This window comes from Ruditapes philippinarum, unplaced genomic scaffold (genome assembly GCF_026571515.1).
Source record: "Ruditapes philippinarum isolate M1 unplaced genomic scaffold, ASM2657151v2 ctg1614_1_1_1_1, whole genome shotgun sequence".
NCBI classification, from domain to species: Eukaryota; Metazoa; Mollusca; class Bivalvia; order Venerida; family Veneridae; genus Ruditapes; species Ruditapes philippinarum.
In genome coordinates, this window is record NW_026855418.1 from 55357 (window position 1) to 127445 (window position 72089).

The window sequence follows — 72089 nt, forward strand, 5'->3', positions numbered from 1 at the left end:
TGATCATTGTCCACATATGTTTCAAGACGAATGGTTTCTTCGAATATTTGTGACAATGTAGCGGATATCTTGACCATATAACTGTTTCTTTCTGCTCCCCAGAACATTGTCCAAATATCTGGCAACTGTTCTATATTAGTGAAATTGATAGATAGTACTAAATCCTTTTCTTCTTTTGATCTTTTTTCTTTTTCAGGGCTTAACACTGACAAAATATAAGAAATAAATAAACTTGATTAAATGAAAGGATAGAAATTAACACTTTGAAATTTCTTAACTATTTTTATAGTAAAATTTGGCCATTTAAAAGATATCAAAAATGACTGTTATTAGCAAGCTACACAGTAGGAACTTCAGAAGCGAAGGAAACAAACGGAGACTCATTAATTTCAGTTATAAATGTCTTACCAAGAAAAACAACTGTTCAATAAAATACTTCAATTGAAAATCCATACATTAAGGAAAATGTTTAAAAAGTAAAAGTCTCAAGTATAACAAACAACGCCTTTCCTCAAAAACACATATCGAGTAATATGTTTTTATAGTTTTTTGCTAATGCGTACGCAGTGTACGTAAAAATTTTGGTCATTGAAATAAAGAATACAAAAATACTTAGTTAACCTTTTCCCTCATATAGACGTGTTGACGGCTTTTTGTCCCCCCCCCATTTTTTGAGGCATCAAACAGTGACAAAAAGCCCTATTTAGGCCCCAAACACTATTTTTCGTTAAAGAAATGTTGTTAAAAATGTGATCACCTTTTCGGCGCGGCCTCCCATAAAAATGATACATCAGTGTGTTACCAGAAGGGGAATATGCCCCCTTTTGTTTTTGGGGTTTGAAGGGGGGCGGCAGTCCCCTTCACCGCCAAGAAAATTTTGGACATGTGACAGGTTAAAAAAGGCCTCAGGTGGATCCTAAGATAACGTATAACCAACGCTGAAAAGCCTTTTACTCTATCTCGATGCATTAAGAAGTTGCAGCACTTTGAAATCAGTTTTGATGAAAAAAAGCAAAATAGTGATTTTTCGTAAATTTGAGACGTCCCCCCGTTGCCATGGTAACAGGAAATTTATGATTGACCATTCTGTTACAGAGGTAATGCTTCAGTCAACATTTGTTTCATAGGTATTGAAGCATATTTTTATATTTTTATAGCAGTTTGAACGGGTCATAGGAGGCTTTTCAATAAAAAAACGGCCATTTTTCACAATATGCTCATGTGGCTCATGTGGTAAAAGGTTAATCAATATCACGTCAGAATGACATTTTTTTGGAAATATAAATTTTCTAATAGAAGTGAAAATGATAAAGCTAAAAAAGCTTAACAATTCAACCGGTAAATATTTTGAGTATTTTACTTTATTTTAATAACATTTATTTTTTTCCGTACGTTATATTTGTATGTGAATCATAAAGTAAAAGGCCAACATCTATATTTTATGATACATTTTTATCAGAAAAATAAACGGTTATATTGTGTTATTGATGGTTGGAGCTTAAAAAATAGTAACCGTAAAATTATTTTATTACCAACGCAGGAATATAAAACGCAAACAGAACAAAATGTTCCAAGTAAAATGCAACTATTGTATTACTTAATTGAGTTGTAACTGTTGAATGATTTTCAGCAGGGATAATTCACGTTTAACAAAATTTATTTTATGCTTTTGAGTGGAATACCCATTTATAAATAAAAATTATATTTGATAATTTCACAGTGAAAATTATCAAAATATAATTTCACACTTTCAATGTATGGACTACTTTATTTAAAAAATTCCCCATGTGGTGCCCCATTACTTCCCTTTATTATTTACAAGTTACTTCCCTTAGATTATTTACAAACAATCATTTTGACGTCTGCACATCTGTCAAACTACCTACAATGGAGGACTGTCAAATAGATCCGGAAATTTTAACAGCAATAACAGATAATTTCTTTGACACTGAACCATATGGAGACTTTCAAATTATAGAAAAAGGTGATAGATTGTTCAGAAAAGTAAACCCAGATGAATTTTTGATAGAAAATGAAAATGAAAATACAAGAAAGAAAACAGTTTCTGACATGAAACTTGTGAATGCTTTTTCAATTCAAAAAATGAGGCTAGACTACCTGAATTCATTCCACCAGACCAACTAAATGATTATTTATGTGACTTTATTCTTGCTGTAACAAAGAAAGACGGCTCTGAATATGAGCCTACAACATTAAGAGGGTTTATAGGGTCTGTTGACAGGCATTTAAAAGCAGCAGAAAGCACAGTAAGCATATTTAAAGATAAGGAATTTGCAAAAACAAGAGCAATTTTGAAAAGAAAGCAGCAACAACTGAAAAAGTTAGGGCTTGGAAATAAACCTCATGCAGCTCAGGCACTTGATGAGGAAATGATTGGAAAAATGTATGAATCTGGGACACTTGGTACAAAGACCCCAAAAACACTAATTCATTCTTTATGGCTCATCTGTACGTCTCACTTTGGAATGAGGACAGGGAAGGAGATTCACCAACTGTGTTGGGGAGATATCAATATTGGGCTGGATCAGGCAAGTGGCAGCGAATTCATTTCATTTACAACTGAACGCCAAACAAAGACTCGCTCTGGAGACAATCCAAGAGACACAAGGTACTCTATGTTTTTAAAGTAAAGAAACATTTTATGAACCTTTTAAGTTATTATTTGTTCATTTCTAACAAATTACAATAATATCAAATGTTATCAGGCCCAAGGAAAAGAATATGTATCTTAAATAAGAGCTGTCGGTAGAACAGCAACGCTCGACTTACTATTCTCAGCGCTTGATAATATAAGTGCCTTGATAATGTTAAATTTTCTAAGTTTACAAAAGGACAAAAAAGTTCTTTAAATCCATGTTACAGTTATAGGTCTTGGAGTGAGTCTTGAAAGAAGAGTATAAAATTTCAACTTGTTTCAAAGCCAGATGTCAATAGAATATAAAAATATCTGAGGTGGTAAGCAAACTTGAATGTAAATTCTATGTCTAAATAGGGGCATTATTCCGTCAAAATGTTTCATAGAGTTACCTCCTCCTGTCTACAGGCTAGGGTCATGTTGGTGAACAAGTGTGCAAAGTTTCAAAGCCATATGTCAATGGACTTTGAAAATATTCGAGTTATTACAAAAACTTTAACGTAAATTCTAAGTCAAAAAAGGGGCATAATTCTGTCAAAATGCCACTCGTGAGAATACTGTTTTTAAAGCCCACTCGATGAAATAAAATTTCATCTTACGCACAAACAAACAAATATCCTCTATATATTTGTGTAGATTCAATACTTAATTTATTGAACTCGTTAAATAAAACAAAGTTATACGCCAGAGGCTCGCATAATTAATATGATTTTATTCAACTTGTTCAATAAATATAGTATGTAACCTACACTCATTCAATACCCTCTATATAAACATGTATACAGTACAGTATATATAGAGACTTCTATTAATTCTGAATGTACATTTCCATTTAAACATGCATGTCTTGTAACAACATCTATGATTAATAATCATTTCATTTTCAGGACTATTAAACCAAGGGCATATGCCATTACCGAAGATCCAGAAAAAGACCCAGTCCACATTTACCGTACATATGAAAGTAAAAGGCCAATAGAAATGTGTAAGGATGACAGCCCATTCTTCCTGAGCCCAGGCAGCAAAACACACAAATGTTGGTTTAAAAAGTGCCCTATGGGAATGAATGCTATTTATGGCATAATGAACGAGATGAAAGCAGAAACTGGCATTGAAAACCCAAGAATAACACCATACAGGTTTATATTCTATTGAATTATTTAAATTATATGAATTTAACTCACCACAAAGTGACTATTAAGTCTATTTAATGTTGCTAATAAATGCTAAATAGAATTAATATCATATTTTTTATAATAATTCAGCTACCATTCAACTTCAATTTCAAGAGTGCGAAAGTTTGTAACATACCATAAAATTCCTATTTAACACCCATCTTCTTATAAAGGTTTGATTTTTTGATAAGGAGAAAATCTACTCACCAGTGCTAAACTCAGTAGTAAATCAAGGATTTTATTCAAATCCTTCAGAATCCATTTATTTTTCTAGTAAACCAAACAATATATCATATAAACTTATAAACTTTAACACTTCTTAACGTGATTAACACCAGACCATATTTATTTAAATGATAGGCCCCCATGGGAGTTTAATAGGAAATTTATGGTATTACAAAGAATCACATGTTTATAATATCCAATATTTTTTTTGCTTTACAAAAACCTTTAGGCAGAACTTTTTCTACGTAATAAAAAATTTCAAAACGTCTATATTGACATGAAAAAAAAGACTTATGATTTCATAAAATACTTCAGTTTAAAATATAACTGATACACTCTGACTCTGTTTATAAATTATGAAATAAAATAAAGATGTTTATGATTACAGTTCTTGCACACAAACATTAAACATGCTACTTGTATACCACAGTTTTTCAAACATTAATTTTCCTATTTAAACTGTAGTATAAAATATTTTATAAAAAAATTCCAAAATTTTCCAAACCCTTTTCAGCTCAAGAAAAAGGATGATACAGAAGTTAAGTGATGAAGGAGTTCCTGATAATCAGATTATGCAGATTTCTGGCCATAAAAACATCAACAGCATCAACAACTACAGTAAATTAAACCCAAACCAAAATCGTCAAATACCTGACATACTGTCAAATAAACCAAGCAGCACAGTTTCATCATACCAGTCAACCGTAGAACAAGCTGAAACAACTAGAAATCTTGAAAAACCATGGGCTTTTCAATCAAATGGTTTCCCGCAGGGCTTCTTCACTAACTCTAATATACATGGTAACGTAATTATTAATATGGGGAAAAGAACAGAAAGTCAGCAACTTTCTCAGACAAACAACCTACAAATATCCTGTGAGCAACCTAGTTCATCACATTTATATCAAGATTCCCCTCCATTGGCATTCCATAAGCAAAGGCTTTATAAACGCATCAGATGCATTTCAGACAGCGACAGTGACTAAATGATGTAAATTCAATGAACAATGCAACTTAAAAAGGTTACTTTTGAAATAAATGAACGTGTTAAATGTTCCAAAGTGTTTCCTGTTAACTTTTTCTGATTATTTAAAACATATATATTATACATGTAAATTGATGGACTCACCAACTCAGGGACTTAAGTGCAAAGCAGTACTTGACATTTTCTTACATTGTATATAATGTGGAAAAAATGTTACAATGTTACTTACTTACATTTACTATTGCAAAAAGTAAAAGATATTTGCTTAGTTCAATTTATAAAAGTTTATAAATGTATAACAAATTTGTTTTGTTATTAATTAAAATGTTGATAAAGAGTGATTAAAGGTTAGAAACTTATGAAACGACAACTTATTTTTTGGTAATTTTCCTTTCCATCATTAAAGAATCCCTCAGGTTTCATTTCAATTTAAACAAATACAGACACTTGTATATTTTTCATATTAAAATTAAACCTTCATGCTTTCTCCTATACTTTCTCAATTTATAAATAAGTTAGTTGACATAAAATCATTAATGTGATTAATATTACTTTTATAAATTTAATAATATGAAATGGTATTTTATCACTAAAACAATTTTTATTCATTTATAGCTTAGAAATGAATTTAATAAGAAAAATAATTATCATACTCAAGAAAAATGGTTTTCAGTATTTTGGTTTTCATTAGAATTTTACCTTCAAAAACTTAAAAGTTATGAATATTTACACAAATTTTAAGCTTTATATTCAATGAAAAATTTCATATTTAAATCTTTTTAAAACCTTCCTGACACTATTGAGTTGGTATATATGATAATGAGCGATGAATAACAGAAGATCCGGAAAAAGATCACTTAACTTAAATGTGCCATTTAGACACATGTTAGTTTTATAGTCTTGGATATAAATAAAAAATTATCAAAAATTCCGTAATATGGGGAAGTCAAATGCCAGGACCGGGCTTTGGCCTATAGTACATGTACATGTATAGACTAGATGTGTATATTTAAAAGAAAATCAAATAAAAAAAGATAAATAATCAGGGATTTTTTCCAGGATTTTGGGAACATGACCCATACCTATGGAATGGGGAAATTCAGCAGTGTTTAGTTAAAATTTGGAAAAAATGCATGACTGAATGAAATTTTGCAGTGATTAAATGAATGCGCAACCAATTACTGTCCATGATGGCATCTTCAAACATTTGAGCACTATTACAGTGAAGAAACCGTTATTTGCAAATATTTTAGAATTTTTCTTAAATATTTTTATTTTGTAATTTTCAATAATAATTAATTATTGTGAATTTTTTCCTGTGTATTGGGAAAATAATATACTATTTTTAATTTGGAAAATGACCCAACAACGGCTGTAAAATAACACAAAAAAATCCCTGCAATTAAAAAAACATATACAATGTATAATTCTATACCTAACAATGAAATTTTCAGTGTCCTGGGAGGTGCCATTTACTATATAAGTAAATTACAATAGGTGGTGGTATTCCGACAAAAGAACACTCAACTTTTCGGATTAATAATAATCTCCTCATGTTCCGGTGACCGGATACCGAATAACCCATTCAAAACAGAAAAATGAACGATTTTTTTTAACCAGCTTCCCGTTCATAGGCTTTGCCTAATTTCATATGATACTGAGGATATTAATTGTTTAGTTCATTGTAAGAACGGGATTATATTTCACCAAGAGGTATATTTCACAGGTGGCGCATCCATAAATGTAATATGAATTTTTGGTGTTCACAAGATGAAATATATTTCGATCATACACTAAATTAAAGTAACAAATTTTCTTTTTATCATATGCAAATAAATGTTTTTAAAAGACATTTTAAGCTAATACTTAATGGAAAACAAGCGGGTCCGAAAACAAGCCAAATAATAATAAAACTTGACCTCATTTACGACATCACATCATTTAGTTGGTTTCCAGTACTGTGTACACTAGGTATTTCATTAAAACAAGGTAACAGGCTTAAATTCAAAACAGTGAAAAATTTCAATTGATAATTTCACTGTTTCAGACAGTAATTTTTTTTTTTTATTTCACTGATGTTATGTTATTTTAACGACACAAAATAAAATACGCATTTACGACATTCATATAATTTTGAAAAGTGCCGTATGGCTAGACAATACAGCATATACAGTGTGTCTTTGCTAGCTTTACATGACTCACATACGGCTAGTATGTTTGGCTACAGTAGCCGTACGGGCCCGTACGGCTAGCCACTTCCATTCATAAACCACCGAAAACATGTATTAAAATTACTGTATACGGTACCTCATACATGTACGATAAATTAATCATTTTGATTCTTTGAATTTAATTCTGATGAAGAATCAGATATGTTCGAAACTGGTAGATCTTAATTAAAATATTGTCCATATTTATCCGGTATTGATGTGTGGTTTCTTTACATTCTTCCGTTTTAACCAATAATTTTAAGATAAAACTTCCCGGCACTTCCAGACACTTTATGAGTTTATCTCCTCCGGACAAAAATATTAACTAAAACACTATGAATATCATATGAACAGATAAATATGAGCCAATCTGACTCAAGCTTAACGTGTATAGAGTTGACTTAGGGCAGACTTATTTGAAATTCAATGGTTGGTCATGCCCTGATTCAATGCTGTTAATTATTACTTTAAGCCAAACTACTAGATCTTCAAGAATAATATCATGGCAGAATTTGAATATCTTAAAATAACACATGGTAATTAATTTATATTAATTCAAACAAACTTACCATGTTATGACTAGTCTAGAGTTGTATCCTTTTACGGTTTCACACACTTTAATATACAATCCCAGCTTGAATAACACTCCTTGCACAGAATTTGTTGAATTTAGGTATATTTATGTTCAACCAAACAAAAACTGTAATGGACAATTCATTCACAAAACAGTATATTGTTCGGCAAGTAAACAAATACCCCATCTTTTTATTCAGTGCAATATTTGATGACAATATTTTACATGTGTTAGTCAAAATGATCCAATATCCGAATTAATGCACAGTTTCACGGAAATAAAAATCAATCAAATTTCGGGAAATTGTTTGTCACTGCCAACCAATTCTTATAAAATCAATGTATCCGTATGCCGTAAAACAAATTAAATTCCATGATTAATAGAATAACACACTTAAATCCCACATTTGAATTATCCACGTTTCATCGATTCACATTTTCATTATGGCGGCTTTTATGAAAATATGAAAAGATCAATGGATTACCGAGTATTACTTCGCCGAATCTAAGTAAATAATACTTTTACAAAATGATGCAAAAATGATTTTTTCATCAAATTCATGCAGTCCATATTCGAATTCAAGAAGATGAGACCACATTAGTGGTGTATAAATTGAAAATTGGGCAATAAATATCCGAACACTTTTTTTTAACGTATTAGTAAATATTAACTCAGACGCGTACATATTGGGGCTCCAAACGGGAAAACATGAATCGCCAAAATGTTGAAAGTGTACTTAATTTATACATTCCCGAAAAAATAGCATAAAATAAAAAGAAAATGTGTTTGTTTTTAGTGTAAGATGACATTTTATTTATCTTGTGAGCTTTAAAAACAGTATTCTCAAAATTCTCAAAATATTGTAAAATTTCATCTTACACAAAAACAAACAAATATCCTCTATATAAACATTTTTGTTCATACAGGTACTTTGAGATACAAGTGTATATAGCTTTATAGACTAAAACAAACAAAGTCCCATTTTTTCTATAGAATACTTACAACTTGAGGAAAGAGCACTCCTTAGACTCATAGGTTCAACTTTCCATGACAATGAGCACGGGAATCTAAGTAATACACTGACGGTTGAAGAAATTTTTGATAAACATTGTTTGCTTTGACTGTCATCCATATATTTCAAAAGCGTGAGGATGCCTGTAACCGAGGAACAGGAAATTGGTAAAATGATACTCCCTATAAGAGGTTTGCCAACTCCGTCAGACAGGTCTTCTATATCACTGAACCATTCAATTAAATCATCTAGCAATTGTAGTGTAGGTTCTCCGTACCATTCAACCCTTTGTGTTATTATTCTTCTAATTTCATCGCTACGAATTGCAGTATCACTATATATTATCTCGACAAACTCAAACAGTAAGTCGTTGGCTTTCCTTTGCTTTTCTTCAGTATCACATTCGGCTTGTATGATTATTCTTAACTCTGAAGGTGATCATAAAATTTCCGAAATAGAAAAGAAATTACACACAGATCATTATAACATCATTATATCATTATTTATTTATTTAGAAGCATGCGTATCGTACTTTCAGTGTGTGGATTTAAGGAAATATTAAAGAAATGAGCATTTTACAGCCAATATGTTATTTTTCACATTAGGTATTTGAAATAAATATTAAAACATCAAAATGGTGGATTACCTCGTGAATATTTATATTTTGTTTTCCGCAAGTGTTTGTTTTGCAAGTCGGTTAATTTCCGAAGTATTATTTCCTGGTTTCCTGTCAAACACATTATTGTAATGTAGTGAAATCGTGAAAGTATATTAAATGGAATAAAAGGATATATCAATATTATACGAGGGGTATTCAAATATGAATGCAACTGAGTCAATTTGTAGAAGTGCTTAACAAACAGTGCCAAAATAAATCTCTAAATCCTTTAAAATATATACCACCATGTGAAATACAGAGTCCAATTTCTTAAATGCGTTTTCATAGTCTTTTCGGGGTATACTGTTTAGAAAATGGAAAAAAGCCGGACAGAGATTTTTTCGCATACGAGTTTTTCTTCAATTAAGGTGTTTTTGAGACTCGAAAATAGGAACAAATCACTAGGGACTAGATATGGCGAATAAGGAGGGTGAGGAAATCTACAACCGTTTCCCTGTTTCAGATATTCTCGTACAATGGCCGCTTTTTTTGACGAAACATTGCCATGCAACAACCTAACCAGTTACTTGTCGACCAGTTACCTGTCGATTTGCACTACCTGGATCCGAGGCTTGAATATTATTTAATGTGAAATATAATGAATTGGTACTATTTGATACTGTTCAAGTTATGACTACAGCTGAAATACTAAAATATTCTGAAAAATTTAATATATGGCGGCCATCTTTGATTTTGGCTGCCATATTGGATTCACACAATCCGGATCCCAGGCTTAAATCAAAAGTATTGTCTCAACCAACAACTGTGCCAAGTTTCATGCTTTTCACAAGAGGTCACAATTCCTTCTATTTTATGCATAGATTTCTTGGAGTATTTGGACTCCATATTATTTGAAACTTTTGTAGGAGGAAAGAGCATCTGAGAATTCCAATGTTATTCTACCAAATAAAATCGAATGTAGGTAATGTGACTTTGGGAATGTTTGAATTTTTACCCTTTGGCAACAATAATACACTGTTCTCAAACATGTTATAAATGTGATATAACACAAAATTCACAGACGTGGCTTATAATGTCAATGTAATCTGACATTGATCTACCATTATATGCTAAAATACTTATCAAATGCAATTATTCAGAGAATGTTGACATCCGATGTCTTGTTATCGAATTGTTATTAATCTTTCTTTGGTACAGAGACTATCGGAAAGATCAAAACAAATGTCAAGCATATATGTGGGAGAGTAACTCATCTAGAACGTTGCGTTAATGGCTGACCTTTATTTTCTTTAAATATGTGGCACTTTTTGACATTTTTTTTAATTAATGATTTTGATAAATTGAGTTAAAGTTTTTTTTAAACCACACTTTAGAATAAATTAAAAGAAACGCAAAGGTCAGACAAACAAAATTTAAAGTCGTTACCGGATCTGATGTAATATGTGATCCCGTTCTGGAGCTACTTTGATATCTATCAGTTTCAGTTTCAGAATACTTCTCTAAAGCCTACTATATTGACGAATAAACTGATTAAGCAACAACAACAGAAAACTGTGTGTACGTGCTTTATGACAAATATGTGATTGATACCAATAAGCTTTGTTGCACTTATTTATCTTAGCTGTTGAACATAAAATGCAATATTCCACAATTGTCATATTGTATCAGTCCCACAAGTTATTTAAATCTTTAACAATTTAAGTTCCCTAAAAACCTTTTCCATACGGAAACTATTAGATAAAAAGGTATGAGCATTACTAGGATAAATGTTTTGTATACACACCAAAATTCATAAATAGCAACAATTTTTCACAGCAATCCTGCAAGTTTTTGATTACTTGCTTATGCCCTGATTATTTAGTGATCCTGACTTTGTTTGAAATAAAAAAACAAAATGCAAATTTAGATATAAACTTTAAATTTGATTAAAAAAATGTCATCCTTGTCGTACTGACAGTAAAGTCAAGCTACTTCTATTTTTAAGTTTAGCAATATGCTTGCTGATTAATACTTATCGTACCTCTTTTCAAGAAATTGTTTGTTTGTTTGTTTCATTTTACACCTTTTCCCAACAGTATTTCAGTCATATAGGCGGGTAGTTTCCCAACCATCGTTCCTGGAGAGTTACAACAGTACTTGACTACCTTCCTCCGCGCTAAACTACCAAAGCATCTCCCGCCAGAGAGGTAACTGGATTAGAAGTCATCGACTCTAACCCCTCGACCTTCGAGACGGTTTTCAAGAAATGTATGCACAGTTACACACTACTTTGCAAGAATTGTACTATTAATATTTGTATTAAGAGTAGGGATGTCTTAAAATGAAGGTTTTAGCACTTTAAAAAATGAATTTATGTAAGATTATTTTAAGTTATCGAAATAGAGAAATTAAATATATATTCAAAATCTATAAAGGAAGACCACTTGCAAAAAGTATCAGGTGCATACATAATGAAACTAGATAGTCTAGTAGAGTTTCTTGTTGATATGCCAAATTATCGGTATAGTGAAATTTAGAAAAGGAAATTTCACAGGAACGAATTTAAATAAGGTTACCTAGTGAGGATACCAAGTTCTTTGTACCGATATGTTCATATGCCATGCTTGAAGCTTTTGGTACATGAAAAAAATTATTCTGATAAAGGTGTTTAATCAAATTTACCGTAATACAATAGATACACTTTTAACCCATTCTGACAATATAAGCAGTTAATTGCTATGAAATGGTATTTGTCTTTGTAAGCAAGTATGTAGAATGTATTAATTTGTATAGTTCAAAATAACAATTAGACCATTCTGGAGTCATAACAATGAAAATTACGTGCATTACCTTGAATAGAAGAGACTTTTTCATTGACGCAGTGTACCATGTCTTCCATAGCTGACAAGAAACTTGTCTTGAAGTCATAAATCTCTTTAATGAATGTAAAGATGAAATCTGAATCAATTCTGCCTGTTGCCGTTCTTTTGATAATATTTTCGATTTCAACTATCCCATTTATTCCTGATGCAATTTGTCGTAAAGCCTGCTCTAGTAGCTGTCGATTGCTAGAATAATCTGATGCATTCATAGACAATTGTGTCGGATGTCCTTGGAAAGCATTCCGATAGGTCTTCAAAGATTTCAGATAAGCACTTTCTGAAAGGGACAGACCTTTCCAAAAAAGTCGTTTAAGCACAACAAATATTAGAGTCATATCCCAAGTGTTAATATCTGCGTTTACTGTCGTAGGGGTAGGAAACAAACGATTTTGTTGTTCCTTTAAAACATCGTTAAACTGAGCTCGTCCATTATGCAGAAGAGTATCGAGTGTGCTACCGCTCTTTGTTGCTTCTCTAAATACAACACCTCGTAATACAAACAAACCTCCCTCGCCTAGCAGCCATAGGTATCTCAAATACCTCTCTTCATCTAACGATGCCATTCTACAAGTTAAATTTAAGATGCTACAGTATGACATTATGTGCTTTTTGTATTTATCAGATATTTGTGTACAACCGAGATTTTAAGAAACGGCTTTTTTCATTTTTGAAAACAACGCAATACAGAGTAATTCTTTGAAACTATTAGCAAAGTGTAAAACTGATATAGAAATAAATATTAACTGAAAAATGTACCTTTTAATACATTTTATTATTATTTTGATAACTATGCACACTCAAAACGACACAACACTTAATATTTGTTTCCATTTCCCGAAACAACGCATTTCTACTTTTCACCTCATAGATCGAGGAAATTATTATAGACTTATACACATTTTAATCTACTATCGATAAAAATATAAACATTCCCTACACACTTTGTAAAATCCATTAACTTCAGTAAAGTATTGAAGAGATCTTTTGCCAAATCCTTATGTTCTATAGAAGAACTGTATTAGGACGATGTCATTCCATTAGAATTGTAAAAAGCCTAAATAAAACTTTGTATCTTATATTTTAGACCGTTATCCTTATAACATGTTGAATAAAGTACTTATTAGGATTGTATTCATCCTAATTAAACTCTTATGTAGTAGTAACAAATTCTTAATAGGAAACAACGCCCTAATTAGGATTAAATTTTTCCTTATAAGGATTATTCATATTTATAAATTTTTAACAGGAGAATTATAGTTACTTCTTCTCATTAGGCTTTTGAAATGTTCGATTACGGGTTGATAAGATCTAATAACTTAAAGGCTTTTGCAATTTCTAATAATGAATTCATTTTATAAAACATTGAGATTTGGCACCAGGACGGTCCCGTAGTTAGCTATGTGATTATATATAAACAGACAAAATGTTTAGATATAAGCGCTTTGATTTTATTTATAAATGAAATCGTTGAATACCTTTACAAGAAGCACAGTCCTGCATATACGGTAAATGGCAAAATTATGTCAACGATAACAACTTCCTCTTCTTAAATGCATTACTGTTGTTAATACAATGTATATTATAATCCTCGTTTTTTGTAACTTCAATATTTTGTCTTGTATCTTACACTGTATCTCACAGCAGAAACGAGGTCATTAAAAGCGGAAAGTCTTAGCTAATATTATAATAATTGATACATTTGTACACAGCACAACATATACGATATCGCAAATGAATTTAACTCAAGACATTCAAATATCATTTTTTTGTTGTTGAAAGATTCGCGATACCATTTTGATGTTATAATAATTTTACTTTTATTTAAGAGTTGCAAACCCTAATAAAAATCTTAACGTAGAATCTTTTGGTTTGCTTGCGATTTTCCCCTGATAGCTCATTTCGAGTAAGCAACATACTCGATTAGGTTAAGAAAGTTTTTGGGTTCAGATTCTTGTCCAGACAACTCAAATTTTAAATGTCGCTTTAGTGATGTTAACATGTTATCTGAAGAACTTCCTATTCCTATCCGTTATCCATAAAAACGTATAAAGGTCAAGAATGTTGTGTACAAAGTAACGAAATATTTCATCTTTAAATAGAAAAATACAAGAATTGTGTTTGTATTTGCATTGTTCAAATATCAATTTCATACTAATTTCATTAACTTGCTAACTTACTTTATTCCATGTGCATATTATTTGCTTCGTAAATGAACATGTTAAACTTTGTTTGTCTTTATGTACTCGTCATATTTTGCAAATTATAGTAGTTGTTAGTAGTTGTCCTTTTGGTATCAGTATTATTTCATACCATGCATTTTGTTACTGATTTGGTATAAATGTTAGATAAAGCAGTTATATTTATCGGCAACAGAGGAAAATAAAATTTCATATAATGTTCAAGACACATTTTCATAGAAACCTTAATTATTAACGCTGCACCTACACTTTAATTATAGATATTATTGATTATTGGCTTGCAGCCACGGCTGCAAGCCATCTGTTTTGGAAAAGTTGTTCCGGTTAGGTGGTTTCCTGCTTACATTTGTTAGTGCATGATTGAACGGGAAACCAGCTACAATCGTACCAATCGCAACTTTTCGGCCCTTTCCGTCACTCTTCGGATTAATGATAACAGCCGATGTAGTTCCGATTGCAATCGTGACAATTCGGGCGATTCCGTCATACTGCGGAATCAGACGAAGTAATACTACGGAAATCTAAGCTATTTTAGTTACTTCGGTAATCCCAGTTTGTTTATATAAATAGAATTTCTATTTTTACTTGATTTATCGGTTTTAACCGTAATAAATTGTAAACGAAATTGTTCCGTTTCAATTCTTTTTCAAGACGCAAAAGTTAGTTTCTTTTATAATTGTTTTTTTTGTCTGTATTAGTTTTATACAACAGAGAACGGTTACTGTAGTAGTATTCCGTCTCCAAAGGGTGGTCCTGCTTACCAAATCACACAGAATATTAGTGCATGATCGAGTTATATTTAGATCTACTGAACGCAATTCAACGTCTTGGTGAGGTAATCTAAAAATAGCCCATGCATATCATTAACCTTACCACGTGCTGATCTACAGATAGCGCATCGTATCTGTGATCGTGTAACATAGTTGATACATGCTTATTAATTGGTACCACGTAACGAAGTATTTTAGTGCATTTACTTGTCTATAAAGCTGCTATATAAATGAAATTAGCAACGATTGATTATTTTCTTTATTAGTTTTATACAGTAGAGAAGAGATTTCAAATCGTTTTGACAAAAAATATTCGTTTTTACAAAAAACAAACAACTTAATAAACCCTTTATGATATATATACCGTAATTCAAAAAAATTGTGGTAAGAAGTTGAAAAAAAACAAACACAATTTTAAATGGTTGGGATGAAGGCACAACTGACTTTTAAAAGGAAACTTTATTTTTTTATTCATTTGTAATGTATAAGTTTCATTTTACTGTACCTGAGCAAGGTATTTTCGTGGGAGATGTGACACATAAAACATATATATCATCTGTTCTGTCTCTGATGCCTTACTTGAATGTTTTTATAGACCATCCTAAATAATCTCGTTTAAGCATGCGAATATGTCAGTATCACAGACAGAACCTGAAAGCATTGACAAATACACATTAAATATCATCACCCATTTTGTGTCTGTATTTATACTTACTTAATGGCTATCAGAGTATTATTTTGGAAGATATGCATCTAATCCTTGCACGTCTGCTGAAAGCAACTCTTTATTGACTCATCTTTTGTATCTTCTATCTCTGAACTTATGAATAATGGGCTAAATATTATGTGTTTAAATATTTAAAGACCTAGGCAAAGGCATGATATACTTGAACTCGAAACACTACCATATGATATCCTTATTTTTAAACCTGGTTGCGTCATAGAGCGCACGCATAGTTATGAACTTGATTTACCAAATTTTAAATGCCCGGTATGTTGCGCCAGTACAGACAGGCTCGGTGGTGGAGTAGCGATTTATGTCAGACAAGGCGTAAGATTTCATGCAAGATCTGATTCATATGAATATGGTATCGAATGTGTTATGTTGAATATTCGTAAACTTCTTCTACGTGGTATTTATAGTCCCCCAGACTCTTACAATCAGCATTGTCTCCGTCTTGAACAGTGTATAGATCAAGCATTATCTGAGAAACCTGACAATCCTCGTTGCCGGCGATTTTAACATAAACATATTAAATTTTAATTTCAAAGAAACTTTCTAATCTTATAACCTCTAAAAATGCAGAACAACTATTACTACACCAACCCACTGTACAGAAAGCTCTTGTTCACAACTCGATGTCATTTTCGTAAAGAACACAATTCACATCTGGAGACTCATTAATACTATAAGTTATTCGCTTTCACTGTCAAATTTTATTACTAATGAGTTTTTCGAAACCAAAGGGTACAACAAACAAACACAAAATGGCTTAACGATAGGGGTGATTACTCTGGCTACAGAAATATAATTAACTCAGCAAACTGGCAATCCATAACAAACACTGACAATAAAATACCAGGTAGATGAAATAGCTAACCGAATAACAAATATCATTTTTAATGCCGCAAACAAACGTATTCCTTACAAACTAGTAACAATAAGACCACATTCCATTGATGAAGAACAAAATTTATTAACTAGTAAGAAAACGCTAAAGGGAAAACTGATGAATACGCAGTGATCTTTGAAACGATTTAGAACAATCAGAAATTCGGCTACCACACAAATCCTTTTGCACATGATCAAATATTGACGTTCTTTACTCACAACTCCTAGATCTAAACTTGCGATCAAACTCCTCTCTTCCACAAATTTCAATAACAGCAGATATGATAATGTCAAAGTTGCTATATCGTTAATTGACCCATCGAAAGCCAGATCTTAGTGAAAGAATGATCGACTATTCTATCAAAACCACTGTATGACTTTTTCAACATGTTACGTTTACAATCTACCTCTCCTACTTATCGGCAAATGGCCAATTTCACTGCTTTATTTATAACGAATGATCCATCTAAGCCTTCGAACTATCGACTAATTTCTCTATAAAGCTGCATATGTAAACTAATGATTCTGTTACACAACATTTGGCAATTGGATACACCATAATTTATTTTTGAATAATACGACAACGACGGTAATATTTACAGAATACATATATAAGATAAGCGGTACATTTTTAGGTATCCAACAAGTTACTGAGTCAATCCTTTTTTTACGGAGAGAAAAGATTAGGGACAGTATAGAGGAAGTATTTGATCAAGCAAAATATATTAAATCCATATCCCAGAATGCGTTTTTGAATTATTTAAATACTGTAAAAGAAACAAAGCTTAAAGATTGTCAGTATAAGACAATAAATTGATGCTTATGAAAAATGCGTTTTTTAATATCGAATATATATTAAAAATAATGATTTATGCTGATATTGTAAAATTGATAGAGAAAGAATTGAACATTCATTCTATAAATGCCCGTACACCAATACTTTTCTTTTAGAATTGAAAGAGTAAGTATTTAGTCGAATTTGATATTTCAGACATGAAAGGCATACTGTTCTCCTATTATGGAAAAACATTCTACTTCGAATTATTAGCAATGTGGTATGTTTATATAAAAAAAATAGAGAAAATTGTCAAAATTTATAAATAATAATTATGTTTTTAATATTACACGCACGCCTTCTTCGTTTGGATTGTTGCTTCCTGAACTTTGATCTTCATAACAAGTGAATTATCTAGTCTGTTGTGAAATAGAGACAGTGCAACACTTTTTCTTTTACGCCTTAGATTTTACGATATTATAAGAAGCATGCATTTACGCCCCCTACCAGGTCCCCCTGACACTTTACAATCTCTTGTACAGGGATGACCGCATGAGCTTTAACCTGAACGAAAAATTCATTCCTAAAGTTCATCAGTTTAAACAAGCTCAAAAACGTTTTACCAACTAATAACCACTTTTTCTGTTATTTCCCTTAAATATTGTGTGCCAACTTATATTTTCTATTATTTATCTTAAGTCTTAACTTAATATAGGAATTTTTAATTTTTTGTCTTCTTTTTCTTCGAACATCTATAGATAGATGGATGGATGGACGGACGGACGGACGGACGGACGGACGGACGGACGGACAGACAGACAGACAGACAGACAGACAGACAGACAGATAGATCTCCATTTGAATAATTAAATTATTTAATCCTTGTTAAAACAATATTTTATTGTGCAATAGAAACTGTTTGGAGTAATCTCCTTATATTATAGATAATCGACAAAACTATTCTACTTCATTGAGCTCTAGGCAACAATGTTTCAACAAATTAATTTATTATAATTATTTATCTGATTTGCTTTTTACTGTATTATTCTAATCAAATATGGGCACAAGTACCTTAGGTATGGAAAGGAATTTACATAATTCATGCGTGATTTGTTTCCATACATTACAAATTATGCTTTTTTGAATTTATAATATTGATAAATCTTTCACATTTATGATATAAAGTTATAAAAAATTGATTTACTGGATCTTCAAACCAATCTCATGGTGTGTTTTTTTCCCTTTTTTATTTGTTATTTATAAAAGGAGCCTCACCGAGGTATAAAAACGGAACACATAAATGTTTAATTCCAACATACATCTAGTGAATAACTTGAATTGAAAGATCTGTGAAATATATTAAAGGAAGATATTCATAATCATATCAACTTCGATTTGTTTGAGTGATTCCTTCCCCGATATAAATGCAAAGCGTTTCTACGCCTTCCATTGGATGTCATTTTGCAATATAAAAATATTATTCTGGAAAGAAACAGAGCTAGGAAATGATATAAAAACTTGTACACAAGTTATAATGGTTCAGACTTACACAATCAACATAATTCTCTTAAAATAAGGACTATAAGAAACAAAGTAGAGTGGTCCCTTTAGGAAAATATATAATTTTACCATTTTTGCGAATATGAAAATAAATATATAATACAACTCACCAAACACTTCACATCACATCACAGATATTTTAATATTTCTTTTTCAGAATACCTGTTTTGTTTTTAAGATAATGTTTAGTTTTATGACCTAAATTTCTTATCTCATTTATTTGTATAAATCCCTGACTGAAGTGATCAGATTATTTATCTATTCAGTGTCATACCGTTTAACATATGATCGGATAAAACAGCTCGACGAAGGAATGTTTTCAAATACATGACATTTATGTTTTACATTTGCAAATCACTTAAAACCTACAAAACGTAAATACATTTCTCCCGGTTTTTAAAAATGACTTCAGCTTTCTAGTAGAATATAAACATGTATAAAGATAAAGTACGAAGATGAGCTTTAACATGAATGAAATTCTTTATGAACAAGAATTTGTAACAGAGTTACCAATGTCCCCCGCCTCGGGAAGTTTTATATGAAGCATAGAATTGTGCTATTTCAAAAGATTGAGGTATGGATCTCAGGACATTCAGTCCAAAATTATGATCAATGCTAGATCTGCAAATGCAACAAATTGTTAAAAAAGTGAAACACGGAATTTAAAAATATATCATGTTTAGCTTTAACCTCTAAGTGTGACCTTGACCTTGGAGGTAGGGGAGCAGGTGTTGTGCATGACATAACGTCTTATTATTGAGACTATTTGTGCCAAGTATGTCCAAAATCTCTTGAACTATGAAGAAGTTATAGATTGGACACAAAATATACCCTATAACAGACTATGTAAAACTTTGACCTCTAAGTGTGACCTTGACCTTGGAGGTAGGGACACAGATGTTACGCATGACATATCATCTAGTAATTGTGACTATTTGTGCCAAGTATTTTTAAAATCCCTTTATCTATGAAGAAGTATTGGACGGGACACAAAATATACCAAATAACATACTCTGTTAACTTTTAACCTCTAAGTGTGACCGTGACCTTGGAGGTAGAGGTGCAGGTGTTGTACTTGACATATCGTCTTATTATTGTGACTATTTGTGCCAAGTTATTTCAAAATCCCTTGAACTATGAAGAAGCTCTAGATCTAACACAAAATATACCCTATAACAGACTATGTTAATTTTTGACCTGTAAGTGTGACCTTGACCTTGGAGGTAGGGATGCAGGTGTTGCGCATGACACATCCTCTTATTATAGTGACTTTTTGTGCGAAGTATTTTCAATGTCCTTTGATCTTTGAAAAAGTTATGGACCAGACACAAAATATACCCTGTAATAGACTATGTATATATTTGACCTCTAAGTGTGGCCTTGACCTTGGAAGTAGGTGACCGGTTCTAGCGCATGACACATTGTCTGATTATTGTGAACAATTATGGCAAGTATTTACAAAATCCCTTCATAGATAAGAAAGTTATTGACCGGACACGAAATATACCATCAAATAGACAATGTTGACCTTGAATGAGCAAGTGCGACCTTGACCCTGGAGGTAGGGGTCTGGTTGTTGCGCATGACACATCGTCTTATTAGAATAAACATTTGTGCCAAGTTATTTCAAATTCTTTTCATAAATGACAAAGTTATGGACCGGACACGAAAGTGTGACGGACGGACGGAGCCTATTTCTATATCCCCCTTTTTTCTTCGAAAAGGCGGGGGCAATAAACATAACTTACCTGTTACGTCGTCTTCCTTTCCATGTCGATACTTATATACTATAACGTCATTTGTGGAAAAAAAGAACAAGCGTGCCGCTTACGCTTACAAATTCTTAATCGAAACATCTCGGCTATTATAATATTTCATAATAACCCGGACTTATTACATATTAAAAGTGTATCACGTGGTTTAAAATGCAAAGATAAACAGAGGGTGTTATATTTTATAATGTATATAACGAATGTATATATTTGAAATATAAAGGGAAATAAAGTCTTTTTCTGTAAAATTATGACTGCAAAAATATCTGACAATTATAATCAAAATACCCACCGATGTACATTTATAATTAAATCCGAACTATTTCAGCAGGTAGACATTATATATGTTATGTTTCTACAATTATGATCATAAATATGTAAATAGATAAATACTCTTTAAAGTGTGTAAAGCTATATATATGATGCAAAAATTATTGCTTGAATTAAAAAAAAGTTTACTCCCAAAATGCTTGTATGAAATAAATATGGTAATATATTGTCTTCAAAGTGAATGGCGTATGCACAAAATCACTGCTAAACGGATAAAACCCTACTTAAAATAAAGTTAGTTTGCATGTCTTCATCTGCTTATAACACAAATTTAAGTCATTGCAATCATAGATCAAATGGATACATTTTACAATATATCATCAGTTATGCAACCCATAAATTAAAATTATATGTACATAAGATATTTATGTATTGTTATATGTCAGTGATATGTAATTTTGACCAAAAAAAAAAAATACCGAAATCACATGTGAAAACATTTGTTACTATTATTCCTAAGTAAAGAACACCACAAGAAGCGGCAACAATTGGTAATTCTTTATTTTCAAACGCTAAAAAATGTAATGTTTAACGTTAAAGGAATTTTATCCAGTCCATTTTTATTTTTGGGATATATTTTAATTACACCAAATGAGAGTTTCGTCCTTAGTGTATTATCCTAGTATAAACCAAATTAAACGATAATTTGTTTTAGAAAATTGATTCATACTTTTTTAACAGCTTGAAATATGTAAAACCTTATCCAATAATAATCAAATTTTGCCATTAATCGAGGTCATACTTGTAAAAAGGTGGGTTTGTTCTAGGTAGTGTTTTGTCGAAGTATAAATCACATCCGTAAGTAATATAATCATATTAAGCACTTTCATGACAATTCAATGGTTTTACTTTCTGATTATTCCCGACGGACATTCTTATATCGGCGAACACATTGGCAAACGCCACTAATCGGGCAGTGCAAAATTGATCTAAAAAAGTGATGTGTATGGTTTCTTTGTTACGTTGTTCGTGTTTTAATATATAACTTTAACATAATGTTATTAAGAATTTTCTTACCCAGATCAAAATTGTCTAGGTAAATTATTTGACAACACTATGTCGTTTACATAAAAGTTATTTTAGACAAATAAGCAACTTGATGTACCAATATTCAATTCATGTGCATGCCATATCTTCAAAAATCATTGTTAACATATTTCAAAACTGTTACATTAGAAAAATAGTTTTATATTAAATCAATTTAATAAACTGTTATTGTTTTTTTTGTCTTATGTAAATGCGAAAGAAAATAAAAAGGAATGCTTTAATGTATCTATTTTATTTTATTTTTTATTTGATTCTATGAAGTTAAACAATATTTTCTTGTCAAATCTGTTTGTCTAAAAATATCCTAAAAGCTATTTTCTTGTGTGTACAGGTATGAAAAATTAGATTAATAGGGTTTTAATGAATTTGATTTCAAAATAATTATATAAAAAGTAAATTTAGAAAAACGTTTATGTAAGACTTAGCAAAATGATATGAAATATATTTTATAACATATGTTAATAAATTCAAAGAACACCAAAAATTCAAAGAACACCAAAAGACGGGGAAATCCGTTTAATTATCTTTTTAATGTATCTAACGTTAATAATATAAAGAAATTATCACATTATGTTGGAAGCGAGCGACAATGATAATGACTTTTTTCATCTTAAAAAGTGCTAAATCTGTCGGATATCTCCGATATTGACATATATAATAAACCTTTGCATATTAACCTTTACATAACAGTGGTATGAATGTATTGAAGACGGAGGATTTAGAGCAAGATAGTTGGAGGATGGTATTTAGAGGGACATCTGGCAATGGTCATAGCGTGTATCATGCTTGGATTGACGGTACTTTTATCCCTAATAGCAATGATTATCTCAACAATCCACGTTTTATTTATTATTTGCATCGCTTACTTTTCTTCGCAAATTTTATTTTCACAAAGCTGGTTTCAAATGTGGTGTGTCAGCTGTTATTAGTTGCTATGTACTTCACTTCAGTTTTATTATATTTTTACAGTCAATCGGAGTCATGAATTGCAATACATTGTATTGTGTTAAATATCTTATACACATTAAGGCGGTAAATTGACCATTTACTGTCATGATCGGACTAAATCAAAATTGTTCTCATTACTCTTGAGGGATCTCCCTTATTCAAGACAGTAAGCAAGGCAAACAAGTAGACAGGACACTTAGAAAGTCAAATGAAATAGCTTAACATAGAACATCTAAAATATTTAAAAAAAGAAAAGAAATACCCCGCCCCCCATTCAACAATACGAATATTTAAAACGTTATCAGTCTTCTCGGTCTACCAAAATATTATCATATCTGACTAAACAAATCTTCCTCCTAAACAATGTCATATCAACCGGAAACTCTCTTTCAAGATATCTTCCTGGTGTAGATAAATATCTACGTTTCTTCCGTGTCATACCCATGTTAAAACTATCATAAGCTGCTTTAAAGATGTTGTATACTTAAATAAAGTACTGAAATTGATAAAACTATAATGAAATATAACCACAATTTAAAAATGTAAATTGTTTTTAATGCTATGAATTTAATAGTGATTGATTAACTTTTTGAGCATTTTTTAAACACATTTAGTTTTGCAAATATGCATTGATGGATTCAGTTTTGTTCTTTTATCAACATTGTAAATTGAATAGTCAAAATGTATAACGAATAAAAAAAGCATTAGACACACCGCTGTAATTGTAAGCCTTTCCAATAGTGTTATTTATTAAAGTGTATAAAGCTATATACTGTATCTGCTGCAAAAATCTTTGTTTGAATTTTGAGAAAGAAGAATACTTGCAAAATGCTTGTATGAAATAAATATGGTAGTTAATTGCCTTAAAAACGAATTGCGCATGCACAAATCATTGCTAAACGGATAAAAACAGCAAAATATTATTTCGTTCCGGAACGTTTTATTTTGTTTATGTACATTATCCATGTGTATTAAATATTAGAGACATTCTATGTTACAACCTTTTTGGGAATCAACCATATAATCATGAAACCAACATAATTTTACTGTTTATAAATTTTATAAAAATATTTCATACGATATAGATTTATACCCTTTAAAGTTGTTTCATTTTTGTATGTATGTTTACTTAATTTATCTCCTTCTTTACCAACATTTCATTTATAGCATGTTAAAAATGGACAGTATATAGAGTGTTATTTTATGTTTCGACATTTTCAGGAAAGAATTCAAATACAGACAAACCAGTTTCCATGAAACGTTCTCATGGTTAACACTTTCGGGATAACATCTTAGACAACTGGTCAAACCTTGGTATCAAGCTGGTTAAATTTGCGTTCTATGATACTGACAGAGAGGTAGCGTACGTGATCTTCAACGGGATGGACAGCAACATACACAACTGGTTTGATAGGAAACGTGTTATTGATTCAAGCTGGACAGACCTGACGTAAAAAAGTGTCTTCAACTATTTCTCTATTGCAGGTCATTACATCGACAAGATACATGATCGTCGTTTCTACATCAACAGAAATTAGGCGGATGTCCAAATGACCGTGGTCACCTAATAGTTATTAATTCTGCTGTTGCCGCTCCCATATGTTTGTTTGACAGCCAGCCATCCAACGTTTATGTATTCAAAGTATAATTCGGTCGACTTCTTCCTGAGAAGAATGTTTGGTATCGCATACTTCATGGTGGTTTTCATACAGACAAGGGTTTAATTGACTAAATGTAAACACCATAGTGTCAAAATACAGTAATTTGTTCAACACTTATAAGAACACAAACCATTTGCAATTGTTATTTCAATGACATTTTTTCTGTTATTTAAACTGTTTAATGTATTGCTGTGTTACGTTTATGCAATGTTTCTTTTTTCTGATGGCATTTTATAGCATACAAAAGTTAGAATTGTAGGACAGTTATGTTACTACACCAATTGTTCACAAAGTCTTCTATGTAATGATCTCGAATAAATGCTTAGCAACATCTTTACAATACATGATATTTCCTAGCGTAATTCAGGTTTACAACTTCTAAGCATCATAAATTGACAAAAAATGTCCACATATATCGATTAACAAGGAACGAAAACGAGAGACTAGTCAATCAAGTATAAGTTATAGAGCAATACGTGACGGTGATTTTTCATAAACTAACGGCGATACTGCAAAACTACATTACTTAATGTTATTTGAGTATTTTACAGAAAAATCTGGATAACAAATACATTTGTTTTAATTTCTCGCTAATTGAACTTTTTAAAAATTTAAACATAACCACAATTTAAAGATGTAAATTGTTTTTAATGCTTAATGAAGCACAGTTGGTTTAATAAGAGTCGTGTTATTGAATCAAGCTGGTCAGACCTGACGTCTACAGGTATCTTCAACCAATTCTTTATTCAATGCCATTCGTACGGAAATTATATTTTAATTTCCTGAACAGAAGACAAACAAGGAAGTGGCTCCTATTGTGATATAATTTTAATAGATTACCAAACAAAGGACATTATTTCTTTCTCATTTTGTTTTTTGTATTTTTGTTAATACAGACACATCAATCTTTATTACTTACTTACTTATTTTTACGTATATTATGACATAACTATTATGGCGACATGTTTCCAAGTGTTTGCACGTGCTGAAGATGTTTCAAAAATTGCCAGTTTATTAAATCCAGATTTTATCCATATCATGAACGCAAAGTTAAGGTTTCAAATTATTAAAAAATGAAAAGTACAAAGCGTATTTATTAAGGGATAACGACATTTGCATATTTAACCAATTCTACTGTTACATCAGTTAAAAAAACAGGAAGATAGAATTAAGTATTTGATTACATTATGATTGTGGCACTCCAAACCTGCGTCCGAGATAAAGCAATACTTTGACTTCTGGGGTATGTTATTCTCTGACAGAGATCCTGCACTGTCGTGGTAGTTATAATAGTAAAATTCGGACTTCATTAAAGATTCCACAAACGTTTTTAAAAACATTTAAATAAACTAAAGGGCATCCGAATCAAAGGTACCTTTTTTTGCTTAAAAGGACTCGTTTTAGGTCTTATACATTTAGTCTTAATTATAAAATCTGGAATAGTTTCACACATTAATCGGTACAGTTAGGATTAAAGATTATACTTGAGTGAAAAGCGCTGCAACGCTTTATAAATTTATTTAAACTCTTGAAATGTAATTTTGTCCCCTTATTGTAAAAGAAAACCTTAATAGAGTCCCTTAAGGTGAGAATACTGATTTGGAGCACGGGAGAGAAGATACGTATTATTTAAAAATGGGTATAACGATTTACATACGTTCGTTGAAAAACAAATTCCTTCAAATTCACGTCTAATTAATTTTAGTTTAATGTTGATTTTTGGGGATTGGCTTTTTGTAAGCATGTAATACACATGAATGTTTGATAAAGATATATATTACGTACATGTAGATTAAACTTCTCTTGGTATGTTATACAGGTTATAATACTCTTTGACTTTGTATGATAAGAAGGACTATTTGTAAAATGAGATTGATTCAGTGTACAGACTGATATACCGAGATCAGCTGAAGTGGTTGTTACGCTGGATTGTTTGAACAACTCATTGATAAAAAGAGATTTTTTTGTTGGGTTTAACGCCACACCAACATAGAATAGGTCACATAGATTTCCAGCTTTACTGGTGAAGTAAGAAAGACCTCAAAAAGAGAAAAAAATAATATTAATCTTATTAAATAGTGAAGTAACCGAATAAAAAAAAAAAAAAAAATGGATTTTTTTTGCCATCTCGTTGTTATCATTGTACAGTTTATTAACAAATATTATTATTTTCTTATTCTTATTAATGTAATATTGAAAAATAATGATGCAATAATGCATTTTCCAACTTTTATAAAAATGATTGTTTTTCTTACAATCAAATCTCTACCAAAAAAAGAGTAGGCATTCGAGTTCTGTCCCTTTATGTGCTTTGTGTCTTCTTTATGTACTAGTAATGTGACTGTGTATGAAACATATATATGAAAAATATCTAACTTGATATTAATCGAAACTAGGCACGGCATTTAAATAAAACCTTATCCACTTAGAATAGTTACACCCTCCAAAACACACACAGCATAATGATTCATGTCATTAAAGCATAGAAAAGGCAAGATACTTTTTGTTATTTACTAATTCTTTTGTAAACAAATTAATTTGATATTCTTTTTTAATCTAGCCTCATGTTTGATTTGGCAATGTTTCTTGCTTAATTAAGTAAACACGGAAGTTTGACCATAAAAAAGATATCATTTGCTTTGCTTATCTTTTCCTACAGGATTTAGGTCTATTTGCAATAGGTTTTCGCGACAATCATATTGACTTGTTATCCTGATTAAATTTTAAATCTATGTGTCAATTTATCATTTCCCATTAAATGCTTTTAATAGCGCTTGATCATTTTAATAACATATATATGTTGGCTTTTTCCAATGCTAACAAGAGTGTATTTGTTTGTATATTATCATTTTTTAACTAATTTGTATGGTGAAAACACAATGTCTTGTGTATTTTTATATATTTGTTAGCATATAAAAAATTGATGACCTGAGTATATTTTTTTAAAAAAAAAAAGACCGATTCCAAGCAGATATCCTTGTGTTTTATGAATGGACGTGAGTTCACTAAGATTTTACAAGTATTTTGTATAATAGTCTTATGAATAGATTGTCTTACTGCAATGGTCAGGAGGTTTTCAGCACTGAACAATAAGATGATTAAATAATACTTACTTTTAAGTTGAGTGATGTAGAAAGTGTCTGTCTGCATATTCAACGAAAACGATAATGGTACAGATATGTTGTAAATTTAAATTTCTTAACACAGTACAATTTTATGTTGAATTAACTGGAGAAAAAGTATGTAATACACTCTTTGTACAGGTTTATAGACACAGTTAAGATTTAAGCAAAATGACGGAAACATTACTATTAAGGGGCAATGTGAAATGTTGAATCTAACTAGAAAAAAAAAAAAACATAATAATAAACTCTTTATACAGGTTTCTATACTCAATGTAGACTTTACCAAAATTGAGGAAACATTACTGTTAAGTAGTGATGTGAGAAGTTTGTCTTTATAAGATTATTGTAATCTTATCAACGCTTATTTTTTTCCTTTCAGGAATGTGCTGGTAATTGTGGTGTGAATGCGGTGCATTTTAAATGATGGTAAAAAATGAGATAAAGAAATTCTCGTTGATTCTGGTGTTGATCTTGGCATAAAATAATTGACGAAAAGATAAAGTCATAGTCGTTTGCATTGTCAGTTTTTTTGTATTTTATGATAAATACAGGGTTGAAAAGGGGCTGTACTTTGGCCAATGTTATTTTAATTTTGGCAGTGTGGTAAAAACAAAGAGGCGTAACATACATTTTCAATGGGTGATTATGCTTCATTCTTAAACATTATATTAAGTAACGTTTTGCTATTGGTTTGAAAGTATTTATAAAGTTTGAAAGCAGTCGAATACACCAGACGTTATATCGATACCTTTAGTTCACTAGAAATTTCAGAGATGATTTCTTCATGGACTTTTTCCGTTTTCCTCGCTTTGGGCATTATCAAATTTGTTCAACCACATTCGTTGGAGAATTCAGCTGGCAGGTAAAGACAAATTCTATATAGTTATATACATAACTTTGAACTTTAGCGCTTTTTTTATTAAATGATTAAGCCTCTTATGTTATTTATCTATCTTATTATTGTCAAAATCTCTCGCAGGTGTTACAGACAAGGCTGTTCATCAATGTGATAATAAGGAGATTAGTTTGAAAATATCTGAGCTAAAGGAAATAAGTCTTAGATGATGAGCCTGAACACAAAGCTTCACCCAATTTTAACTTTTGCTTGTACAAGGGTTAATTGATAAACGCACGGCATTTTCCTCTCTAAAAGTGTATAAAGGGACAAACCTTTATTTTTTTCTTCTGCTGCAACCAATGCACTAAGCAATCTCAAGGAGTTAATGTAATTCTATATAACATGACAACAACCATAAAATAAGTAGGATAAGATAAAAATAAATAAGTAAATAATAGATTAAAATGATCAAAACAACAATTATTATATCATTTTGTTTAAGTTACGTTAATAAATAGTGAAGTTATGACATTGAATTATTTTGTCTCATATTTTCATATAAATGTGTTTATCATTCATATATGTCTGATCTGTGTTCATAATTGTATAATCATATTTTGATTTTCAACATTCACATCTCAGTGGTATGAATATATTGAAGACGGAGGATTTAGAGCAAGATGGTTGGAGGATGGTATTTAGAGGGACATCTGGCAATGGTCATAGTGTTTTCCATGCTTGGATGGAAGGTAAAGTTGATTATATTTTTAAACCTGTAAATGTTCCTTGATCCTTTTCGTATGAAAATATTAGTGTTGAAATATTGCTTATAAACCTTACAGCACTGAATAACTCAAATGGAAATAGAGACATATGCAAGGTTTAACTATAAATACAAGACAACTGCATACTCTTAACCTGTGATGTTAAAGCCGACGGGCTAAAGTGTTACAGGTCGGTATTACCATGTAACATTTGCAACTACGTGTGAAGAAGTCCCGACATACCTGTGTCAGTGCCTCAGATGCCTAACTAGATAAGCGTTTCGTGGAGCACTACAACCCCCCCCCCAACCAAAAAAAAAAAACAAAAAAAAAACAAAAAAAAAACAACAAAAAAAACCACAAAAAAACAACAAAAAACACCAAACAAACAAAACACACACACACGCACGCACGCACGCACGCACCAACACACACACACACGCACGCACGCACGCACGCACACACACACACACACACACAAAAAAAAACAACAACAATAACAACAAAAACGTTAAACCCCAGAGATTAAAGATATGTATTTCAAAATGTGGATAACGTTTTAATGGCATGAAAAGTTAATTATAATCAAATGCTTCTAAGATTTCGTACGATAAACTCTGCATATTGAACAACCCTCATAATTGCCAAACACGCTTAAAGAAGCAAAATGTGGTTCAGCTAAATGGCCGTAGAGAATTTTATTTCAAAATAATAATAGGATACCAAAAAAGGAAAGTTTTTGAAATCATGTAATATTAGCATTTCATTGACATAATAAGCCTTGAAAAAAATCATACAAAAAGTCATTTAAGGGTTTGTTTCGACGATTTGAATGTTCTTGAAGATAACACACATCTTTGTTTAAAACACACACCCTATAACGGTGATTGGATACTGTTTTACACATACATTTTTATCATTGCGCATTGATAGGTTTAATATTTTTGCCCAACATTTTATGTCTTATAAGTCAACAAATGAAGTTTAAGCATTGTTATTTGTCATAACAGATTAAGTATGTTACATTTAACAAGGTAGAGATAATTGTTGTAGTTTTTATAATTTTCCATGATTTTCAGGAAAGAATTCAAATCAAGACAAACCAGTTTCTATGAAACGTTCTCATGGTTTACATTATCGGGATGACATCTTAGACAACTGGTCAAACCTTGGTATCAAGCTGGTTAAATTTGCGTTCTATGATACTGACAAAGAGGTGGCATACTTGATCTTCAACGGGAAAGATAGCGACATGAACAACTGGTTTGATAAGAGCCGCGTCATTGACTCCAGTTGGCCAGACCTGACTTCCAAAAGTACATTTAACAAATTCTCCATTGCAGGACATACCATAACTAATCTACATGATCGTCGTTTCTACATCAACAGAAATTATGGTGGATGTGCAAATGACCGTGGTCACCTTGCAGTTATCAATTCAGCTGTATCTAAGCCCGTATGTTTGTTTGACAGCCAGCCATCGTACCCAGCATTTATATATTCGAAATATAATTCGGTCGACTTCTTTCAGAGAAGAATGTTTGGTACTGCAGATTTCATGGTGGTTTCCATAAAAACACACGTTGGCTAAATGTAAACATCACAGTGTCAAAATACCTTAATTTGTTCAACACTTATAAGAACACAAACCATTTGCAATTGTTAGTTCAAGGACATTTTTTCTGTTATCTGTTAAACTGATTTCTAGGTTACGTTTATACAAATTGAATGTTTATTTTCCTGATGATATTGAATTGCGTACAAAGTTTGATTTTTAAGACAGTTATGTAACACCAATTTTTCAAAATGTCTTGTATGGAATGACCATCAATAAATCTTTAACAACATCTTTACAATGCATTGTACATGATATTTCCATATGCAGCAAAATATTGACCATTGAATGTTGTTAAGCTATGTTTGTGAACAAAATACAATATAATAACAAATAAAAACATACATGCAACGGAAACATTTTCATAGTTCTTATGATCAATTTTCTCAAACTTCTCTGGTACATGTACAGAATAAGTGAACACAATAAGATGTTCCAAAGCACAGAATCCCATATACAATGCAAGGCGTGAAAAGCCATGTTTTTGTTCCTTCACAGAACTTTAAAAACAAAATTCTTTTCAATTTATTTTATGATTCCTATCACGATACAAACAATTATGCTACGGATTTTAGGGAGGTCAAAGATGTATACCATACCAATTTATGCATATCATATCATAAAGCTATAATGTAATAAATTACGATAAATAAAAAATACTAAACTTACCAGTTTGTTGAACTGAATTTACAATTGTAAATATAAGCTTGACAAGTGTATACTTGCAAACTGTCTGTACTGTGACTTATCCAAAGTATAAAAAACACAATGTGCAAAGTGAAAGAAATGAAAGGTGAGATTAAGTTTACAGAAAAATAGATGTACTGCTGTTTCTGAAACTTTTCTCAAAGGTTCCAAATCCCGTAAACTGGTGACAATTTTAATCAAACCACCATTATTCATTAACTAATAATAAATCACCGACATACAATCTTTAAAACACTGATACCAACCAAAAGCAGTTCGGGATGATACTTGCCAAGAATCAATTAGCCATATTTCAAAATGTCACAGGGTAAGAAAAAAGCCTGAGCGCGACTCGAACCCCGGCCCTTTGGAAAACTGTTCTGCGGCTTAACCAACTTACACATCTTTTCCCTTAAATAGTGAGCAGTTCTGTACCGTTCGCCTAGTGGTTAAGGCGTCCCCCTTTGGATCGGGAGGTCGAATGTTCGAGCCCCACGGAGAGCGTTAATTGAATGATGAATGTTTTTCGAGGGAGTTGTTCCGAAATGGCCGCTTTGTGAGCTGCGAGGTAGTTAAAATGAATGGTTATCGACTTCTATCCGGCTGACGCCTGGCATATTGGTAGGAGATGAGAGGTACATGGTATACGTGCAAAAGACAAGAAAATAATGTTTGGATCGCGGATTTCATGGTGATTTTTATAAAGGCAGGATTGTAAGATATTGCATTTTCCACACGCACGCACAGACACGCTGGTCGACAATCTTTCTTGGTTAACTCTTCTAATATACATATCCATTATCTTTACCTGAAGAACGTTTTGGTATGTTAAATTATATAATATTTCTTTTTTCTATTGAAATTATACTTAATAGTTGCATATCCTAATATCAGAACGGAATGATACATATTATATAAAACCTTTTTGTTAAAATACCAAAAATGTCTTATTTAACAATTTAATTATTCAGTGTTTCTATATCTATACACTCTCAGATATCTAATTTAACACACACAATTTTGTTATTTTGCTCGGACGTAAGAATGTTATGATGTACTTTTCACTTTTCCTTTTGACAGACTTCAACAAAATCGACACTGCTCTCGATGGATATCATTTTTTTTTTCAGAATTCTTTTTTACATAATAGGAAAATTTGTTTCCAGTGTTCTAGCCAAAATGTGTTGACAATCAGACTGCCTTTGTATTTTTATTCCGAGAAAAATATATTCAAATTGTTATTTTTCACAAGAATTATGTCTGAAATAGGTTTAAAACATATGCTGATAACAAACAAGGGAACAACGCCGTGACGTAAAGCCATGGTCCCTGAATTGAGAAGCAAACATCCTAACACTTGGCCTGACCTGTGTGTACATTAAGTTACAGAACAAACTTGATTGATAATAATAGGAGCATTTTGTGTCATCTACTTTGTTTGCTGTGTCTTTTGAATCATGGTATGCTCGGCTCCTTTATTCTTTGGGTCAAATGAGAGATATACATTGCTGGATGCACTCAAATGATTTGCAAATGATTGTAACTTTTATATTTTACTTTCATACTATGCTACTACATCAAGTTTCTACCACATCATTGCGTATTGGCGATGTGGCCGAGTGATGAACGCGTCGGACAAGTAATCAATCTAAGGATTGCTGACCGCGTAGGTTCGAACCCTGTCTGGGGCAAGCCGTTGTTTTCTTGAGCAAGAAATATATTTACACTCATTACATAATACCGGTTGGTTCCAGGAACGGTTCAATAGTGTTTCAATAAGCTAAAGCTTATAGCTTCCAACACAATCGAACTAAATAAATTTGCATAAACTAAACTTTTGGCGATGTGAATTGTATAATTATTTTTATGCCAACTAAATATTGAATTTTATTGTATTGTTAAGAAACAAATAAACATGATCAATGAAAGCTTTAACGTATCATGAAAAATTGCAAAATCTTTGTTTGTCACGTCTGGGGGATATCATTTAACGAACCAAAGAAATTTTAAGAATATGGTGAGCGAATCTGATTCTAAAAGCACTAAATATAACAGAGATAATACATTGTGACGATATTTTGTTACCCACTCACCAAGATGCGCAATGGCATGACAGATGAATTAAGTAACATTTCATAAGCATACAAAAATGCCTATTAAGGACATCTATAAAACAAAAACTATACCAAAATATATACCGGTAACCAAAACCCTTTAACTTATATGTCATCAAGTCGACAATCTGACAGATCTTTAAAACATTGATTGGATAGATAATGTAGACTCTCTCTCTGTAGTTTTGAAAAAAATGTATGGATTGTTTCAAAACTGATCTGAGTACGGTATTTCATTAAGATATTACTTAAGATTACAGATAACAACTTGTGAAAATATTTGTAGAAATGACATCTAAAATTGTCACATGTTGAAATGGAAAGACAGTTGCCGATGAAATAGAAACTGGTATTTTCTCAGGCACCATGTTGCACTCAAGTGGTTTTCATATTGAAATAAAGCAAATGACAAAAATGACTGACTTTGATGTCCTTTAATTTGGACGAAGGGTTTAGTTAAAAAAAAATTACACACTTTCCAAGGTATAGAGGCAGAACCGTCTGACTTAAATAATTGAAATATTTTTAGGTAGGTTTCAAGCACGTATTGTTTAGCTTTTCTTATCGTTTTATCTAATACCCACATATACAGCGACATAAAAAGACGAAATATACAAAATATCTTTTCAAGTACAGTCACGTATTTTATAGGAAACAATAATTCGGAACTTGCAAGTCTTAGCTCTGAAATCATATGATAAAATTGATCAATACAAATCACCAAAAACGGAAGCACGCAAAATAAAATACACATCAGCAACCTATAAAAATGGTGAAAACCACAAATATTCAACATAAAATACTAACTTCACATCATCTTACCAGCTTTTAAACCATAATAATTAACATTTACATTTATCTTCATAAACAGAAAATCTACTATGAAAATCCTTACAAGACAAAATCACCTATTACAATTCAACCAATAGCAACCAAATATATCTAACCAAACAAGTATAGCTCAACAACCAAATTCAATTCAACGACCTCATGCAATGAACCTAGATCAATTAAGATCACCGAAATTACTTCGACCGAATTCAACAAATTCATAGAATTACATTGAAAACAACAATATTTCCTGCTCTAAAATCCTTATACATTTCGAGTCTGCCTTCCCTAAACAGATGTCAGTTTATACAAAACACTACCATGATCATAAACTAATTGTTATAATAACATATTTCCATTCAAATGTATATTTTACCTAATTTTCAAACAACAACGGATTGAAAAGAAAAGAGAAACAAATAGCAGATTAAAACATGATATCTACAATCAACTGTAAGAAAAACATCGCTGTTGGAATAGAAATCAACAGAGTAGACAGTATGTCATAAACCGAACATACAACCTTATTAATATTGTTGTTTTTGCCATTCTTTTCGCGTTCCGTTGTCTTTATTTTCTATCTCCAATACTGCTTACAATTTTTCCCGACTAACTTAATGAAGACTGGAGAGAGTTTTTTTTGTCAAATCAAGAAAATGTAAACATTCATCTTCTCAGAGAAAGAAAGCCTGACATAGAACATTTGGAAAGTGACTTTACTAAATCTGACATGTGGTCATGAGTGGTTCCGATAAACTCTAAATCAAGGTTGGTGGATTGTTATGAACTTTCAAGACTTTTGTTATCATATTCTAAAACCATGCAAGGTTTCTGGTTAGTTGATTCTTTTATACAGTTTTCACTCTGTTATATGTCTGTATGTCACAGTAGCATACGCCATAAACTTGCTAACGGGTTCCGGTTTTTCACTTGCAGAATCACTTTTGTGATTTGTGCAAAATAATAGTGGGTATGAAAGGAAGTTTCTATTAAAACTTGAATCAATATCATACCAGCGTCTTGTACATTTTTAACATAATCCGATTAACGCAGTTCAGAAAAGTGTCGGTTAATATAAGCAAATATTAGGGAGCGATGCTCCGTCGTAACGAAGAAAGACCATACGCTTTTTTCTTGAGTTTGACAGTCTAACAATTGATCTAATACAAATCTTAACCATAACAAACTAAATATTAAAAAAAATAATGCAAAGGTGCTAAATTTGATAGCCATAAAACGTTACACGTGGAATTTTAAGAATATTAAAAACTATAAAGCATTGACAAATTCAATAAACGTCAGGTTAATCCTTGATGGATGCCTAGGTGCAATTTAAAGATCCTCATGTTGCATCACGTAGTTTCGCGATTTTATAGATGAATTGGTAATACTTTGACTTTATAGACAATTTTTGAGCTCTGCATACAGTAAAGTGAGTTACGCACAGAGTTTAGCATATATATATATTTGTGGGGTAAAGGATTGCGGCCCTTTGTCATGTCTCGTCTAGAAGAATTAAATTTTATGCAGCCTCAATAAATTTTTAATGTACTCCTTCCTTACTTGCGATACGCTTTATAGTGCTGCAAATCAGCCTATTTTACTAGCCTATTTAGAGAGGTAAGTGGTCTATGTCACCCAACAGCATGTTTCATATACCAAAATGTTTGTTTGTATATGTAGTTTTCGGAATGGATATTTATTTGACCCGACTCCGATGCGAAGCTAAGATATCCAAGATGGCGTCAAAGATGGCCGCCAAATTCTAAATATTCTAGTATATTTACGTTGGCTAATATTTTTCTCAGTTTTTTTAAATCAGTTGAAATTTAACATGAAATTATTTATTTTCTAACTCACTCATGCTATAAATTCTGACTTTAATACATTTCTTTTTAGTTTTCATCATCTTATTTTAACGAAAAAAGAAAAAAATATGTTGCAAACTGGGTGACCTTCTCTTAATATGCGTAACTTATTACTTTATTTTTGTTTAAACTGATTAACATTCATGATTTCGTTTCATACAGATTTAAAAATGTATCTGTATATCTTTAGAATAAGTTAAATCTGCCATAAATATATTTAATTGATCTAAACACACATACAAAGTGGGTGGGGTATTACGAACAGCGGTCAACTGTAAATTAGATACTTCTTTGTTTTATATTATAATGAAAAGTGATATTAAAAAAATTAACAATATTTTGAATTATTAAGCGATGAGAAATCTTTTCTTTCATAGATAATGCCCTGCATGTGTGTCTTAATGTTGAACTATCTCTTTTAATTTCTTTATGCAAAGAATAAGGAACTTATTGACTGACCTGCAATTTGGTATTCGCGTTGAACTTGTGCTAGCCCTTGGTTAAGGATTTGTTTGCAAGCTTCTTTCTCCTTAGCAATAAACAGTCATTGTCAGTCTTCAAATATGATTTTGATTCACTTTTAAAGACCCAGTACTAAGCATTGATTTAGAAATAATTATATTTCTTTATAAACATAAAAGAATTTCTATGGACAAGATTTATCTCCACAACCATTGAGGTAATGCACTTGAAACTAAACACATCTTTTGAGATCATTATTGTAGGTTACTTCTCTCTAAATGTTTCTTCAAAGAAATTCAAAACTTTATGAATAAGAAAATTCCTTATTCATTCAGGCTGATGATTTTGAATATTCGAGCGTGCTGTTCGATATGCAGCTCTTGTTTGATAAGTATGATAATTTATAATTGAACTGTGTTTGGAATTTTGTAATTATTGATGACGGATATAATATAAACATGAAAATGTAAGATGTAATTTGCTAGAACATTTGAAATGGTAGGTAATTCATTTTACAGTAAGAGACTTTCCTGCTAGACTGGATCTGAATTATGAAAAAAATAGTATATTTATAGTGAGTGAATTAAAAAAATGAGAGCAGTTTCAATTTAGCTCGATTATTTGACGATTAAGGAGAACTATCCTAGTTCCCCAATCGTCGGCTTCGGCGTAACCACTTGCGTTAATGTATGCATAGCACCTCAAATATTTTCAAAGTCCATTGACAAAATAATGGCTTTGAAACTTGCACATTTGTTTACCATCATGTCCCCAACATGAACACTCAAGGAGGTAACTCTATCAAGCATTTTGACATAATTATGTCCCTTTTTTCAACTTTGAATTTACAATAAAGTTTGTGTACCACCTCGAATATTTTCAAATTCCATTGACTTCTGGATTTGAAACTGTGTACACTTGTTCACCATCATTCCCCCATTCTGTACACAGAAGGGGGTATCTTTATCAAGCATTTTGACAGAATTATGCCCCTTATTCGCCTTACATTGTACGTTTAAGATTGCGTACCACCTCAGATAATTTCAAAATTTCAACGTCATATCGCTTTGAGACCTTGCACACATTTTTCCCCATTATAATCTCAATCTGTGTACAGGAGGAGGCTATATACTGTATCAAGCTTTTACTTTACAATATTATGCTCCATTTTTCTACTATCCCGCACTGAACATAGTCGAGCACGCTGTCCTACTGACAGCTCTTGTATATGAATTTTGAGAAAATTTATAAATAATTTGTTTCAAACTGTTGTTAAATTAATGGGAGGAATTAAGAAGAGCTTTTTATTGGGCGACAATAGCTGAACATTTCCCTGGCGGGTACTTTAAAGTAATACTAGGTGCTGGGGGGGGGGCGAAGACGGTAACTTGCACTTTCCAGTACCGTCACTTTCCAGTACCGTCCATGAACAGGCTCAATCAAACCGAGCCTGCAACATCAGGTTTCAGTGTTGTGAGGCACGCGTAAAAAGCTGCATTTTACCTAATTTCAGTGATATATTTAATAGGTCCTTCGGAATGGTGGTGACTGTGTTGGTAGTTTTTGGTCCGGATCACGGCAGTAAGCCACATTGAATTTACCAGAGCGCAGTTCAGCCACCGCATCGTTCCTGGGCAGGCTGCCAAGCAGTTTACCAGTACTAGTTGCCTTCACTTTCTCAAAGGACTGAAACTTCTGTACGTTCCAGAGCAGAGGAACAGTGCGAATGACCGTAGAAAAAATTTCATGATCATTCACAACGAAAGTGGGGAGTCATCCGCTCTACCTATTGAGCTAACCGGACGGATTTTATCAACTTGACTTTTTTTTGTTCTCAAAGGATCGTCTCTTTTCCCGAAGTTTACAATCAAAATGCCAATGATATGTTACTGGCACCAGATAGCTGAGTTTCTTTTAAATTGTTACGGCAGGGATATTATGTGAACAAGATCATCAAGGAAAGGCGGTGTTCACTGAACGCAAGTCTCTCTCCTAATTCACAAACGGAGGTTATACATTGCCTTAAATAACACTTACCGCTACCTAGATGATATCATTAACATGAATAATCCTTATTTTGATCAAATTATGTCAAATGAAATCCTAAATATATCAAAGTGAACTTAAAATGAATAAGACAAACTCTTCATCTTTTTTAGATTTAAACATTTCTATCATTAACAATAACATAGTAACTAAAATGTATGATAAAAGAGATGATTTGATTTTAAATATCGTTAACTGTTCGCATGTACTTCATGCAAAATCATATGGGGTATATATTTCTAAGTTAATTAGATTTGCCAGGGTCTGTTGTCGTGTGGATGATTTTAATGAACGCAATTTATTGCAAACTTCTTCAACAAGGCTATCGCTATCATAAATAACGTAAAAATTTTACAAAGTTGTATCGTCGTAATTCAGATATATTTCAAAATTTTATTGTACTTTAATAAAATTTACAACTATGTATTAGCAAGACTGGTTTTTGTTGATAGTACAGCTTATCTGTGATATGCAGTACTTTGGTAATGGTCATTAGGCTGTATCTTTTTGTCCATATTTACATGATGATTTATCTGTTTCTAATGTTACCATGACAATTGTTAGAATTTTATTTGGCGGGGTTACACTTATAGGAACATACCGGTAGTGGTAATTGCAAGCTACCATCCACACCCTCTAGCATTGGCTTAAGCAGAATTCTCAATTTTGCATAAACTGGCACACTTTAAAAGGAAATGAAGAAACTTCCAAAGATGTATTCATACGAAAGTGATCATGGTATCTTCAATGTAAAATGTTTGTGCAAGTTCACGACATACAACGTATTGTCCCCAAGTTATAGAAAACAATGGGAGAAACTAAATAAAATGGCTTTATAAAACGGGATCAAAAGACAATCTTTAAAAGCAGGCAACATATCCCAAGGGTTATTATACTATTCAAATAGGAATACTAGAATCACACAAGTCGAAAAAGGTCAAATGAAAGGAATGTAAAATATCTCAAACACAATAATAATGCCAAGCTGAACGATTTTCATATTAACATAATGTTTTATCCGACTACCATGCATGTTTCATTAAACCGAAGGCCAATGGAGTAATGATACATGTAAATAAAGATATCTATTTTTTTTTAAATAACTGTTTAAGCGACTTATAAGATAAAATACATTTCATTTTACATAAAAGGTGTGTAACATATAGATAAATAAACAATTTTACTTTGCATACTGTTCAATTCTTTAGGTGAACTTGCAACAAAATCATGCGTATTAAATTGGTAATACATTTTTGATAGGTTATTAACTAGATCTTACAAGAGTCCTCTAATGGTATCTTTCTTTTAAAATCAACTTAGGTGTGTTTAGTTACGTAAATATATTCATTCCATATAATAAATATATTCGAGGGATCAGACTTTCTCTAGATTTTTATTGACATCAACTAAAAATGGTGGGTGGGGTTCGATTTGAACAGTAATTCATTAAATTACCAGAAGAAAATTATCATATTCCTTGTTAATTATGTTAATATGTTACATGGACTGCACCAAAGAAGCTATAATTTGACAGAAACACAAAATAGGGGAAATAATTGATAGAACAAATAAGTACGAGTCACAACCTTACATTGTAAAACTATTTTAATGTAGTGCATCTCATTTTATATGTCTTACTGCTTAATAACAAACAAAGATTTCTTCAGATATGATATAAATACATTAAAGCATTACTCTCATGAGTACATTACAATAGTGGAATAACAAAATAAGTAATACATAATAAGCATAGACAAGAGTATCGTAGCAAAACCATAAGTTTAGCATTATTTTGCATATTTATGTATAAAAAAGAAAAAATGCAATCCGTTTTCTCCAGTAAAGTATTGTCGTATAAAACATTTTAAATTGCATCTTCCGTGCTAAATTTTACTTGAAATATAAAAATGGAAACAAATATGAGCCAACATTAATGTTCTAGAATATTTAGGGATTTGGCGGCCATCTTTGACGCCATCTTGGATTTCTACGCTTTGCATCGGACTTGAGCCAAATGAATATTTATTCCGGAAACTATAGACCTAGACGAACAATTTGGTATATAAAACTTGCTGTTGGCTGACATAGACCACTTCGATGCCATTTTACCCTATGAATTTGCAGCACTATTAAACGTTTTATGCGCACTTGCTTGCCATATCAATCATAATTATATATATTTATGATTGATATGGCAAGCAAAAGCGCATAAAACGTTTAATAGTGCTGCAAATTCATAGGGTAAAATGGCATCGAAGTGGTCTATGTCAGCCAACAGCAAGTTTTATATACCAAATTGTTCGTATGTGTGTGTTGTTAAGAGTGCGCGAGTACTCTTTTTGTACATAAGTGATGAAGTTCCGTCAAGACGTCATTCACGATACCGTTGTACACATAAGTCAAACACATTTTTAATACCTCCAGGGAACAAATATTTACTTCAACACTTATATATTACTTGGTATACTTCGTATACTTGATATATATTATCTGCCCGTTTCAACATTCTTTTAAATATTCAGAAGATAATTATTATAAATCCATATTTCTCTATAAAACATTTATGGTTGCTGGCAACCATTATGTGATTTTCAAAATCGTACTTAATCCAGCACAATAAAGGCAATACAGTTTTTTCATGAGAAAAAAGCTGAAACGGTATATACAAATTTCAGCGTGACTATAAAGTTTAAAGAACAGATGGGTGGGGTTGGATGTGCGCGCGAGGTGTCAGTTCGTGTTTAACATGTATCGACAACACCAGAAAGCAATCTATGTTATATTCATGTATTACAGGTACGAGTAGAAGGTAAATTTGAGATATTTGAAGTACATTGAAACAGTTACGGGAATGTAGTAAAAAATAAAATATATTTACACACACAATGCAACTTTAAAATGTAATTATTTTACGGGTCATAAATTATTTTTGATAATATGGTTAACATGGTCTTTAATAAAAAATGGTAACAGTGTTGTTTGGCAAGATTGTTGTGTGACTCATTAACTTTCGGAAGCATTTTCGCTAGTTTCCGTAATTAAGTAATAGATATACCATTGGTGCGTTGACGATTTCTGGGTTTGCGTAAATTATACCATAATCACGTGACCTTTCTTATGCCTTGACCTCACGAGACGAAGTCGAGTGAGGTTGTATAAGAAAGGTCACGTGATTATGGTATAATTTACGCAAACCCAGAAATCGTCAACGCACCAATGGTGTATCTGTTTTAACCTATAGCTCCGCCCAGAAACACTTACTCTTTCGATCTTCAAAACTGAAAATTATACCATAGTCTGGGTATGGTATAATTTACGGTTATTGGAAATTATACTTGGAAGAATTTTACATAAGAAGCGCTGAAGAGCTATAGGTTAATTACGATTTATTTATTGATTTGTATGAATATTTATTTACATGTGCTTCATGGTATACTAACCCCTCGATAGCTTAGTGGTGAAAATGATATTGCATAGCAATTGCGAAGTTGAAAGCTTGTATCCTTAATAAAGTATTTATCTTTCAGATTTATTTATCTTTAAATAAAATGCGATATCAGCGCCTTTCATCGTTTCTTTAACATCTTTAGTCTTTTCCTTTTAAAAAAATCTTAATTTGATAGATGAAAATGTATTCAATTTGTACAGTCGTACAATGCATGGGTGATTGGCGTACAAAAAAAAAGTTTCGCAAAACATAAAAAACCCAAAAGAAATGATGTTCCATTTAGATTCAAACCTACAGCCTTTAATTTGAAACAAGAAACTATTAACGTCTTCTCATTGAGGCTAGTTAGTCAAGTGTTGTTTGTTTGTTTTGGATTGTACGTCACATCGACACCGTATAGGTCGCGACAGTCCAGCTTTACTGGTGAAGGAAGTCCCTGTCGGGATTCGAACCCACAGCGGTGAGGGAAAGTGGTTTGAAGTCAACGACCTTAACCACTTGGCCACGGACGCCCCATCAAGTGTTGTGTAGGTAACTTAGGTTATACAGAAACCATATATACCGTTTTGCCATAATTCAAAATCCGTACGATAAACCTCTGAATCCAACAATTACCGACAAAAGGTCGTGGAATATTAAAATACATCAGGCCAATATTGCCAAACAATACATTCATATCAACAGTTCGATATAAATATATAAACAGTTTCGAAACACAATTTACAGCCTGTTTGCCGACAAAGTTTGTCGTTTACCGAATATTTTATACATAAAGTATCTAAAAGAAAAGAATACAAATTCTAAAAAAGAATACTTTTTTCAGTACAGTTAGAAAACCATGAAGTGAGAAACATTTGAAACTTTAATTATATATTAAAGCTACTATCCCGCACAAAACGGGTTTAAAACAATATCATATTTGTTTACAGTAATTAAATTTGCAAAGAAGTAAAACATTCAGTTTTCACGAGAATGACATAACGATTGTTATGTTTCACTTGACACACATATGAACACCCCTATTATCACACCCGTTGACAGTAGGACATGTCATTTTAAAACCGGATTACCAAGATATTTTCTTCCTTTTTGTCTCTTCGTAGCAACATAATTCTGTACGATGTATTGTGAAGCAGTCGAGTGCAGGATGACAAACTTACCAAGCGCACAACTGTTCTACCCGAAACCTACGGATCTATTTGCAACAAGTTATCGGGTATATTTATAATTTTAGTGAATATTTACTAAATAAACGTTGTAACGGTTTAAAATTACAGCATGATAAATTTTGCGAAAACTTTACTTCGTTGTTTTTCCGTCGAATAAGTCATGTATGAATCATCAAGTTCCATATAAATATTCGAGTCGGTGGTGAATGTTTTTCGTTTGAAGTTATTTTATTTCAAAAACGCCCAAACTACAATGTGTGGGAAAGTAGCTTTTAACTGTCTAGCATTATTTTTATGTCATATTTTAAGTTTTGATTTAGAAGTATAATAATTCAGTGCTGGGATTTGCAATAATTATTAATGAGTGAGCTTATGTCTCCAGAGGTAATATACTCCCATACCAACGAAACATATTACACACGCCATTACTAAATCAACTTCTGCTAAACTCTCACGCCAATTACGTGGCAAATAGTCAACATATTTTCGTTTCATGGCATTTTCAAATACAAATAGTAGTCTTTTAGTGATGCTCAAGAATTGCTCAGTTCTGTCCAGATCCACTGCAAAACCTGTTATTTGTACCGGTAAGACTTCCTTGTACAAGTGCCATTTGTCTTCATTCGATATAAGTTGAACCTGGCAAATAAATTTACGTTATTTTATTTAAACTATATAAAACAGAACAAAAGACGAAAGTATCTCACCCTTTCAGGATACATGTATTTCATTGTGAAACTTAGGTGATGTCACTTGTGCACACAATTGATTACCTTAAAGTGGTTTGTACATCTCTGGTGTTCTTAAACTATTTTTGATAAGTTATGTAATTAAACAAAACATTTGTTTTAAATTGATAACTACTTAGACACATATAAAAAGGCCAAGAATAGGCACATATTGCTAACCTGATATTAATTGCTATCTCCACCACATGATTTCAACAAAAATGAGAATAAGTCAAGGTGTTGTGAGGGATGTTGCACTGTTCCAATATACCTTATGAATAGACTCACACAAACCGGGTTTCAATTTGCATGTTTTTCTTGTTAAAAAAGTGGCATATTTCAGCCATGGTTAACTAGGCAAGGCAACATCCTTATCATCTCTCCTATTTATCTTGTGGTTTCTGTGGAGGCTATCTTTTATAATTACTTTTTGATATATGTCTTTCTAACATTACTGAGCAGTTACGCTCCGTTCGCAGTTCAATGAATACACACGTTTCTTCACACGTAAGAAAGTGAGCGATAGCAAAACATTGGAACGATGCGCAGGAAAGAATTGCAAGCCATGTTCGATCCCAAATTACTAAGCATAACTAAAGCCCACTTAATCTAAGCTCTAGACCATTTGATGAAACAACGAGAGAAGAAACAAAGGCGCTATCATTTTTAAGCTATGCGTACATATATTGTTCCTTTTTTACGCCGTGATTAACACGTTTGGTCATATATCGGCGATCAAGTTACTTGGCCTTTAATGATAACTAACTTGTAATTTCTTCGTTTGTGACTGACCATTAGTTATTTATGATAAATATCCTAAGTCAGCGGTAAGACACACAAATGACTAATACTTCTAATCTCCGAGATAAATTGTCACGGCTCATTTCCCACGTCCAAAACGACTCCAAGAGTTCATATTCGGTACTCGACCAATTGAGCTAAGCTATATGTAAAGGCCCTGTCTAAGTAGACTGCACTTTCACTTCGTTTGCACGGTGTTGTTAAATTACACAAAGCGCTATGAGATCGCAACAAAATATGATATTTTCGATGACATGGAGACTTCACGGCGTCCTTACGGCGATCATGGTGATGGTACGGCGCTAGTCGGCGTTTTAATTGGCGATAGTCTGCGTTCGGACTGTGCTTCTACTGTGTTCTCTGCGCTTGTATGAAGCTCTCGCCGCGCTCACACTACACTGAAATCGTATAGCTCCATGAACACGCTGTATAGGCGCGGCAGAAACGCCACACAATCCAATGTCCGTGGATAACCATCGGTTCATTCGGCGTTTTTTGTTTGCTTTTACGGCGTTCCTGTTGCGTTGTAGGAGATGCTATTGAGTTGCTACGACGTCTTTTTCTGCGAGCCCACTGCGCTCTTATCAGAACACCGAATGGCGGCGTTTGTTAAACCCCTGTCACAATAGGGCGGCGTTCTCACGGCGTCCAAAGAAAATTCAGAACGCAAATTCAGAACGCCGAGGTGAGCGCATTAAGATCGTAAACACCGCCGCAGCAGCACCACAGCATAGAAGTGGCATCGCATAGACCGCCGACCGACGGCGCACATTTTTAGCATGCTCAAAACAGACGTTGTCACTCGGCGTTCAGAAAATAGCGCTGTGGGATCGCAGTAAGGACGCCGTAGCAACTTGGTTACAACCCCTTCAACGCAACAGGAGCGCCGTGAAAGCGCAGAGGGAACGCCGAATAGACGACGTAATTATCCATGGCGCTTGTACGGAGATTGTGCGGCATCTCTTCGTCGCATATACTGCGTGTGTACGGCGCTTTTATTTTTTCAAAACGCTCTTATTGCGACTTTACACCACTGTCACGGCGACCAATGCACACACAAGGCGATTCTAGTGCGTTCATCAAAATTGCAGAATACGGTTCAGTAGTACCCCTTCTTAAAACCACCCGGAATAAAGACCAACCCTTTGTTAATTATATCCACAATTAATACCATCCGAAATTAAAACCATTTTAGTCCAGTTCCTTTGGTGGTCTTTATACTCTTTGAGGGTTTTCACTGTATATATAGAACGTGTTTGCAAGGAAATGTCCTTGGATGATGAACGACAGCAAGCTGGAAAATTGCTTGCTTGCATGCAGGTGCATTAGGTTCACGACTATTCAGAATGAGTAATCGCTGGTATATAAAGCACGATTTCAACGCAGTGTGAGCGCCGCGAGAGCGCCGTATAAAGGTTGTGAAAACAAAGTAGAAGAGCAGTCCGGATGCAGTCAATCGCCAATTAAAACGCCGTAAGAACGCATTGCAACGCCGTGGAAGCTCAGAAACAACGCCATGATCGCTTTGAGGACGCTGTTAAGACGCTGTGAAGTCTCCATGTCATCTAAAATATCAGATTTTTCTTGCGATCTCGTGACGCTTTGTTAAATTTAACAACGCCGTGCAAACGCAGTAAAAGCGCAGTATGACAGGGCATTCACGAGCATGCTTAAAATGCGCGCCGTCCGTCGGCAATCTATGCGATGCCACTACGATGCTACGGCGATGTTGGTGATCTAACTGCGTTCAACTCGGCGTTCTGAATTTTCTTTGGATGCCGCCCTTGTGGGACAGGGGTTTAAGTTAACCTTAAATCTAATATCTGAGCCTAGTAGAAACACGGGATAAGATTGAAAGATTAGTTAAGCTCTTTGTTATTATAGAAATATCTTTGTGAATATTACAAGATGTCTCCTTCCCTAAAAGGCATAATTTGTCAGTTTTAGGTATCATGCAAAAAAAAAAGCCAACAACTTTTTCGTCCTAATAAATGTTTCTAAGGGCGTGGCTGATATTTGATATTTTCAATATTTTAGTTACTAAGTACTACAAAGTTCTGTTATTACCAAAACAGTTTGTAACATGCATTCCTCGACTAAAGAAGATTTGATAATTAGTTTTCAATATAAGTCAAAGTAAGAAATGTATACCATAAAACAGTACCAGGGAATAATTTATGTACCTTCTGTAGAGGTTAATTAAGAAATGCTACATAATAAATATCAAAGTCTTCAGCGTTGACATATGTTACAGTCTTATTATAGGTGCTGTGACCTTCTTTTTTGCATGGAACCATTTATTGCTTTATTACACTGTTGTATAGATTTACATTATTTCATAGCTTTCTTGTAAAAATAGGTAAAGATTTAATCTATGATTAGGAGGGGATGTTTGTAAAGATACCTTGCGATCACTAAAGCTCGGTTCTGAGCATTTTGTGAATCAAAACATCAATATTTTTTAAGGGGAAAAAATGAATCGGTACCTGTTGAAGTTTATTCTTTGTCTTTGATTTAATATCTTCATCCAACGTGGTACTATCCATGAATGTGTTAATATTCGTGAATATTTCAGTCATTTCCTTTTCCGAAATTGTGGTGTCGGGAGAATGACATAAATTGTTCCTGTGACGAATCATCTGTAATTCAAACAAGCTAGTTACATAGGTATATACTGTCCAAATGTTTACAAGTTGTTGTTTTTTGTCTTTTACTAGTATGTGCGTCTTAAATATAAATATTTTCCAAAACGTTTATTTATCCGCTTTTTATTTAAAATATCAACTCTTTCACTAATCCTCTTATATACATATGCCACTTTTAAAATTTTCCATTGGGATAGAAGAAATAGATAAACAATAAACATGATAGTACCTGATCTATTGCATTCCTTTCCTTAGCAAAATTTTCCAGTTTGAAGTTCCTCAACAAATTAAGTATTGCGTGCATGTCTGTATCCTTTGGAGAAGTGCTCTTCTTGTTTCCCCGTGGCATGTATAGCTTTGCGATTTTCCAGTAACTTTCCACATTACTATCTCCAATATTGTCCCATTCAAGGTTTGCTGGTTTCCAATGAGCTGAGACAAGCTTCTTCAACAAAGACCTACACTCTGGTGCGTTAACCTCCCATACAAGAGGTTCTTCAACTCGTCTTAATTTGTATACTTTGCATCGATTTTGAGCGATATCTAGCAAATTTTGAAGGTTGTTTTTCTCAGAAGGAGTCAAACTGTCGAAGAACTGTTTGAAAATTGACCTCGCTAAATATGTCATAGCTTCATCTGCTGTGATCTTAAGTGCAAGTATTGACATTACCCAATTAACCTCTTCCCTTCTGCTGAAGTCTTCCTTTCTGCTGAAGTCAAGCAATTCCGACATTTCATCTGTCATTGATAGTAAATCTAAAAAAACAAGACTAATGGCAATAACATATGTCGTTTTTCTGCCTTTATTTGAAGTACAATATAACAACATTAAATTGTTCAAAGCAATTATAATTGATAACCCTATAGGTAGGCAATATTAAATTTTATTTATATAGATAATATTATTTGATTTAAGAGAAGGTTATTAGACACAAAAATAGTGTTAAAATGAGAATAAAACAAAGTTCCTTTAAATTATTTAAAACATTATGTAAATCCCATTTAGAATACGTTGAAAATATTTCTATATTACTATGATAAAGACTTGAACTTTAATGTTCATTGTTCTTTTGTAAGTATATTATCTATTCGGTTTATTTTTGATGTGATGGATATGATTCATTCGGTTTTATACGTATATATTGAGCTGTCCGTCCGTTTGCCCGCTCATGCAACATTAACAACAACAACAACAACAACAACTTTTAGAAGACTATTTCAATGATGAACAGCATAAAGGAATATATTTTCCCCTATAAAAAAAACAACAAAGGCAATGCCCTGGAGTCCATTTCAGTCAAATGTCTGTCCGTCTGCTCAAACGGTGAATATCAGTCAATAATATGATTATGACATCTTATTACATGTTTTTGGTGGTTTATAGATATATATCAGTGATAAAAAACTGATAATTTCACGGTTTTAAACAGTGAAGTTATCAATTTGATAACTTCACTGTTTTGAATTCGAGCCTCTTACGTTGTTTCAGTGAAATACTAGCGTGCACAGTACTGGGAACCACTTTCAAGACGTAACATCGTAAATGACATCATGTATTATTATTTGGCGCGCTTTTCTTTAAATGTTATGTTACAGTGTCTTTTTAAACGTTTCTTTCCATATAATGAAAAGAAATGTGTTTAGTGTAGTTTAAGATCGAAATATATTTCACCTTGTGAACACCAAAAGTTCATATTTCACTCGTGGCTGCGCCACTCGTGAAATATAACTTTTGGAGCTTACTCGGTGAAATATATTCCGATCTTACACTGAACTTAACAAATATCCTCTATATCTTACTGGCTGCCGTATATAAAATGATTTTATATGTTTCCCATTAATAACACTTTGATATTTGAATTTACCAATGAGGAATATTCATGAACGACTCATGAATATTCATTGTTATTTATTGTAACTTTCATTTAATATAAAAATAATACATACAATTATTTCGAGTATATGCATTGAATTAGAGCGTTTAAAACGAAAATTTACTGAATAATGTAAACAAAACAGAAAAAAATCCCTAAGTATAGACCAAGCGTTAGCAAAATGCAAATGGTAAAATTATGCATTTTGAAGCATCCGCAAATAAATTTAACACAAATCGAAGCCACATCGGTACAGATTGATAGACATGCGATATAAAAAATATCTATAAACTGTATTCTAACAAAGATATGAACTTTTTTAGCCAGGATATCTAATGTGTTATGAACTCAAAGGTTTATATATACAAAGGTGATTTATATATTTTCTTGCAGTACACGTCATATCCTATTCACAAAAAGTCAAAGCAATACAACCTCTCATTTATGAATAATTATGTTGTTTATGGTAACAATATGATGTTTGGACTATAAAGATAATGTTTACCTTCACCGGAATCAGACGAACTTAACTTTTTCTGAGTTCGCTTCTTGTCTTTTACGTCAGATGATTGGCCATCAATTAATTTGTCAGGTTGGCTTTCAGTATAACCTGAATGAATGAGTCAAACAATGGAAAAGTTATAGCATAACTAAATGTACTAGTATATAAAAAGAAATAACAGTGCGTTTTCACGAAATTGTTGTTTATTGCTATCATGTGCATATCTGATAAAACTGATATTATTATACATGAATGGGGTTTGGTACCGATTTGCCATCTGTTTAATTTTTGTTCTTTTTGTATTTTTGGTAGTGTTAGATAACCCTTTGTATCACGACAGAAGGCCTAACGGAATTCACCAGAGCACAGTTGATCCACTGCATCGTTCCTGAACAGGTTGTGAAGCAGTTTACTATTTGACATACTGCCTTTTGTTTTGCAAAAAAATGATAACAACTGTACATGCTAGAGCAAAAGTAGAGAACAAATGACCGTAGAAAGCATTTCATGATTAATCAGTATGAAAATGACCAGCACCGTCTTAAATGCATTGAATTTAAAGCGTTTTAAACGAATATTTACTGAATAAGGTAAACAAAACAGAATAAAATCCCTAAGCATAGACCAAGAGTTAGCAAAATGCAAATGGTGAAATTATGCATTTTGAAGCATCCGCAAATAAATTTAACACAAATCGAACCCACATCGGTACAGATTGATAGACATGCGATATAAAAATATCTATAAACTGTATTCTAACAAAGATATGAACTTTTTAGCCAGGATATCTAATGTGTTATGAACTCAAAGGTTTATATATACAAAGGTGATTTATATATTTTCTTGCAGTACACGTCATATCCTATTCACAAAAAGTCAGCAATACAACCTCTCATTTATGAATATGTTGTTTATGGTAACAATATGATGTTTAGACTATAAAGATAATGTTTACCTTCACCGGAATCAGACGAACTTAACTTTTTCTGAGTTCGCTTCTTGTCTTTTACGTCAGATGATTGGCCATCAATTAATTTGTCAGGTTGGCTTTCAGTATAACCTGAATGAATGAGTCAAACAATGGAAAAGTTATAGCATAACTAAATGTACTAGTATATAAAAAAGAAATAACAGTGCGTTTTCACGAAATTGTTGTTTATTGCTATCATGTGCATATCTGATAAAACTGATATTATTATACATGAATGGGGTTTGGTACCGATTTGCCATCTGTTTATTTTTTTGTTCTTTTTGTATTTTTGGTAGTGTTAGTTAACCCTTTGTATCACGACAGAAGGCCTAACGGAATTCACCAGAGCACAGTTGATCCACTGCATCGTTCCTGAACAGGCTGTCAAGCCGTTTACTATTTGACATACTGCCTTTTGTTTTGCAAGGAAATGATAACAACTGTACATGCTAAAGCAAAAGTAGAGAACAAATGACCGTAGAAAGCATTTCATGATCAATCACTACAAAAATGACCAGCACCGTCCGAACACGGGTCGCTCGATTCACAGTTCAACGCTCTACCTATTGAGCTAATCGGACAGTATTTGTATTTTTTCTCTTTACTTATATTAATCCTTATAAATAACAAGCTAATGTCCAAATGTTACCTTTTTCATTTACAATACTCCGTAACTGATCATTGTCAACGTTTGTTTTAAGACTAATGGTTTCTCCGAATATTTTTGATAATGAAGTGGATATCTTTTCCATATTACTGCTTCTCTCTGCTTCGCCGAACATTTTACAAATATCTGTCAACTGTTCTATATTAATGGCATTAATAGGTAATACTAAATTCTTCACTTCTTTTGATCTTTTTCCTTTTCCAGGGCTTAATACTGAAACAGATATTACAAGTAAGTTAACGTCATTAAATGAAAGAAATGTAAGAAACATTTTGAAATTTCTTAACTCTTTTAAATTGCAATTTGACCAATTAAAACATATCAAAATTGGTCATGATTTACAAGCAGCACAGTTTGAAAATACAGAAACGAAGAAAAGAGCAAAGACGCATCTATTTCAATTGGCACATGTCTTCCCAAGAAAGACAACTGTTCCATCCCGTATCTAATTTTTATTGTAATCGCGTACGCCGACATTGATAGGCTCTGTTTAAGAGATTTTTTATTTCAATTGAATATCCAAACAAATCAAGGGAAAACAGTTTTTAGTATTATAAACGTCACTTTCATCAAAAATACATTGCGAATACTCTTGATATATTTTTATCTTTTTTGCCAATGTGTACGCTCAAAGTACTTAACAAATTTTGGTCTTTGGAATTAAAAACACTAAAGTACTTAGTACATGTATATCAATATCATGTCAGAACGACTTTTATTTGGAAGTATAAATTTTCTAATAGAAGAGAAAGCGATTTAGCTAAAAAGCTGAACTCTTTGAAAATAATTCCATCGGTAAAATATTTTGAGCATTTTTCGAGCGTACTTTATTTTCAAAATATTTCCCTTGTTCGTACTTTGAATTTTTATAAGAAATCTAAACTTATGCTATTGATGGTTGGAGCTTAAACAAATTGTAATCGTATTATTATTCTATCATTAATCTTATGGATATAAAACGAAAACAGAATAAAATGTTCCGGATAATGCTGCAACTGTAAGGAGAGTTTTATTTAACCGTTGAATGATTTTGAACATGATAATTCACGTTTAAGGAAATACAAACAACAGTTACTTTGAGTTTATTCATTTTCAAAATTATAGCAATAAATGTTGTAAATTATGAGATGCAGATATAACGTTTTATAGACTTAAACAAACGAAGTTCCCTATTACTAAATAATACTTACAACTTGTGGGAAGAGCACTCGTTAGACTCATAGGTTCAACTTTCCATGATAATAAGCACGGGAATCCAAGTGATACACTGATAGTTGAAGAAATTCTTGATAAACATTGTTTGCTTTGATCGCCATTCATATATTTCAAAAGCGTGAGGATGCCTGTTACCGAAGAACAGGAAATTGGTAAAATGATACTTCCCAAACGAGGTTTGCCAACTCCGTCAGACAGGTCTTCTATATCACTGAACCATTCAATTAAATCATCTAGCAATTGTAATGTAATTTCGCCGTACCATTCAACCCTTTGTGTTATTATTCTTTTAATTTCATCGCTACGAATTGCTGTATCTCTATGTATTAACTCGACAAACTCAAACAGTAAGTCGTTGGCTTTCCTTTGCTTTTCTTCAGTATCACATTCGGCTTGTATGATTATTCTTAACTCTGAAAGTGATAATAAATTTTTCCGAAATAGAAGAAAAATATGTACATATTATAATTACTTGTTTTTCATTTAATATTTATTTATTTATTTATTTATTTATTTATTTATTTACTATTTATTTATTTATCTATCTATTTTTACATTTATATGTTTTTATTAATTTATTTAGTTATCATTTATTTATTTATGTATGAAGAAGAAGAAGAAGCATGCATACCGTAGTTCAAGTGGGCATCAGGAAATTGTCATTATTGAGCTTTTCAAAGGTCAATATGTTATGTATCATATTAGGTATTCAAAAATATAGTATTTAAAGTCTGAATTACCTCGTGAATACTTATGTTTTGTTTTCCGAAAGTGTTTGATTTGCAGGTCAGTCAACTTTTGAAGTATCAGTTCCTCATTTCCTGTCAAAACACATTATTTTAATTATTTCAATTCCTTTTCTTTGAAAAAGTGAATCCATAAATGTAATAAAAAATGTGACAATATCGATGCACAATTCAGTTAAACACGCTTGAATATAACTAGGAATTCCAGTATAAGCTGATTACAGCCGGGACATATGTTGTCGAGTGGTAACGTTCATTCAAACCACTTGTCATTCCCCGATGTGGGTCTGAGTCCCGGCATGTAAGGAACCTATTACCCTAGTTTACGGAACATCGACTGGAATCGTTCTGACATCAGAACTTAAATTTTTGAAACACTACCATGTTCTATGGAAACAAAAGCAGCAAGAGCTTTTATTATATGCTTACTGTTTCTTAAATTCTCCAGTGCAAGGGACCAAATATATAAATTATCGATGTCATTTGTATTTTAACTATCACAATATGCAGTTATTTGAGTTTTTAAAGATCTATCTACAAGGTCTGAATACATTTTCGAATTACCCGAGTGTACGGCCTCAAAAAATAAAATATCAGCTTAATATCAACTTAAAACGATTTATTTTAAATTGGCAAAATCTGACGGTTTCATAGAAATGATAAGCTGGTACAGTATCGGAAATACATGTATGCCGGTCTCGTGTCCGAGCTTCTATGCTGTCTGTCAGTGTTGCAGTTTCTTAGGATTACTTATGTCAAAAGTCATATATATTTTGTCGAGCTTTATATCACAAATATGTATTTGATATCAATACATATTGTTGCACTTCTTTGTTCTTCAATTGGACTAGGTTGTCGAATAAAAATGCAATATCTAAATCTTGCCATATACTACCAGTCTTTCGAATTATTTAAAACTTTAACAGTTTTAGTATAACGATTTTTTAAAATAAATGTATCGAAAAATATGATTAATGTTTGCTATACAAACATGACCATAATTAGTAAAATAGTAACCATCTTGCAAGTCTTTGATTTCTTGCTAAGGTTGTGATTATTAAATAAACCTGATTTTTGAGCGTTAATATATGCAACTTTAAATGTTTTATTCGATACAAAAAAGTCATATCTTTTGTACTTACAGTAAATATACAAAGTAAAGATATTGCAAATTTTGCAGTTCAGAAAAATGTTTGCTGATTTTAAGTACTTATTGTACCTCTTTTCAAGAGCATTAGAGTAAATTAACTACGGAATTGGATGCACATGTACGCAATTTGCAATAATTAATAAATGTATTATGAGTCAGACTGAATGGTATTGAAGGATTTAATACCAAAGCAAAGTGCATTTGTTTTGCAAAAACATTGAACAAAGTTATCAAAATAAAGGAACCAAATATATATTCAACATTTGTACAGGGAGACCACGTGCAAAAAATGTATACATAATAAAACCAAATTTTGTGATAGAGTTTCTTTTTTGATATGCCAAATTATTGAAACTTATCTATCTTTAAAAACTATATGCTTCAATAAGGTTTCCCAGGTAGGAGAACGTTCTTTGTACCGATATGTTCATATGTTCTGTTTGAAGCCTTTGGTACATGTAGAATATTTAATCTGCTAAATGAGTTCAATCAAATTTACCATAATACCATTAATACAATTTTAACCAATTCTGAGAAGATATGCAGTTAATAACCATAAAAAATGTATTTGTCTGAGTAATTAATCGTGTAGACTGTATTAAAATAATTTATTTTACAACAACAATTATAACTATTTAAAAAGCATAACAACGGAAATTATGTACATTACCTTGAACAGAAGAGAATTTTGAATTGACATGTTGTAGCATGTCTTCAACGGCTGTTAAGAAACTTGTCTTGAAGTCATATATCTCTCTTATGTGTGTAAAGATTGAATCCGAATCAATTCTGCCTGTTGCCGTTCTTTTGATAATACTTTCAATTTCAACTTTCCCATTTATTCCTGATGCAAGTTGTCGTAAAGCTTGCTCAAGACGCTGTCGATTGCTTAAATAATCTGATGCATTCATAGACATTATCGGAGGATGTCCTTGGAAATCATCTCGATAGGTCTTCAAAGTTGACAAATCAGCTCTTTCTATAAGGGACAGGCCCGACCTAAAAAGTTTCTTCAGCACAACAAAGAGTATTGACATATCCCAAGTGTATGTATCTGCGTTTACTGTCGTAGTGGTAGGAAAAAGACAATCGCGTTGTTTCTGTAAAACGCCTTTGAACTGAGCACGTCCATTCTGCAGAAGATTATCAAGAGTGCTACCGCTCTTAGTTGTTTCTCTCGATATAACACCTCGTAATACAAACAAACCACCCTCGCCTAGCAGCCATAGGTATCTCAAATATCTCTCTTCATCTAACGATGCCATTCTGCAAGTTTAATTAAAAATGCTTATGTATGACATTATGTATAATTTTTGTATTAACGAAATATTAGTGATGCCTGAGAATTTACGGGATTTCACGATCTGGAAGTCTCCATTGTCGAAAACATCGAGTAGTTCTTTGGAACTTTTTGCAAATGTGCCACAATGTTATAGCAATAAATATAAACTGAAAATTGTACCGTTTACTTTTATTGAAATAAGGATTATGCTGATAACTATAGACACACAAAAAAACACAACAATTACTTATTTATATATTTTTCGAAAATGCGCATCTCTACTATCATTTATATCGAAATGTGATAGAGTTAACACATAAGCAGTGTAAAATGCCCAAATAGGACTTTGTTACTCCTACTTAATAAGTTAATAAAGAGTTTAAATTAAAACTTTAATTTTTATTTAGAATTTTAACAAAGTGCTTGATAGGATCTTATTTATCCTAACTCTTATTTAGGAGTAACAATGTCGGTATAAGGTTTTTACTATAACTGCTAATTGGAAGATACAAAGCCCTAAAAGGATTTTATTTTTCCTTATAAGGTTTATTGACCTAATGTTACATTTATAAACTCCTATTTAGATTTTTAAAATTCCCAATTATGATTTTCGTCTCCTTATCAGTGTTTTCAAATGTTTAATTATGGGATGTTAAGTCTTGATAAAACTTTTATAATTCCTAATTAGGAGTAATTTTATATAAAACGTTGGCACCAGGTCGGTTCCGTCGTTAACTGACACAATGCATAAGTGATTATACATACACGAAAAGACTATTAAGATATATCTCACAAGTCAAAACTTCAGTGCATTTATGCTTTGATTTAATTGATATGTGAAATTCGTTGACGACGTTCACAATAAGTACAGTTTTGCATATACATAAAAAGGCAAAATGGCGTCAAGGATATCTTTCTCTTCACAAATTTATTACTGCTGTTAATATATTATAATAGAGTAAGAGCAAAGGGTCATTCAATAAATTTTTTTACCAAACCTGAAACTTAAACCAAAGTAAGTATAAAGTCTCTCCTTTACAAAAATCCAAATTGTAAAGAACTTTGCTTTCACAACGCTTCAGAATCCAAGATGGCATCCAATATGGCCGCCGATTTTATGAAAAACAGGTATATATCTTATTATTTTAAATTTTACTGCATAAATTATGCCGTTTTTGATAAAAAAAGGTGTTCAAACATTCCAGAAACAACAAAGTTATGATAAGATAACAGTGAATGATATAGCGTTTAAGGTTTTTGTCTTAAATTTTTCAAAATATCAAATAAAAATGCCTATTTTTTGCACCTTTTTCTATTATGGTTGCCTAAAAATGACAAAAATAATCCGAGTGGCTACTTTGTTTGTCATAAACACTACGTGCGATTAAGTTGTTGTAATAAAAAGGTGCAAGGCATTGCATTTTTTTTTATATTTTTATACTTTGTTATAGTTGGTGGGGTAATTTCACCGAAAAAATCGAAAACAAAAATCTCCGAAACATGTTGATTTTATTTCTCTGCTTTTTTATTTTAACCCTCGGCTACTTTTTTGTAACTTCAATATTGTATCCTCCTGTAAAGTGTATGACAAAAGAACTGTACAGTTTACGTCAAAAGAATTTTCTGTCTGTCTGTCCTACACTGCATATCTTAGCATGAAAAAGTTGAATTCGGTAACATTCTTTTATTATCATGTCTCAGTGTATCAGATTTAAACGCCTTTGGATATTTAAGATTTACTGTATCATTTTGAAAAGGGTAATACATCTATGTGTATTAAGATATGTGTTAAACCAAAGAATGCTTCTAGTTGCATTATTCGTACATAAATTCAGTGTTGATTTATGATTTATGTTTGGTCTGGGTTTCTTTTAAAAATTAAATAGCTTACTTTTCCTTAATTTAGAAAATAAACCAAAACTACTACCCAAGTACTTGCCATGCTCTTTACTTCAAAATTGTATATATTTCCTGTATAGTTTTAAAAGTTGAGTTTCGTTTTAAAATTTGAAAAAAATTTTCTTATTTCATTTATTAAAGTAATATCCGTGTACTTGTATGCTATACATAAAATGGGTCAAAGTAATTCAATATCCAAATTTTTACGCATAAATGTTTTCAAATGTATGTCTTGTTAAGTTAACAAGTCGATTAAACCCTATAAATTACAGTAAATAGGATTTAACTCTATATTTCTAGACATTATTTATAATAACATCTTTCAGCCTTCAGGTGGAACGTAATGATATTTAAATGTATATAGATAAATAACCAAAATGAGAAAAAAAAAATATTTCTGAGCACTTATCAAATATTCAAATTTTTACTTCACATTTAAGAGTAACATTAAAGGCATACAAAATATAATTCTACAAAATAATCAACATAACGGAACTACGAATTTAGTCACTTACTTTGATAAATAAAGACAACTTATTCAGACTTGTTGAATGTTACATTTTAGGCATGAAATAACACCCAGATGTTTCGAATCATCTATTAATTTTAACATAGACATTCACATTTACGCATAGTTTACAATGTACAATATCATTAATTCGTCTCCAATTAATAATTGGCCGAGCGGTTTACGCGATGAACCAGTAATTTCATTTTAAAGACTGTGACATGATAATTTATCGAAAAGAGATGTGTAATGTTCAAATATGTCTAATTTTACAAAATGACTTATAATTTTTTTACCATTTGTAGCGTAAGAGGATATCATGGACCTACTCTATAAAGGAAAAGGGCACCCCCTTGCAAACAGGTATAATTACTTGTAATCCTGTTATATGAATCATAAGCGGACACAGTTCGTTTTACTTTATTTTCACCCCCCCCAAAAAAAAGTAAAGAAAGAATACAAAAATACCCCCCCCCCCAAAAAAAAAGTTTTATCAAGTCTTTTTAAATTTAAGGTCATATTTGAATGAAACCAAATGACAGTTTCACCCTTAATATTGTGTTATCCCACTAAATAGTTATGTCACATTTGATTAGATAGGAATCATACTCTTAAAATTTTGCATAAATCGAAGTAATACTTGTAGAAAGGTGATTTTAAAAATTTGTTCTAAGTATTGTTTTGTCGGAAGTTTGAATCAAAATCCTAAGTACTATGATTATATTAGCCAGTGTCATGACAATTCAATGGTTTTACTCTCTGAGTATTCCCGACTGACATACCTATACCAGCAAACAAATTGGCAGACATCTCTTTGCATGTTACCATATCTGGCAGTTCAAAATTGATCTAGTACTCATTAGAGCGAACCGGGCTATGAACTTAAATAACATATTTGTCTTCATTTTCTATTTAAATTTCAATTTAGAATTCTGCAAAAAAAATCGTTGAATTTGGTTCATTAATAAAAAAGTTATAAGTTATATTCGTTGCGTTTTTCTAAATAAAAATCATATCAGTGAGGGACAGAAGATACCGAATATGACTTATATTTTATAAAGAAACTGCTTTTTTTGATGTTTTTTTATTTGGATGTGATATTTAATTACAATGAAATGAAATAACATGCTAAAAATCGTTAATTTTGGTCCATAAATAAAAAAGTTAAAGGTTATATTCGTTGCGTTTTTTATAAAAGTAATATCCGTGAAGGACGAAAGATACCGAATAAGACTTATACTTCAAGTGGTATTTTATAAATTAAACGGTTACCACTTTAAAATACGAAAAGTATGGTAAATAACTTTTAACTTTTTTTTTTTCATTTACGGGCATAAGCTAACGAATTTTTGTATGTATTAGTATTTTTATTTTATAAATTATGTGATTAAAAAAACACGAGTCATATTCGGTATCTTTAATCCGCTACGTATATGACTTTTATACAGAGCGTGCAACATATGTAAGTTAAAAAGTCATATTCGTTATCTTTTTTCCGCAACGGATATGACATTTATTTAGAACATTCAACGAATATAATTTAACCATTTTTAGCATGTAATTTCATTTTATTATTATAAAATATCGTGTGGAGAAAACCAACTGTATAAAATTTAATTCATATTCGGTATCTACTGTCCTTTCATTTCATTATTATCATTGATCACATCCAGACAAATAAACAACACTATTTTTATAAAATATAAGACATATTTGGTATCTTTTGTCCTTCAGGGGTATGATTTATATAAAAACAAACAAAGCCGCTTCAACAAAGACAAAAAGAGTTACATGATCAAAATTGCGGGAAATCAAGGGAAACAACCTAAACAACCAAAAATGTATAAAGACACTTGAATAATCGACTTTGTTACATACATAACACACATATAAACGGGTTTAAGTAATTCGATATCTGAATTTTTACGCATGAATGATTTTAAATGCACGCCATTTTAAGATATATCTTATCAAATAGAATAAACCCTATGATTTAGAGTAAATTTAAATCTATATTTCTTCTATACATTCAGGCAGAATATAATTATATATAAATGTATATAGATAACGAACCAAAATTGAGATTTTAAGGAAAGTACTCACGGAATCAAAACAATTTATTTATTCCATAGTCAGTCCTTTTATCTATATTCGTATTTTATGTCTTTAACGTCGTATGTGAAATAGTGCATGCACGCATACCTAAACAAAAATGTAATCGTTAAAAATTTCCGTTGGCATTATAGTAACAAGATCGCTATTTTGTTGTTTTTTTTTTAAACTTAGAGGTTAACGGTAAAGTGTACTTAAATACAAGTCTCAGGTAATCGGTATTTGATCGTATCATGTATGGTATTTTGTTAAAAATGTTTTCGTTTTGACTATTATCACACACTATTTTATTGAAAATAGTTGATGGTTTATATGTAACGAACTGATCGTTTTTATTTCAAGGCTAAATAGACAAGTCTATAAATTAAACTAAAAATTTTGACATGCATAGGAAAAACAATAATTGATAATTGTCAACGAAGATTATAATACATAAATCTAACATTATTGCTTTTGCATATTTTAAATAATCTTTAAGGCAACAAGTATCGTTATTGAATAGCATCAAAATGTTGAACTTCTTAAGACATAAAAATTCTGTATGCCCAACTTATAAATTGAATTTTTAAATTGAACAATAATAACAAAAAATCTATCTTTAATGTCTGAATCATTTGCTCATCGAATATTTGGTTGAAGGACAGGTTTGGGTCTCATGTTTAGCAAGATAGTCTTACAACGGTTCTTTAACTTATGACTGCTTAATAAATCATGCTGTTACCAAAACATCCTAATATTCACATATGGAAGTTTTTTAAATTCAAAAAAGGGCATGTTCACTTTTCAAAGAGTGCCCAGTGATATTTAGAAACCTGTATCTTAACATTTTGCATACTTCCTATTTTATATATTGTGACAAAATAATTTATCGAACAGAGATGTGTGATGTTCAAATATGTCTAATTTTACAAAATGACTCACGCACTTATTTACTTTATATAAAGTAAGAGGGTACCATGGAACTATTATATAAGACATCCACCTTGCTAACAAATATCATTACTGTTATTTCTTAAAAAAACATCACAAGCAGCGGACACAATTCGCTCTACTTTATTTTCCAACGCAAAAGGTGTTTTTATCAATTTCATTTAAATTTCTTGGTCATATGTGAATTAAACCAAATGAAACTTTCGTCCTTGATATTGTGTTATCCCACTATAAAGTTATATCACATTAGATTAGATAGGAATCATACTCTAATTGGCTTGAAACATTTGAATTCTTAACAATATTTGCATAAATCGAGGTGATACTTGTTGAAAGGTGATTTTTTTCTAAGTATTTTTTTGTCGGAAGTTTAAATCACAATCCTAAGTGATATGATTATATTACCCACTGCCACGACAATTCAATGGTTTTACTCTCTGAGTATTCCCGTTATCAACGTTAAGTGTCATTTAAGCAGCTCACAACTCCACTAAAAGGATCAATAATTATTGTAAGTTTGTTGATATCGATAAAATTACGAGTTAATATTTTGGAATACATTGTACAGCAAACAAATTATTACTTTTAAATGTATCAGTCAATCTTTCCGATAACAAACGAAACACAATAACATCAAATACCAAAAACAAGTCTTTTTGTATTTATTAATAAAAGAGATGACAAATTTGTCTTCCTTGTTAAAAGAAAAAGATTGAAAGATAAACATAAGCTTTATTTAGGTATGCTGTTTTCGGTTGTATGAAACAAAAATGAAAAAAAAAATAATAAAAAAAATAAAGCTTCTGTTTCGACATGAAAGTCGTTGTTGAGTTGCAATTGACACAAACATCAATTGAATATTGTCGAATTTGCCGTCCTGGACGTTCATTAAGTCAGTATAGTTGCCTTGGCAAAGAAAGTTACTATTTTAACATGGCATAGTCAAATTTGTCATGGCAAATGCAAGTTTTGCATGCAATTTTACAAAAACTATGAAAGACAGAAAACGAAACACATTAAATTTTAAACCTGTCAGTTTGTGTTGTCAATTTCAGATAGTTTAAAGCGCGTAAAAAGAGTTGAATTTGCCAAAAGCCTGCATGGCAAAAAGAAACCGTCAGCTATCTATATTTGTTTGAATAATCGTTTAAAGAATAGTGCAAGTATTTTGCCACTCCACTTCACTTGCATAATTATCAATATATAAAAGGAAATGTAGCCATTGACTCAAAGAATTGTGCACATTTTAACATATTGCTAAATTACATTCTGCTACTTTGCTAATATGACACTTGTTTTATTTTCGAGAATGATTAATTTTTCCTTAAGAACTTTGTTTTGCATGAAAGACAAAACAAGTATTTATAAATAATGTATTCAAGATACAAATAGAATAGTTACAAAAGTTATACTATTACAACGCTAATTCATTACATTGACAGTATAGTTTTTCTTTATGATAAAATAGACATGTGAATATGCTTTTGTTATTTAAGCTCGTCCCTATAATTATGATACTATGAATTAGATAATAGTGACAGGACCAAATAGGCGTATTTTTTTACACCGGGTTGTTATGTTTCAAACAATGACTTTGATTGGTACACATACAACTGATGCGTTTCTAGTGCATGTAGTGTTTGGTCTTATAAATAAACGATAAAGCAGTGAAATACAACAGGTGTTAAACCGAGATTTGTTATTTACTCCATATTCCAAAAATGGTTTCTTTATGGACTCTGACGGCTTTCCTCACATTGGGTTATACTAGTATCGAATTTGTTCAATCACATCCATTGGAGACATCAGCTGCCAGATAATAAATTTTGTAAACTAATTCCAAGTTATTTATTTGTTTTCTCGCGCTATTGCTTCTTCCAAAATATTGATATTTCACTTTATTTACCAATCTAATTCTTTATGTCACTATCTCTTCCGAAAGTAACGTAATGTTTTATTACCCTTCCAGATTCTTTCCACCTTTTTGATTGGATATTATCGAGCCAGACGGGTAATATACACACTAAATTTCCCCGTTCGGTACCCCGCGTTGTAAACAACATGCGCTGTGGCGATGCGTGTACGGTCTGATTTTACGCCATGTAAATTCCGATTTACAAGCACTTTTTAACTGTTGAATAAAGTATAAATATTTACCAAAATAGAGTAATGACACATATTCTCATCAGTATTGAAAACAAATATGACCTTGTGAAAGCTTGATATAAATTCCAAAAATGTGCTTTCAACAGACTACTCCTTTTATCTTGTTTACATTCGTAATGTTTGAAAGAAAATACGTCATGTATTTATGTGAACACAAAAGAACACAACATGTTGTGGTGAATGGGTTTCCTAAAGGGAATCTTATTTCGACGTTTCATTGGAGGTAGCAATGATTTATTTTAAAATCGTCATAACTAGGCAGGGGAAGGGGAAGGGTTTTTGGTTTTGGAGTGAATATGTGGATATATTACCTGCCAAGATTAAATATCACCATCGCCTAACGGCTCCGGTGATATAAAATATTGACAGGTAATGTATCCACATATATCACTCCAAAACCAAAATAACATATAATGTTATATACGTGTATAAACATGTTTATTGAAAGAAAATGTATATTGCACATTCAGTAACAGAGTCACATTCATGTAGTCTAATTAAAAGTTATCCTTATAAAGCTATACATTGTATTTAACGCTTATGAACTCTTATCAGGTTAATTAAACTTGTCCTATTTTCTCAAAAGAAAGTGATATGTATGATTCCCATGTTAAGTTTTTCGTATTGTAAATATGACTTTTAAAGAATGTTATATAGTATTTGTTATGAAAAGTACTTTACCCAGATCAAAATTGTCTCGGTAAAATATATTTTACAATACTATCATCATTACTATGTCGTTTACATAATAGTCTTTAAAGACAGACAAGCAACTTGATGTTCTAATATTCAATTCATGTGCATGCCATATCTTCAAAATTCATTAAAGTTGATAACATATTTTAAAACTGTTACATTAGCATTTTTTTCATATTAAATCATATAATAAACCATCACTGTCTTTGTTTGCCATATGTGAATGCAAAAGAAAATAAAAGAAATGCTTTAATGTATATATTTCATTTTTTATTTGATTCTATTAAGTTAAAGATATTTTCTTGTCGAATCTGTTTGTCTAAATATATCCTTAAAGCTGTTTTCTTGTTTGTACAGGTATGATAAGTGAGATAAATAGGGATTTAATGAATTTAATTTCAAAATAATCATATAAAAAGTAAATTTAGAAAAACATTTATGTAAGACTTAGCAAAATAAATCAAATATATTTCATAATCTTTTTTTAATAAATTTAAAGAACACCAAAAAAAAAAACCGGAAAAATCCGTTTAATTCTCTTTTTAATGTATTAAACGTTAATAATATAAATAAATTATCACATTATGTAGGAAGCGAGCGACCATGATTATATTTTTTTTCATCATAAAAAGTGCTAAATCGGTCGGATATCTCCGATATTGACATATATAATCAATCTTTACATATTAACCTTTACATAACAGTGGCATGAATGAACTGAAGACGGAGGATTTAGACCAAGATGGTTGGAGGATGGTATTAAGAGGGACATCTGCCAATGGCCAGAGTGTTTACCATGCTTGGATGGAAGGTATTTTATTCCTAAAAAGAACCTGTACAATTAATGTTTCATTTAATATTTGCATCGCTTACTTTTTTCGCAAATTTTATTTTCACAAAGCTAGTTTCAAATGTGGTGTGTCAGCTGTAATCAGCTGCTATTTACTTCACTTCAGTTTTATTATATTTTCATAGTCAATCGGATTCATGGATTGCAATACTTGGTATTGTGTTAAATATTGTATACTGCTGAAACCAGTAAATTTACCATTGTCTCGCATGATCCGATTCAATCAAAATTGTTTTCATTACTCTTGAGAGATCTTCCTTTTACAAGAGCCTTAGCGAGGCAAACAAGTAGACAGGACGATTAGAAATTCAAACAAAAAAGCTTGACATAAAACATGTAAAGAAAACAAAATTACTACTCCCTTTTCAACAATAAGAATATTTAAAACCTTTGAGTCTTCTTGGTCTGTCTAACCTAAATATTGTCATATCTGATTGAACATATCTTCCTCCTAAACATTGTCATATCAACATGAACATCTCTTTCCAGATATCTTCCTGGTATAACTTAATATCGACGTTTCTTCCTTGTCTACATAAAAGTTAGTAATACTAATGTTAAAAGTTAAAACTACCATAAGCTGTTTAAAAAACGCTGAATAATTCATTGACTCGAGTTGGCCAGACTTGACTTCCACAAGTACATTTAAACGATTTTCTATTGAAGGGCATATCTTACACTATCTACATGGTCGTCGTTTTTAATGAACAAAAGTTATGGCGGATGTCGAATGACCTTGGTCACCTTGCAGTTATCTTAGTTTCCTTATGCAGCAAAATAGTGACCCATTGAAAGTTATAAAGCTATGTTTGTGAACAAAATACACAATAATAACAAATAAAAACCATATGTGCAACGGAAACATTTTCATAGTTCTTATGATCAATTTTCTCAAACTTTTCTGGTACATGAATAGAATAAGTAAACACAATAAGATGTTCCAAGCACAGTATCCCATGTACAATGCAAGGCGTGAAAAGCCATATATTTGTTTCTTCACAGAACTTTAATAAACATAATTCTTTCCACTGTTATTTTACAATTCCTATCACGATACAACAATTATGCTACGAATTTCAGGCAGCTTAAACAAAGATGTATACCAATTTATGCATATCATATCATAAAGTTGTAATTAAATACATTACAATTTATATAAAAAAATACCAAACTAACCAGTTTGTGGAACTGAGTATACAATTTTAAATGATCTTCACAAAGTGCATACTTTTAAACTATCAGTTCTGTGACTTATGCAAATTATAAATAACATAATATGGAAAGTGACAGAAATGCAATGTTAGATTAGGTTTACAGAAAGATAAATATACTGCTTGTTCAGAAATAATTATTACCAAAGGTTCCAAAACACGAAAACTGGTGAAACTTTTAATCAGACCACAGTTATTTATTAACTAAAATTAAATCACTCACATATGAGGTATGATCAAAAGGTTCTCGGCCCGATATAATCCTAGCCACTACACTGACAATTACACACAATACGCCGATACAGATACGTAATTGAAGATTACCGACCGAGTTACACGCGGTTTTACACAGATTAAAGACGTTTTCGGTAGTTTTCTGTGCGCATCGTTATGCGCTTCCAAGAAAGATAATCACGGATAATTACTCTTCAAATGAAGGTCAAGTTGAATAGTATTCGGATAAGTGTTTAAATTTCGGCTATAAGCAAATAATGAGTAAATAATACAGAATAGATATTTCTAAATGTTCAAAAGGAGATCGGTTCAAAAGAATAAGAGGTCGTTTAGGCAACATCACATAAAGGATTCCTCCAAGCATTAGTACGACAGCATTGATGATAATTCTGCGCGCGTTACCCCACCCACTTGTGGTATAGTGACGAACGTGCGTCGCGACTTGATTACTGGCATACAACTGGGCAAAGAAGTTTAAAATGATATATTTTAAAAGTGTTGAATAAAAAAACAAAATTAATATCCAAGAAGTGTTCTAATTTCATTATTTTCTTTGTAAATTTCTGAATACTTGCTTACTGTTCGGGTATGTTAGTCGAGTGAAAAAAATAATATTGCCCTAGATATGTTTTAAAAAAATATTCAGTATCATTTACTTAATATAACATCAAAAGAAAACGAAATTTTTATTGCAACATGTTTTTTGTTGTATATTTGACGATACATTTAGTATAACACTGATATTTCTTAAGAAAGCGTGGTAATTTTGACAGTTGGCATATGCGGTAACCATGGAAACTGCCCGTTTACAAAAAACTAACACGTCAACATATATATTTTATTTCTATTTTTGAATCCACCATCAAATGTTATTTGAAATATCAATAACGTAGAAAATTCTATAAAAGAAATTTCTTGATAGCTTTAATTTTTTACAGAATTCATGTTTATTTTTCTCATTTTTTGTTTAGTTAAAAAGCATGAAAACTCATTTTTTAAAGAAATATGTTTAAATTATCGTTTGTTTTATACAGAACCCTAAGATAAAGCAAGCTTTGTATAAAGTTATGTTTATTGTGAGTGTAATACATTGTAATAAGCTATTTTATACATTATTATAACACAGTTTGGCTATTTTGACAATTTTGAGATATACGGTTACCATGGAAACTGCCATTTTTCAAAAAATCCAACACGCCAACATATATTTTTCTTTTTCTTTTTGAATTTGTCATTAAATTTTACACAACATACAAAAAAATTAGAAAATCCTATAAAACACTTTTTTCAATATCTCTTATTATTCTGAGAATTCATGTTCATTTTTCTCATTTTTTGTTCGGTTGAGGAACATGGAAAACTCATTTTTTAAAGAAATATGTTCAGATTATCATTTGTTTCATACATAATCATTAGATGAGGTTATCTTTGCATAAAACAATGCCTGTTGTGTGTTTTCAGCTATCTTGTACATTTTCTATTCGTTAAAACACAGTTAGGCTATTTTGACAGTTTTTAGATATACGGTTACCATGGCAACTGCCATTTAACAAGAAATCAAACACGTCAACATATATTTTTCTTTTTATTTTTAAATTCGTCATTAGATTTTACTCATCATACAAAAAATTTATAAAATTCTATGAAAAGATTAATTTTTCATAAAACTGTAGAAAATGTCTTATAAGTGACGTTAAACACACTTTGATCAGTATAGGGTTGTGTCATTTAGATCAAATGGAGAAAGATGAAATCATTAAGTACCCCTCTAAGAAATTGATGTCCCAAAAGGAAACCCATGAATATTTCATTGATACACTTTGGAAGGAGTCCCCTTCCTATTACACTGTGCAAGAAAATGGGCCGCTGAATTTAATAGGGGCATTGAGAGCATTGGAGATAATGTGCTTTCTGGGCGGCCAAAAGAGGCCACCAACGATCAATCTGCCGAAGATGTGCACGATCTGGTCATGTGCGACAGAAGGCGAGACCTGCGAAGTATTGCTAAGGAAGTGGGTAAAAGCTGTGGTAGAGTTCAGGCAATTCTGACTGATATCTGTGGCATGTCAAAAGTTTCCGTTAGATAGGTCCCGATACAATTGACTGACGTCTAGAAACGGACCAGGCTTGACTTTTCATGAAATGTTTTGTCTCGCTACAAGGGTAAACCTAATTTTATCTACCGGATCGTAACTCAGGATGAAACATGTGTCCATGGCTTCGATCCAGAATTCAAAAAAGAAAACAGACCATGCAGTTTGAGCACCCTGGTTCACCATCCAAAATTGCGATGGCTGCTGCAACTGACTGCGGCTTTGAAATTCTTCCCCATCGCCCATATTCTCCGGAATCGCTTTAAAAGAATATTTCGTCTAAATAAAGGTAGTATTATTTTATCATTCTATAAATGTTGACTTGTAATAGGAGACGGTATCCTTTATGAACGTCTCGGCTAATATATTCTGTCACGTCCCCGCTTGGTGCTAATGTCTCAGGATGAGGAAAATGAGCAGCTTGACCGGGATTCGAACCTGAGACCCTCTGAATACTGTACTACCGACTGAGCAATCCGGCCGCTTACACATCTTGTCCCTTGAATAGTAAACAGTTCAGAATCGTGATACAAGCAATTAATATCTTATTAAAATGTCAGACACTTTTCACAAAAAAAATGAAATTGTCACATGATTAAAATTATGTGAAATCAAGGGAAAGAACTTTAATAATCTACAATATATTAAGTTATCTGAATTATTGACCCGGATACATACACAAAATATGAACGATGATCGTTTTTTATTTATTTATTTTTCACAAATATGAAAGTATTTAGCAAAGGATATAATAATCTTGAGTCAAAAGTATGTCGTGGTGTTTCTAAATTTAGGCGCCGGTAAGACTCAATGACGATTAAATAACTACTATGACTCGCCCCTTTGTTCTAGCGTACAATACTTTAAATACAGTATAACAGTTCGTCCAATATTAATGTGAAGGTCCGATATTAATCGTGTAACACATAAATATTAGACAGCGTGCCGTGTAGTGAAAGAAGCTTGTATTACCACTGGACTTTGGAAATCATCCTTATAAAAAGATAAGTACATGTATCACATTACCTCTTAAATCAAAAGTAAATACGAGGAATGCAACGCCTTTCCGCATTCATTACGCATTTTACAGAATCTTATGAATAGACCAATAATTGTTAAAAAACTTGTAAGTGTGCGCGATACAGAAACACATGCACACACATTAAGCTAACATTCATACTGGAGTTGCTTCATTGTAGAAGTTGATTAATCATTTCAAATGCATGTAATAGAAAAAATTAATAAATCTTTTCAATACAAAAGCGGTTATACTTGCTGACATATGTATATCATGACAAACATCATGTAAACAAAATTTGAAAATATCGTTTCGTTGCGTAGCATCTGAAAACAAAATTTCACATCCGTAATAGGTATATAGAAAAAGTCTCAATTGGGAATCTATACAAAATATTATTATTATAGTATGTAAATCCTCCTTAAAAGATATCGTCTCGATCATTCATTCAAAATATCAGAGACTTATCACAAATTTGAAAACTTATTTATCCTCAGTTTTGTCTAAAAAATCCCCAATGTAAATTGATATATCTCAACTTAACTCAAATAGTTATATTGGCATATAACAAATAACAAATTTATAGCCATACACAATATAACCGGTTCCGCGATAATGGAAAGACATGCGTGTTTATATAATTTACAGACGTGTACTGTAAAGACAAATAGTTTTATATATAATATAGTATTTTTTTCTATTCAATCGGATCGTCTGGTATGTACTTTTCTTCCTCAATGAAAAAAGTTTCCAATGAATTTTACGTTTTTATGTTAATCCCTCGCGCGTTCCATAACTGGATACAGTGGCTTTCGTACCTCCCTGACACTGTTAGGTAGTTGGACTCAAACGCCCTTTTTTGGTGATTTCATAGAGTCGGCGATATCCCTTTCAAAAGACGATTTCCGGACAGCTTCGCGCTCCTCTAAGTAATGAAATCTGACCACCACAGGTCTGGGTTTCGAACCTTTTTTCTGCCCAATTCTATATGCGTTGTCGAACACAAATTCATTTGCGGAAAAGGTTTTCAATATATTTTTGCAGAAGTCTTTTGCTAACTGCTTACGGTTTTTTATCGGTGCCCTCCTGTGGTATTCCGTTGAATAATAAATTGTTAGTAAACGCATTTATCGAGATTCTAGGTCCTCTAACTCTTCGTATTATTTCTTCGTTTTAACAAAAAACTTATCCGAGTTTTTGTCTAAACCTTGAACAGATTTGTGCTTTTTTCAAATCGTCTTTTGTTCTTTTCATATCTAATTGCGACTTATATGATTCTGACGATATAAAATCACATAATTTCGACTGAGAAAATCGGAATTTTGAGTTTGTAAGTCGATATTTCGAGTTATTAAATCGTAAGTCGAAATATCGAGCAAGTGGGTCAAACTTTCGAGTTATTCAGTCGAAATTTCAAGTCGAAATTTCGAATTATGTAACTCGAAATCTCAAATTAGCAAGTCGAAATAAAAAACACACACATGGCACTTATGCTTTTTCCGTACGATCGAGATAAACAAAATGTAAAATGAATCAGTAAAAGTTTGGATTATATAATTGTGGTTTTGTACATTTAGAAGCATACTCTTTCAGATAACGTGCGAAGCAAACAAACACATAAAAATACAGAAACATCCTTATTGCATTAATTTATAAAGAAGATGATAATCTGACATCCTGGTTGGAAAGAAAGATTGTGAGAAAGGTTAACTATATTTAAGCAGGATGTGGTCAGTTTTTCGAACAATTGTGAATTCATTATTTTGAAACACCCGACACTTATCTTTTTAACAAATACTCTGATTGTTGATCTCGTGGAAGTAACAATAATTATA

General features: G+C 31.8%; 3 protein-coding genes and 1 long non-coding RNA gene across 4 annotated transcripts; 2 read left to right on the top strand and 2 right to left on the bottom strand.

Annotated features, from left to right (window-relative positions):
• Positions 1-8728: 8728 nt before the first annotated feature.
• LOC132743253 (uncharacterized) lies at positions 8729-12880 on the bottom strand. The gene is made up of 3 exons (XM_060731787.1): positions 12286-12880; positions 9484-9564; positions 8729-9265 (listed from the first exon to the last, which is right to left on the bottom strand). The coding sequence occupies exons 1-3, from the start codon at positions 12878-12880 to the stop codon at positions 8787-8789; spliced, it is 1155 nt and encodes a 384-aa protein (XP_060587770.1). The 3' UTR covers positions 8729-8786.
• A 9775-nt stretch (positions 12881-22655) lies between these two features.
• LOC132743256 (uncharacterized) lies at positions 22656-25323 on the top strand. Its single transcript, XR_009627548.1, has 2 exons — positions 22656-23178; positions 24551-25323. It is a non-coding gene; the product is annotated as an uncharacterized LOC132743256 (long non-coding RNA).
• Positions 25324-28771: 3448 nt separating this feature from the next.
• On the top strand, positions 28772-32000 carry LOC132743257 (uncharacterized). The gene is made up of 3 exons (XM_060731791.1): positions 28772-28977; positions 29596-29702; positions 30797-32000. Exons 1-3 carry the CDS (start codon positions 28889-28891, stop codon positions 31306-31308), a joined length of 708 nt encoding a protein of 235 aa, XP_060587774.1. The 5' UTR covers positions 28772-28888; the 3' UTR covers positions 31309-32000.
• Positions 32001-44314: 12314 nt separating this feature from the next.
• LOC132743254 (uncharacterized) lies at positions 44315-56520 on the bottom strand. The gene is made up of 9 exons (XM_060731788.1): positions 55926-56520; positions 54100-54180; positions 53335-53772; positions 52127-52357; positions 51463-51567; positions 50511-50615; positions 48361-48887; positions 47973-48125; positions 44315-44596 (listed from the first exon to the last, which is right to left on the bottom strand). Exons 1-9 carry the CDS (start codon positions 56518-56520, stop codon positions 44315-44317), a joined length of 2517 nt encoding a protein of 838 aa, XP_060587771.1.
• Positions 56521-72089: the final 15569 nt, after the last annotated feature.

Coding starts and splice junctions, on each gene's coding strand:
- LOC132743253 (XM_060731787.1), bottom strand. CDS start 12,880: ATGGCATCGTTAGATGAAGAGAGGTATTTGAGATACCTATGGCTGCTA. Junction 9,565..12,285: donor AAAAGTCTCTTCTATTCAAG/GTAATGCACGTA, acceptor TGTGTTTGACAG/GAAACCAGGAAATAATACTT. Junction 9,266..9,483: donor AAAATATAAATATTCACGAG/GTAATCCACCAT, acceptor GATCACCTTCAG/AGTTAAGAATAATCATACAA.
- LOC132743254 (XM_060731788.1), bottom strand. CDS start 56,520: ATGGCATCGTTAGATGAAGAGAGATATTTGAGATACCTATGGCTGCTA. Junction 50,616..51,462: donor TTCGTCTGATTCCGGTGAAG/GTAAACATTATC, acceptor TCATTCATTCAG/GTTATACTGAAAGCCAACCT. Junction 48,888..50,510: donor TTCGTCTGATTCCGGTGAAG/GTAAACATTATC, acceptor TTGTTTTTTTAG/ATTTACTATCAATGACAGAT.
- LOC132743257 (XM_060731791.1), top strand. CDS start 28,889: ATGATTTCTTCATGGACTTTTTCCGTTTTCCTCGCTTTGGGCATTATC. Junction 28,978..29,595: donor TTGGAGAATTCAGCTGGCAG/GTAAAGACAAAT, acceptor TTCACATCTCAG/TGGTATGAATATATTGAAGA. Junction 29,703..30,796: donor TTTCCATGCTTGGATGGAAG/GTAAAGTTGATT, acceptor CATGATTTTCAG/GAAAGAATTCAAATCAAGAC.